The sequence below is a fragment of the Nicotiana sylvestris genome, chromosome 8, assembly GCF_000393655.2.
Source record: "Nicotiana sylvestris chromosome 8, ASM39365v2, whole genome shotgun sequence".
Lineage (NCBI taxonomy): Eukaryota > Viridiplantae > Streptophyta > Magnoliopsida > Solanales > Solanaceae > Nicotiana > Nicotiana sylvestris.
The window spans coordinates 29901123-29966423 of NC_091064.1; the positions used below are offsets into that span (position 1 = coordinate 29901123).

At 39.3% G+C, this 65301-nt stretch overlaps 2 long non-coding RNA genes across 2 annotated transcripts; both read left to right on the forward strand.

Moving 5' to 3' along the window:
- The first annotated feature begins 14070 nt into the window (after window positions 1–14070).
- Window positions 14071–23248, forward strand: LOC138874501 (uncharacterized). Its single transcript, XR_011401470.1, has 2 exons — window positions 14071–14570; window positions 17552–23248. It is a non-coding gene; the product is annotated as an uncharacterized lncRNA (long non-coding RNA).
- A 565-nt stretch (window positions 23249–23813) lies between these two features.
- Window positions 23814–32271, forward strand: LOC138876545 (uncharacterized). The gene is made up of 2 exons (XR_011401879.1): window positions 23814–24244; window positions 31984–32271. It is a non-coding gene; the product is annotated as an uncharacterized lncRNA (long non-coding RNA).
- Window positions 32272–65301: the final 33030 nt, after the last annotated feature.

Here is a 65301-nt window from a genome sequence, read left to right on the forward strand (position 1 = left end):
TTGTGTGATAGACTTCAGGGGTAGCTGGGATAATCATCTTCCACTTATTGAGTTCGTATATAATAATAGCTATAATTCCAGTATTCATATAGCTCCATATGAAGCTCTTTACGGACGGAGGTGTAGGTCACCTATCAGATGGTTCGAGGTTGAGGAAACTAAGTTAGTAGGAACAGAATTGGTACAACAGGTAGTTGAGAAGATTAAGTTTATACAGGAAAGGCTAGTAGCAGCTCAGAGTCATCAGAAGTCCTATGCAGATAATCGACGACGAGACATGGAGTTTCAGGTAGATGACTGAGTATTCCTAAAGGTATCATCGATGAATGGCATTATGAGATTCGGTAAGAAAGGAAAGCTTAGACCTCGGTACATTGGACCGTATAAGATCATATGCAGAGTAGGCCAAGTAGTATATGAGTTAGACTTGCCTTCCAACTTGGAGTCAGTACATCTAGTTTTTCATATGTCTATGCTATGTAAGTCTATCGGAGATCCTTCTAGAGTTATTCCATTTGACGATGTTCACATCACAGAGCAGCTATCATATGAAAAAACTCCCATTGCAATACTAGATACACAGGTTCGGAGATTGAGAACTAAATATGTACCTTCGATTAAAATACTTTGGAAGAAAAATAATATGGAGGAGATGACTTGGAAAGCTGAATAAGACATGAAGTCTAGGTATCCTCACTTGTTTCCGCTTCCGGAGGAGGATCAGGCTATGATATCACAGCCTTAGGTACGTATATGGTACTTGATACTTATGTTAGTTATTATCATTAGTCGTGTGAGGACATTAGTGTTATTGATGATTGTGGCCCTGTGCGGCTTTGTATTATTGGATTTTCTGTCTGACAGGTTGGTAGTGGTACCATTACAGAGGAGACTCTACCAAAATTTCTATAGATCTCTGGGAGTTTAACATTCAAGGACAAATGTTTGTAGGGGGAAGATTGTTACATCTTATGCGTCCCAAGGTGACGTATAATGAATATGAGACTTGTTAATTATGATTTAAATGAGTTTAAAGTGATAATATGACTATATATGATGTTTAGATAGAAAATATAAAGATTGGGAAAAATCGAATTTAAGTTGCGGAAAAATCGACGAAGGATTTGCCTTGTAACGGGTTTTTTGAGAAATAAATTTTGTGTGCTATATGAGTCTTTTTGTTACATCTCGCATTTTCCTACGTTAAAATTTCCTTTTCAGTTAACTGACGTAGACTCGGGGATGAGATCATCTTGACGTTAATGTACCTACGCTATTTATGACAAGCGATAAATATGTGTTATGAATGATAAAGGGGTACACGGATTAAAGAAAACGAGTTTCGTTGAAAGTGGCCAATTTGGAATAAAATATGTGTCGAGTGATAATACCCAATAATTATGAACTAGTACCATGTAAGGTACCATATGACCACGGTAGTATAATGTATAGAGTGTATATATATAGTATATTAAAAATAAATAGAATTTTAAGTAGTTTGGGGTAATTTTTAAATTATGCGGATAATTGATTAATTACTGGTTAACGGGACATTATCCCGTTAACTAATAAGTGGATAAAACTTAATTAATTCTAAAACATGTGTCTGTACTAGCTTCCACATGAAGTGACTAAGCTATTGAACATCCTAGGTGGCTACCAATGAATATAACATAATCATGACTTAAAGTGAAGTCTTAATAAGACTTGTAAAATCTTATCCATGAAGACAATCTGACTAAAGCTTCTTTCGTGTCTTTGTCTTCATTTCATGTCTATTTTGTGTCTTTGGCTTCATTTTGTTGCTTTGGCTTGAAACAAAGAATGTTGCAACAGAAATCATTTTCGTCCAAATCCTTAGCCAAAATTTCGATTGAAATTTCAAAGAGCAACCACAATTTCGTTTCCAAATTTCAAGAGATTCAAGAAGAATTTCATTCAACATATTTTACAGAAGTAGAAGCTTCATTCCGTTCAAATAATTCCATGAACAGGTATGTTTAGTCCATCTCTTCTTTCTTTTGGCATGGTCCGAATTATACAGAAGAAATGAGAAAATACACAATTTCCATAAATTACTCTATTCGTAGAGATATTAGGGGTGTCTATATTCTTAATTCCCATTAGAATTTTTATTATCTTCTGTTCATGGGTCTCAAAATAATACGCAGTTGAAACAGTTTATCCGAAAGGAATATTAGGATTATTATGTATTTTTCATGTATTTCACCCATTTATACATATGCATTAACCCATGACCAGATGGCGTTATATACGCGTATATATGTAAATATATATATATGTGATATGGAAAAAGGTTATGGCGTTATATACGCACCACCACCTGACCAGCTGGTATATGTTGATAATGTTGCCCACAGTGGCCAAGACGATATGATGGGATGCCCTCAGTGGCTTGATGATATAATGTACACCCATACCTATGCATGACACGACATTTATTTGCACGTGCATAACATTATAAATGTTTTAGAATTTACAAAGTTATTCAGATTTAAAGACGTGTTTCTATATTCCATGTTTCATCTATGTGTGTTACGTACTAATTTTCATGCCTTACATGCTCAGTACATTTTTCATACTGACTCCCTAGTTCATGGGGCCTGCGTTTCATGCCCACAGGTGCAGGTAGGCAAGTTAACGGTCCCCCTTCTTAGGATCCCTGTTCAGTGAGAGTTGGTGTGCTCCACTTGATCCGGAGCTGCTTTTCATTTTGGTATGATACATTTGTGTATATATATGTATATGGGTATGACGTGGCTCAGTACTGTTTTTGTATAGTTATATTTCTATTAGAGGTCTATGGACAGTATGTCTAGTTGGGTTGGATGTATAATTGTCTATAGAAGCCTTGCTGGCTCACCCACTGTATCCTGTATGTATACGTACATATGTCTTGTTGGCAGGTTTCCTTCATATATGTTATTTTCGTAATTCAGTAGATGTTATTCAAATTCATATCTTAGATGCATGCTTAGGGGTCTTTGACAGGTAGGACTCAGGAACCCGTCGCGGCCCATCGGTTTGGGTCGTGACAAAAGTGGTATCAGAGAAGTTCTATCCTAGGGTTGTCTACAGATCGTGTCTAGTAGAGTCTGGTTTATGGGTGTGTTGTGCACCACACTTATAAACAGGAGCCTACAGGACATATAGGATGTTATCCTCTCTTTTTATCTCAGATCATGCGATGCAATAATTCATGTTCCTAACGAAATGTTATATTTTCAGCGATGCCTCCAAAGAGTACGGCCGCGCAGAAGGGAAAGTCCATGGCAGGTGAGACTACTAGTCGAGTGCCACGAGTTACTAGGGCTCGAGTAGAGTCTTATGGTGAGGTTCCATCTCAGACTTCACATACCCCGCCCTCTCTAGAAGAGCTCCGAGGGGCACCAGCTCCAGCGCCCGCCCCTGTACGTCCAGCTCCGCAACCAGATTGATAGGTTCTTGACCCTTCGATAGGGTAACATGAGTGTTTGGGAGTACAGTCTTCAGTTTGATTCATTGGTTAGGTATGTTCCCACTATTGTATCTAAGATGGAGGATCGGATTCATCGGTTCGTGATGGGATTAGAGCCTCACTTGCTTAACGATTGTATATCGGTCTCACCTCAGCCAGACATGGATATTTATTGTATTAAGGCATATGCTTAGGGTGTAGAGGATCGTAAATAGAAACAGAAGGCCGACCGTGAGCATGATAGGGCCCATAATAAGAGAGCGACGTCTTCGGGTCCTTCTGGTAGGTTTCGGGGTGGTCAAAGGCAGCAGTACTCGAGGTATCCATCCCAAACCTCGGCTAGCACGCCCCCTCAGTTTGGCGGTAAGAGATTCGATCGTTCCATATATTTAGGGTGTGGTCAGAATTTCAGGGCCTCAGGTTCTCAATATAGGGGTGAGTCAAATCAGATGAGGCCTCCCTTGCCACAATGTGCTCAATATGGTAAGCAGCATACAAGGCAGCCCCATATGAGATTAGGTGTTTGTTATACTTGTGGTTATCTGAGCCACTTTATGAGGGATTGTCCGATGAGAGGTGATGCAAGCATAGCTCAGCCAACAGGATCTGTAGTTGGTTCATCATCATCAATACGCCCCCCTAGGCAAGGTCCCCAAGCACCAATGAGTCGTGGTAGAGGCAGAGGCGGAGCATCTAGCTCGAGCAGCCCTCAGAACCGCATTTATGCGTTGGTAGGACGACATGACCAAGAGTCATCGCCTGATGTTGTTACAGGTATATTATCAGTCTCCTCCTATGATATATATGCACTGATTGACCCAGGTTCCACCTTATCATACGTTACTCCATTGGTTGCTAGTAAGTTTGAAATAAAACCTGAATTGGTTAAACCTTTTGAGGTATCTACACCTGTTTGGGGACTTGGTGATATTAAAGCAGGTATATATGGGTTGTATAATAATAGTTCATGGTCGACCTACCGTAGTAGAGTTAATCGAGTTAGATATGGTAGAATTTGATCTTATAATGGGTATGGATTGGTTGGCTTCTTGTCATGCCAACATTGATTGTAGATCAAAGATAGTCCGATTTCAATTTCCAAGGGAGCCTGTTTTGGAGTGGAAAGGTAACACGGCATCGCCGAGAGGTAGATTTATTTCCTATCTCAAGGCACGGAAGATGATCAGAAAGGGCTGTATTTATCACTTAGTTCGGGTTTATGATGTGGAAGTGGAGTCACCAACCATTCAGTCCATCCTTGTAGTGAATGAGTTTCCCGATGTTTTCCCCTATGAGCTTCCGGGTCTCCCACCAGAATGAGAAATTGAGTTTTCTATTGACTTACTACCAAATACTCACCTAATATCTATTCCTCCATATAGAATGGCCCCCGCAAAGTTGAAAGAGTTAAAGGAACAACTAAAGGACTTACTTTAAAAAGACTTTATTATACCTAGTACTTCACCGTGGGGAGCGCCTATTTTGTTTGTGAAGAAGAAAGATGGTTCCCTACAAATGTGTATTGATTATAGGCAACTGAATAAGGTGACGATCAAGAATAAATACCCGCTCCCGAGAATTGATGATTTATTTGATCAGATGCAAGGTTCCACGTGTTTTTCAAAGAAATACTTGAGGTCCGGGTACCATCAGGTAAGGGTTAAGGATGAAGATATTCCGAAGACAACATTCAGGACTAGATATGGGCACTTTGAGTTTCGGGTTATGTCATTCAGTCTGACCAATGCCCCAACAATATTCATGGATTTGATGAACCGTGTCTTCAAGCCTTTTTTAGATTTGTTCGTAATTTTATTTATCGACGAAATATTGGTGTATTCTCGTTCAGAGGATGAGCATGCTGATCATTTACGTACTGTGCTCAGAGTTCTACAAGAAGGGAAGTTGTATGCAAAATTTTCTAAATGTGAATTTTGGTTGAACTCTGTAACTTTCCTTGGGCATATCATTTCGGGTGAAGGCATCCGGGTGGATACACAAAAGATTGAGTCAGTAAAGACTTGGCGTAGACCCACAATACCGACGGAGGTCCGTATCTTCCTCGGTTTGGCGGGTTATTATAGGAGATTTGTAGAGGGATTTTCTTCCTTTTCAGCACCTTTGACAAAGTTGACTCAGAAAGGAGCAAAGTTTCAATGGACTAATGTTTGCGAACGGAATTTCCAGGCATTAAAGGATAGATTAGCGTCAGCACCAGTTCTAACGCTTCCAGAAGGGACCGATGGTTATGTGATCTATTGTGATGCTTCAGGCGTTGGATTGGGTTGTGTGCTAATGCAGCATGGTAAGGTTGTGGCTTATGCTTCTAGACAACTAAGAAAGCACAAGAAGAACTACCTGACCCATGATTTAGAGTTAGTTGGGGTGATTTATGTACTAAAGATGTGGAAGAACTACTTGTATGGAATTCATGTTGATATCTATACGGATCATAAGAGCCTCCAGTACATCTTCAAGAAAAAGGAATTGAATCTATATCAAAGGAGATGGTTGGAGCTACTTAAAGACTATGATGTTGATATTTTATACCATCCGGGGAAGGCGAACGTATTATAAAATGCCCTCAGCCATAGATCTATAGGTAGCATGTCGTATTTGTAGCTAGAAAAGAAGGGAATAGCCCATGAGGTTCATTAAGTAGCTAGTCTTGGAGTTCGATTACTGGACTCAGGTGACGTTGGAATTACTCTTCACGATACAACAATATCCTCTTTAGTAACTAAAGTAAAGGAACGCCAGTATGAGGATCCTAGTTAGTTCATTATAGGGATACCACCCTTCAGAAGGAGAAGACGCCATTTGAAAGTATAGAAGATGGGGTCCTCAGATATCGAGGACGATTATGTGTGCTTAATGTTGCAGGGTTGCGTCAGCAGGTTATGGTAGAAACTCACTATTCTCGTTATTCTATCCATCCAGGAGCAACAAAGATGTATCATAATATCAAGAAAGTGTATTGGCGGGACGGAATGAAAAAAGATATAGCAGAATTTGTTGCTTAATGTCCTAACTGTCAGCAGGTTAAGATTGAGATTCAAAAACCCGATGGATTATTGCAGGCTATGGAGATTCCGACTTGGAAATGGGAAATAATCAATATGGATTTCATCGTAGGCTTACCTCTTACCCAGCGTAAGTTCGATTCGGTATAGCTGATTGTTGATATGCTTACAAAGTCAGCCCATTTTCTGCCTGTCAGAACTACATATTCCTCAGAGGATTATGCGAGACTTTATATTAAGGATATAGTACGACTGCATGGTGTCCCTATATCTATTATCTCGGATAGAGGAGCTCAATTTACAGCTAACTTATAGAGGTCCTTCCAAAACAAATTGGGGATAATCAAGTCTTAGTATAGCATTTCATCCCCAGACAGACGGACAGGCTGAGTGTACTATTCAGACACTGGAGGATATGTTACGAGCTTGTGTAATGAACTTCAAAGGTAGTTGGTATAATCATCTGCCGCTTGTTGAGTTTGCATATAATAATAGGTACCATTCCAGTATTCAGATGGCTCCATAGAGGCTCTTTATGGACGGAAGTATAGGTCGCCTATAGGGTGGTTTGATGTTGGATAATCTGGATTACATGGGCCAGACCTGGTTCAACAAGCTTTAGAAAAAGTAAAGCTTAACCAGGATCGACTATTGACAGCTCAGAGTCGTCAGAAGTCGTATTATGACGTGCGGCGACGAGAATTAGAGTTCGGGGATAATGACTGGGTATTCTTAAAGGTGTCACCTATGAAGGGTGTGATGAGGTTTGACAAGAAAGGTAAACTTAGCCCACGTTATATTGGGCCTTATAGAATCATTCGGAGAGTGGGTCATGTAGCTTATGAGTTATAATTGCCCTCAGAATTGGAGTCTGTTCATCTGGTTTTTCATGTATCTATGTTACAGAAGTGCATTGGCGATCCTACCCGAGTGGTGCCCACGAATGATGTACAGATTATAGAGGACTTGTCATACGAGGAAATTTCGGTTGCCATTCTAGACCGATAGATCCGCAAGCTACGGAATAAGGAGGTAACCTCCATGAAAGTACTTTGGAGGAACAACAATGTGGAAGAAATGACTTGGAAAGCCGAGGAAGACATGAAGTCTATATATCCCTACTTATTTACTCCTCCAAAAAAGGGTTCGACCGAGACGTCATAACCTCAAGGTGCGTGTACGAATTCTTGTGCTAGCTATTGTTATTGGTAGTGTGAGGCCATCATCGTTATTAATGATTATGGTCCTATGTGGCGTTAAATTATTGGGTTTCTACAATAAGCATTGATAGTAGTGTTGTTACAAAGGCGACTCTACCAAGGTTATATACATCTTGGAGGGTTAAACATTCGAGGACGAATGTTTCTAAGGGGGGAAGGATGTTACATCTCGTGTTTTCGTACGTTAAAATTTCGTTTTCAGTTATCCGACGTAGAATCGGGGATGAGATCATCTTGACTTTAACATACTTACGCTTTTTATAACAAGCGATAAATAAGTGTTATGAAGGATAAAGGGGTACACGGATTAAAGAAAATGAGTTTTGTTGAAAGTGGCCAATTTGGAATAAAATACGGGTCGAGCGATAATACCCGATAATTATGAACTAGTACCATGCAAGATGTCATATGACCACGGTAGTATAATGTATAGAGTTTATATATAGTATATTAAAAATAAATAGAATTTTAAGTAATTTGGGGTAATTTTTAAATTATGCGGATAATTGATTAATTACCGGGTAACGGGACATTACCCCATTAACTAATAAGTGGATAAAACTTAATTAATTATAAGATGTGTGGCAGCACTAGCTTATCACATGAAATGACTAAGCTATTAAACATCCTAGGTGACTACCTATGAATATAACATAATCGTGATTTAAAGTGAAGTCTTAATAAGTCTCGTAAAATCTTATCCATGAAGACAATCCGACTATAGCTTCATTTCTTGTCTTTGACTTCATTTCATGTCTATTTTGTGTCTTTGGCTTCATTTCATTGCTTTGGCTTGAAACCAAGAACGTTGCAATAGAAATCATTTTCGTCTAAATCCTTAGCCAAAATTTTGATTGAAATTTCAAAGAGCAACCACAATTTCGTTTCAAATTTTCAAGAGATTCAAGCAGAATTTCATTCAACATATTTCACATAAGCAAAAGCTTCATTCCATTCAAATAATTCCAGGAACATATATGTTTAGTCCATCCCTTCTTTCTTTTGGCATGGTCCGAATTATACAGAAGAAACGATCAAACACACAGTTTCCATAAATTACTATGTTCGTAGAGATATTAGTGTTGTCTATATTCTTGATTCCCCATGAGAATTTGTATTATCTTCTATTCATGAGTCTCAGAATGATACGCAGTTGAAAATATTTATCCGAAAGGAATATTGGGATTATTATGTATTTTTCATGCATTTCACCCATTTATACATATGCATTGACCCATGACCAGATGACGTTATATACACGTATATATGTAAATATATGTATATGGGATATGAGAAAAGGTTACGGCATTATATTCACACCACCAACTGATCAGTTGGTATATGTTGATGATGTTGCCCACAGTGTCTTGATGATATGATGTACACCCATACCTATGCATGGCACGACATTTATTCGCACGTGCATGACATTATAAATATTTTAGAATTTACAAAGTTATTGAGATTGAAAGACATGTTTCATGTATGTCTGTTACGTACTAATTTTCATGTCTTACATACTCAGTACATTTTTTGTACTGATGCCATATTTCATGGGGTCTGCATTTCATGCCCCCAGGTGTAGGTAGGCAAGTTGACGGTCCCCCTTCTTAGGATCCCTGATCAGCGAGAGTTGGCATGCTCCACTTGATATGGAGCTGCTTTTGGTTTTGGTACGATACATTTGTATATATATATGTGTATGGGTATGACGTGGCTCAGTCCCATCTTTTTACAGTTATGTTTCTATTAGAGGTCTGTGGACAGTATGTCTAGTTGGGTTGTATGTGGCATTGCCGGTCTTCAGTTTTGAATGTATAGTTGTCTATAGCAGCCTTGCCGGCTCACCCACTGTATCCTGCATGTATACGTACATATGTCTTGTTGGCAGGTTTCCTTCATATATGTTATTTTCGTAATTCAGCAGATATTATTCAGATTCATATCTTAGATGCATGCTTAGGGGTGTTTGACAGGTAGGACTCAGGTACCCATTGCGGCTCATCGGTTTGGGTCGTGACACTTTTTTGGGACATATTATATATCAAATTGAAGGTACAAGAATGTAGTTTCCAATGCACTTAATCGTTCATTCAGGCAACATTCGGATAAAAAGATATAAGCATCGGAAAATGGGCCAATGCGAGGGTGCCAAGCTAGCACGTCTTTGACTTTTCAAAAGTTTATATATAGGTTTTAGCTTGTCTCTCTCTTCATTTTTATATAAAGCCCGACCATAGAACACCATAAAAACCTATCTTTGAGCTCTCTAAAGGGTTTCAAAGAATACTAACATCCCAGGTACAAAATCGAGAAGCTATAACATCAGAACGATCCCTACGACATAAGTATCATTATACTGCCTCTCCTTTTTCTTTGTACTTAGAGTTTTGGAAGGTACTTCATAGTTAAGAAACGTCTAATTTCTGTAATTAAGTGTTTAATAATCAAGAAAGGTTGATAAATTTGTTTCCTAATAGTTAGAACTCACAAGACGGTGATTGGAAGCCGTGAGTTTAATTTTTTCCCACTTTTAGTGGACTATTTTGTAGTACATTTGTGTTGGAGTATTTTTCTGTTGATTTATGGAGTTTGGAAGGATAAAAACACGTGGAGAAATGCCACATGTGGTAGGGTAGTAGGTTGGTCGCTCGTCGTTGCAGTTTAAGGCTAATTGATAACTTGTTGATTGAGTATGTTATGGTATATTTAGGGTTTTTGTTGTATTCAAGGTCCTGAATTGTAATTAGGTTGGTTTTGTGTTGCTGATTGTATTGTGTTTGTATCTCGCCTATAGTAGGCATGAGGGAGTAGTAAAATCAGGGGAAATGCTGCCTGTTTATTTTAGAATCGAGTTATCGTTTTAGATACGTAATATACTAGCTCCATCTAAGTCATACATGTATTTCTTTGTTATAGGATTAGCACGCTAGTTATCATAAGCTTGTTGTGGAGTTTCATTGACGACTTGAGTTATGTTAAGGCTTTCCCTCTTTTTCTTTTGGAATGATCCATATGATACAACGAAACGAGCAAGCACGCAACTTTCACAAATGATTCTATTCTTAGAAGTACTAGGGTTGCCTATGTTCTGGATTCCCCATATGTCCTACTATCATATCGTCTATTCATGGGTCTCATTACATTCCAAGAGATCTTATTGACTTACTTCATTATGCATTGCATCCATTTATACACATATATTGACCCATGATAAGATTGCATTATATATTTGCGTATAGTATATGCATATGGGGTATGGGTAAAGGTTATGGCGTTATATACACACCACCACCTGATCAGCTGGTATACATTTATGATTTCGCCCACAGAGGCTGAGATGATATGATGGGATGCCCACAGAGGCTTAATGATGATATTTACACATATACCTATGCATGACATGACATTTATACGCATAAACATGACATTATAAATGTTTCATGATTCACAGAGCTATTCAGACTTACATGTTGAGTCTTTTACTCCATGTTTCTTTTATATCTTTTATATACTGATTTTTATGCCTTACAAACTCAGTACATTATTCATGCTTACGCCTCTATTGCCTGGGGACCTGCATTTCATACCCGACGGTGCAGGTAGACAAGCTGATGGCCCCCCTTCTTAGGTCTTTGCTCAGCAAGAGTTAGTGTTCTCTATTTGATTTGGAGTTGTTATTGAATTTTGGTACGATAATTTTGTATACATATGGGCATGATGGGGCCCAGTCCCATCCTTTATACATTGTACACACTATTAGAGGTCTGTAGATAGTCATGTGTAGTTAGATAGTGTGTGTCTTTGTCGGCTCACCCTGCCGTATTTTGTATATATATGTATATGTGTTTTTTGGGCATGTTTTTCCCCATATGTTATTCTCATGATTCAGTAGTTTATTTACAGACATTATGAATGACCTACACTTTTTTCATATTTATATCTTAGACGTATGCTTAGGGGTGTTCGATAGGCAGAACTCGAGCACTCGTCATGCCCATCGGTTTGGGTCTTGACATGTTTGCAGTTGATATGTGAGATCATGATCACTTAGCTCGGTGGCCCACTTGTCTAGGCTCCCCGATAATTCGGGTTTATGTAAAATGCCTCTGAGAGAAAAGGTGGTGACATATGAGATAGGGTGGCATTGGAAATAGAGTCTAAACTTTCGTGAAGTTATGACTAGTTCTAGGTCCAGTTTCTTGAGGTGTGGGTACCTTGTCTCAATGTCGATGAGTGTTTTGCTAATGTAATAAATGGAAGATTGCGTACCTTTACTTTCTCGGATCATGACTACACTTACTTCCACTTTGGAGATGGTCAAGTAGACGAGGTGATGTTCCATGGGTTTGGGCTTTGAGAGCAGAGCTGGAGATGACAGATACGCTTTCCGTTGTCATAGAGCTTGTACGCACTCGGGCATCCATTCGAGGTCGTTATTCATTTTGAGTATGCTGAGACATCTGTCAGATAACCGCGAGATGAATCTCGATAGGGCAGAGATTCGGCCCGTCAACTTTTGGACTTGCTTCTTAGTAGTAAGGAGCTTTGGTATCCCTTCGATAGCTTTGATTTGGTCAGGGTTGACTTTGATCTCCTGTTATGACACTATGAAACCCAAGAACTTTCTCGAGGCAACACCAAACGCATATTTCTCTGGGTTTAGTTGCATTTCGTACCGTCTCAGTATTTCGAAAGCTTCCTTCAAATGGTCGATATAGTCCTCCACCTTTATGGATTTGACCAGCATGTCGTCGATATATACTTCCATGGTCTTGTCGAGCTAATCTTTGAACATTTTTGTGACCAATCTTTGATAGTAGTTCCAGCATTCTTTAGCCCAAATAGCATAACCCTATAACAATATGTTCCTCGGTTGGTGATGAACGTGGTTTTCTCCTGGTCCTCTTATTCGATAAGTATCTGGTTATACCAGAGTAGGCATCTAAAAAACTCAACAGCTCGTGCGCGGTTGTCGCATCGATGAGTTGGTCGATATGTGGTAACAAGAATAAATCCCTCGAGCATTCTTTTTTCAAGTCTGTAAAGTCCACACACATCCTCCATTTCCTATATTACTTTTTGACCATCACTACGTTGGTGATCCGCTTGGGGTATTTCAACTCTCTGATGGAGCCATTTTCTAACAGCTTTTCCACCTTCTCCTGGATGGCATTGTTGATAGCGGGGTTGAATTTTGGTCTAACCTGCCTTACCGGGGGTAGAATGAATCGATGTTTAATTTGTGTGTGGCGATCTCCTTGGGGATTCCTGGCATATCTGCATGGCTGAAGGCAAACAAATTCGCATTAGTTATTAAAACTGACTAAATTTACCTGATTCTCAAAGTTTGCAGTCGATGTAGGCCTTTTTGCTGGAGTAGCTAGGGTCTAATTGGACGGGGTCGAGGTCCTCTATAGTTGAGTCCACTGCTTCTCGTCGACCTCTACCCTGTTGATTGCTATGCCTCTTTTTCCTTGTATTTGTTCTGTTTGGTTGTCGTGTTGTCTCAGGCGATGCGGTAGCATTCCCAGGACGTGCATTGTTCTCCCCGTATGCTGAAAATTCCCCAAGGTGTTGGGAATTTGATTACTTGGTACAAGTTGGAGGGGCCGACTCTTATGGGATGTATCCATGGTCGTCCTACTATGGCATTATATGCGGTGACCTGGTCCATGAGTAACGTTTTCCCCAGAGTTATGCTGCCGGCCAAGATCACCCAATGTTTGTTCAACTACACTATTAAAACTGGTTAGTGGGTAAGGACTCGGGGATGAATAATGCATTCTCCAATTCCATCGTCTATTATGATGCGTTTGACATCGGTGTCTAAAATTTGATAAGCAATGACTGTGAGCACGTAATTTTTACCCTACATGAAAATAACTCCTAAAAATAGACCAAAAATAATTTTTTATTGATTTTAGGAATTTTTCTTTATTTATTTGTATTTCATGCATTTTTAATATTTTTAAATCATAGAAAAATCCTAAAATTGTCATTTTTACATATTTAACTTTTAGTCTTTAAAATTAGCATTTTTTTTAGTTAATTAGTTGTTTTAATGTTAAAAATAAATAAAGAATTTTAATTTCTACAAAAATAGATTAATTTAGGATATTAATTAATTAAAGAAAAGAAAAAAAGGAGAAGGAAATTAGGAAGAATATATTTTTGGTCTTATTTCTTCTAAAATTGGGTCAATTCCTAAAATGATGCAAATTAATTTTAAACCTCAGCCCAATTCCAATACCAATACCCATTTTGACTCATTACCCCTTTTTTCATTTTTTTTTACCCTAATCTCTCACATAAAAGAGGAGCTAAGGCAAAAAAGATCATTCCCTCTCATTTTGTAAAACCCACGCACACACCATTCTCACTCAAAGATCACCCCTTCACAAAAGAGCCACGGCACAAGAACCCCTCCTTCCCTTTTCTTGCTTCTTCATTCTCATCTCTGAATCCTCGCACTCCCTGATTTCTTTCAAAAACCCACGCACACACCATTCTCACTAAAAGATCATTCCCTCTCATTTTCTAATCGGCACACACAAAAGTGCTCACTAATCTCACACACACAATTAGGAATATAGACCAGTAGCTAAGAGTAGCTAAGAGAGTTGGAAATAATCTTTTTTTTAGATCTAGAAAACAAGAACAAAAAAAAGGGGAAAGAGGATTTCAAGTTTTCTCTGCCTCTGCTTTTCAGCTTCATTTCTCTGGATCTAAAAAGCTGGTTGACTGTTGAAATTGTTGTTTTATTGCTGAGATTACCGCCGAGCTCTTTGGATTGATTTTCGGTCTTCATTTGGGCTCACTTTAACGCCATTGCTTTGTTCGATTTAGGTAAGTTTCGAGTCCTCAACGTATTATGTATGTATTGAGTGATTAAATTGTTAAATCCTTATGTGATTTTGCAAGTTTACTCGATTTTTGCTACTCTGAATCTAATGTCCGGTGGTTGCGCAGTGTGTTTTAATTTAGAAAAATACTTGAAATAGTGAAATAGATAAAAAATGACACCTACATAGGTTAATTTCGATTCCCGATTTTGATAAGAATACTGTTCTGGATTGCTTGACTGTTTTAAGTTTAATTTTTTTTTATTTTTTTTACTTTGAAATTAGGTACTGTATTTGAGATTTTCATTTTTTTTAGTTTCTTATGTGAACCTCACTCATAATTTTGGACTTAATTGGAGACTAGCAGCATTTGTTGTGCAAAGAGTTTCATGGCAAGTATTTTAGATTTGTGTGAAAGGAAGTTTAAGGCCACCGTAGTTCAGTCGAGTACCATTCATGCAATGTGAGCTAATGTATGAGTTTTTTGCCATATTTTGAATCATAGTTCATCAGAACTTGTATAAACTTGTATGATTTTGCACTGTTAACTATGGTCATGCGAGTAAAAATAGTTTTTTCTGTGAAATCCCTTATTATCATGCCCCACCCCACTGGAAGGACAAGGCTCACGCGAGGCTAATCTTTTATTGTGAGTTAAGGTTAGGACAATATTCTTTATGGTGGATTATCAATAAAAAATCAGACTAGTTTGGCCATTGGCTAATATTTTCACAATGAAATAAATTTCAAAAAACGCTAGATTGTCGCACTAATCTCCTGAAAGGTGAGTCAAATATGCTTTCATAAATCAATGTAATGGTCCACTAATGTCTTACTATCTGAATTTAATTTCTAATAAGCCTTGGACCGTCACTGAGAATCCCAAACTTTAGAAATATAAAGAACTTTCGAACATTCGTAGCTTTCTTCAGGCGTGTTTTATAATAAATCATCGTGGCTATGGGTACGGTTTCCGTTACATAGTTATGAAACATAATTCCCAAATTCGGATGTGCATTTCATGTGACCCAATTTCAATTCTCAATATCGTTAAATAGAACGTGTCGCGAACCGCGGGTGCATTTCATGTGGCGTGGTTCAAGGCATGTTCTTCCTAAAATAATTAAAAGCGGTTAAAAGTTTAAATTCGCACCATAGGTTAAACATGTACTAAAATCAGATAGTAGGTCAATAATAATAGTTGAGCGACCGTGCTAGAACCACGGAACTCGGGAATGCCTAACACCTTCTCCCGGGTTAACAGAATTCCTTACCTGGGTTTCTGTGTTCGCGGACTGTAAAACAGAGTCATTCTTTTCCTCGATGCGGGATTTGAACCGGTAACTTGGGACACCATAAAATTATCCCAAGTGGTGACTCTGATTTTAATAAATAAATCTCGTTTCGATGGTCACTTTAATTGGAAAAAAACTCCCTTGTATACTCCCTTACGGGGGTGTAGTAAAAAAGAGGTGTGACAGCTCTGGCGACTCTGCTGGTGATCGAACCCAGAATCTCTGGTTCAATGTTCAAAATTCGAGTTTAGAATAGCTGTTATGATTGACTTTTATTTGTTATCTGATTTTTACATGTTTGAACCAAATGTGCTAAATGCCGCTTTTATCACTTTGATTTGGCTTGAACTGTATATAAATTGTCATGAAATCCTTCTTCTCTCTGAGTCTTCTGAATCATTTGGGAAGTGTGCACTTCGTGTGACTTCTTTTCTGTTAGAGTCATATCCCAATTTTAGAACAAGGTTCGGAGAAGTTGCAAAGCCGGTGAAGTTTCTGTATTCCCGGTACGAAGCCCCCCTCGGCTCGAGCTGTCCGCTCGGGTAAGTCGGGTCTAGAACAATACACCCAGGTTTTTAAACCTAGAATAACATAGCCTCATGTCGGATCTCTAGTAGGAACGCTTGTTTGCATCACTTGCATTTGACTTTGGGGACTCAACATAGGGGTTGAGTTCGTCTAGGACAGATGTACCCAAATTAAAAGACCATACTGATGCATCGTACGTGCTACTTGCGTATCTGTCTGTTTCGGCTTACATGTTGACTGACTTATAGAATAGGGAAAGAAAATGAAAAAAAGAAAATAAAGAAAATCAAAAAAGAGGAGAAAGAAGAAAAAATAAACAAAAAGTGAGAGGTAAATATTTAGAAAATTCTGAAAATCTGCCAAAATTCTAGAAAAAAAAAGTCATTTCAAAACGAGCCAAAATTTTTAAGTGTCATGTTTTCCTGTTCCGTCAAAACTGGGCGAACTACGCGGGACTGATTCTCACCGGATGTGAGATACGTAGGCAAACCTCATCGGTTCCGGCCCATAATTTTCAAAAAAATCCAAAAAATATTTTCCTCCACTTCCTCTCTAGAAAAGTCTTTTTTAGACCCCAATTTTCAAATAATTCAAAAATATTTTTCATTACTTGCTTCTTTAGAAAGCCTTTCTTTTAGACCCTAATTGTTTTTTTTAAAAAAATATGCAAAAATATTTTCTTTTGATTTCTTCCAAAAATCCAAAAATATTTTCATTATTCTTTCAAAATTGAAAAGAAAATTCAAAATTCAAAAATATTTTCTTTTTTAGAAGCATTTCTTTCATAAATTCAAAATAAAATTCCAAAAATATTTTCTTTCTTCTTTAGAAGTCTTTCTTTGCAAAAATTTTGAAGAAAAATCAAAATTCAAAAATATTCTGTTTTTTCTTTATAAGTCCTTCTTTCGAAAAAATAAAATAAAAAATTCAAAAAAAGTTAGTTTATTTACTTTATTCATGATCTTTCCGAACTACGCAAGATCTGATTCATGTTTCCACATGATACGCAGGCAACCCACATCAGGTTCGATCAACCATTGAAAAGAAAAATGAAAAAAAAATAAAAAACAAAATGAAAAAAAAAAAGAAAAAAATGAAAAATATTGATAATAATAAGGATCGACTGAGTCCATTCTAACATGTTTTGTTTTGAATTGTGAAGAAAGTTGAGGTGATCAGTTTGTGGTAAGCTGGAAGCACAAGATCCAAGGGAAAAATGTCATTGACAACTAACATCGAAGCCGTTACAACTGCTCAAGAGACTCAGGGTCAGAGGGTTCAACAAGAGTCTACCGTGTTTGAGAAAAATAGAATACTGATATTAGGTGTGAAATGACCGAAATGTGTCAAGCATGGGCCAGTGGTCAAGGACAGTCTCGTCATGAGTCACAATTTGCTACATAGCAAGAGCAGTACCACTCTCCTGAGTACCACTCGTACTCATTTGATCTTCCTGCAAACATCGAGAAGCCTGCCCGAAAGATGGTACAAGAAGAAATGACCCAAAGAGTGAAAAGCTTAGAACAACGGTTGAAAAACACGCAAGGGTTGGCAAGTCAAAAGAGTGTTGCCTTCAAAGATCTATGTATGTTCTCCGATGTCCACTTGTCGCCTGGTGTCAAGACTCCCAAATTTGAAAAATATGATGGACATGGAGATCTCATAGCCCACCTGAAAATGTATTGCAATCAACTAAGAAGTGCAGGAAGAAATGAAGAATTGTTAATAGCTTATTTTGGGGAAAGCCTTACGAGAGTAGCTTCCGAATGGTTTATGGATCAAGACACATCTCGCTGGTATGTCTGGGATGATATGGCACAAGCCTTTGTCAAACAGTTCCAATACAACATCGACATCGCCCCAGACCGCATTTCCCTTTCAAACCTGAAGAAGAAACCAACTGAAAGTTTCAGGGAATATGCCAATAAATGGAGAGAGCAAGCAGCTAGAGTTAAGCCACCCATGGATGACCACGAGCTAATCATTGTGTTCCTTCAGGCACAAGAGCCAGATTACTTTCAAAATATGATGTCTGTAGTGGGTAAATCCTTTTCGAAAGCAATCAAAATGGGGGAAATAGTTGAGAATGGTCTTAAGACATGCAAAATTATGTGTCAATCAGTTTTCAAAGCTGCAACTCAGACTGTCCAGATTGAATATGATAATTTTAGTGGCAGAAATGAGATGGATGAAGAAATCATGATGACATCAGGGTCGAGAAGAGGTCCGAGGATAATGTCTCAAAGGTATGGCCAGCCTCGTATGTTGTCCAATAACTCCCTTGAGCATTACTATCCACCTCATAACCCACAATACTCTGTTGCTCCACCTCAGTATGTTGGCTAACCACCAAAATACCCCAAAAGGCGAGCACGAGCATCACAAAATCTCTACCAGCCACCACAAAATTTCAAGTGCCCTATAACCCACATCCAAGCCAGGGGCATAGAAGGGAACAAAGGTTGAAAGATAATTTTACGCCAATAAGAGAGTCCTATGCAAGCTTGTTTGAGAAGTTAAAGCATCATGACATGATTGCACCTATTCCTCCAAATCGTGTGGACCCACGTGCAAAGAGTTTTAACCCATCTAAAAGGTGTGAATACCATTCCAATGCCTAGGGGCACAATGTTGAAAGTTGTTGGGATTTGAAAAGAGAAATAGAAAGGATGATCAAGGAAAACCTGATTGTGATCCAAGACAGTGACACCCAGAATATCGCGCAGAATCCTTTACCTGCACATGATGATGCACACTTTGTGGGGATGATGCGTGGTGACAAGGAGTATGAGAATCCTCCCGGAAATTTGCTAACTGAAGTTAATGATTTTGAAATTGGAGAAGGCTCTGCTGATTCTGATGAGCAAATTTGTGGCTAAGTATCAAGCCTAGTAATTGAAAAGTCATTCCCTCCGCACTAGGAAGGAATCTTGGTAGCTTGTTTTGATGGTTTTTCTATTATCTGGGTTATTTCAGGGTTGTGATCCAGATTTTATTTGTTTTATTGAGTCAAATCCTTCTATCCCTCCATTCTGTTTGTGTGAGTCTTGTCTTTCTGTTCTATTGCTATTTTCATTAGCTGGGTTATTTAGGGTTGTAACTCGAATTTTAGGTTGTTTGTCTTGTTGTTTACTCAATGAAATATAGTTTGTCCTTTTGTGTCATTCCATGCTTAGTTCTTTTCCCGCTAGTCTTAATGACATGACATGCATGCGAAAATATTGGCCAGATCTTAGGAACTGATTTAATCTGGAATTCGATAACTAAAAAAAATACTTTTGAGGATGAATAAAGAGTTGAAATACTTTGGAACTAAGGTCGAGTAAAATTCACCTTCAAATCATTGTGAAGATCAGGCTTGAGGATGTTTAATCAATTGATGTTTGTTGGAAAGTTTGTCACTAAGGGATGAAAAAAATGTCTTGTGACCACGGCACACCAAGAAGACACACATGTTCGTCAATGTTGTGATCGCAAAAAGATACCATATTTGACGTTCTTGAGGTTGGGATGCCCTTTTTCTGCTACCTAAACACTTTATATCATTTGCTCCCCCTTTTGAGCCTGTGTTATTTTTCTTTGACTACCCTCTTTTGGAATCAAGTTTAGAGTAAAAAAAACGGAAAAAAATCCATGTCCCAAAAGTACAAACTGGGGCAATTCTTAGAAAGTCCAGAAAAAAAAAAGAATTGTCAAAGGTTCATGCCCTCAAAAATAAAAGCTGGGACAAAAAAAAAGAAAAAAAAAGAAAAAAAAAAGAAAAGAAAAAAAAGAGAAATAGAAAGAAAAATTATAAAAATAAAATTAGTTAGGTCAGATGTTTGAACTACGTTCGACCTGATTCCTTAAAAAATAAGGATACGTAGGCAGCCTCACGGTTCGGTCCAACCAAATAAGAATTCAAAAGAAAAAAAAAGAGAAAAATCCCAAAAATCCCTAATAGCTGTAACTGGGGAAAAGATTTTATTTCACTTTTGAAAGAGTCTATTCCAAGAGTTGTAAGTCCACAACCCCCTTTACTTTGAGTTTATTTTGAGCCTTCATGACATCCTTTTTTTCCAACCCTATCCAAAATTCTTCCAAATAAAGACCTCCTGATATGCCTTCAAGAATGCCAAGAGAATCATGCAATGAGCAACGGTTGTCACATGACGTAGAACACCGTCGAGTTTCTCACAAAAAGGGAAAGAAAAAGAAAAGAAAAATGAGAGAGTCTTGCTAGTGAAAACCTTCACGGGCACTGTAAGGTGACGGTAAGCAGAGGTGAACAAATGAGAGAGACTTATTGGTGAAAACCCTTCGGGGCACCACTAGTCGAAAGTGAGTCGTGAAGATGATGCGAAGGATTGGCACGAACAAGCCCGACCTCACAGGTCATAAGAATGGAAAAAAGGAAGATTGGATTAGCTTGATAGATCAGGCCGTTGAGTCCAAAATGCATGTCATGACCATTAAAGCTAGTTATTGAAAAAAAAAAGCTCTTCTTTCTGTCCTTCCGACAGGTGGCATTTCTTGTTAATATTGTTTCTTTATAGCATTGTGTCCTTCCCTCTGAGTCAGTCCTTGTCAAAATAAGTAAAAAAAGATTTCAAAATCTGCTACCAGCTTTTCAGTTGCACAAAGTAAATTTGGCCAGTACACTCGGTTGTTACTATCAACGTGCCTTGAGGATTCATGCAAAGGCTCCCCCAAAAGACTATTGTCAGCCTATTTGGCGTAAGGAAAGATAATTTGTGATTCTCTCTCACAGACAAATTGCTCAAAAGCAGGAAGTCATTCAAGATATCAAAAAAGGTCATCTAAGAAAAGATCTCTAGTTGGGATCACTTCGAATGGTACCGGGTGTGAAACAATTAGGGTTGATGCAGAACAAAAGTCTCTTGAAACCGACTCAAGTTGATTGAGCAGAAGTCAAGCTGCCCAAGACTCAAGGCCACAAACCGACCACCATTTTTAAAACTGACAATTTTTTCTTTGTGTGGAACAGGAAATAAAGCAGTGCAAGGAAAGTGGTTCAAAAAAAAACAAAAAAAGAAAGAAGAAAAAGAAAAGACGAGAAGAGCCGACAAAGGGAAGTTTCTCAAATCTTTGCCTTTATTTGTCTTGCTATTGTGCATAAAATCTTGCCATTGATCTTCACATTTTTCCTCCTAGAATAAAATTCCTAGTCTGATGGATTTTCCTCCCAATATAAATCTTAGTCTGATGAATCTTTCTCCTAAGATAGAAAACCTAGTCTGATGAATTTTCTCCTAGGATCACAATCTTAGTCTGATGAATTTTTCTCCTAAGAAAGAGGACCTAGTCTGATGAATTTTCTCTTAGGATCAAAATCTTAGTCGGATGAATTTTTTTCCTAAGATAATAAATTAGAAGACCTAGTCTGATGAATTTTCTCCTAGGATAAACGTCTTAGTCTGATGAATCTTTCTCCTAAGATAACAAAAAGAAGACCTAGTCTGATGAACTTTCTCCTATGATAGAAATCTTAGTCTGATGAATCTTTCTCCTAAGATAGAAACCTAGTCTGATGAATTTTCTCCTATGGTAAACGTCTTAGTCGGATGAATCTTTCTCCTAAGATACCCCAAAAAAAGAGAAAAAGGCCTAGTCTGATGAATTTCCTCATAGGATTAAAATCTTAGTCTGATGAATTTTTCTCCTAAAATAGAAGACCTAGTCTGATGACTTTTCTCCTAGGATCAAATTCTTAGTCTGATGAATCTTTCTCCTAAGATACCAAAAAAAAGAAGAGAAAAAAGACCTAGTATGATGAATTTTCTCCTAGGATAAACGTCTTAGTTTGATGAATCTTTCTCCTAAGATAGAAAACCTAGTCTGACGAATTTTCTCCTAGGATAATTAGAAAAAAGGAAGTTTGGATTTGAAAAAAAAGGGGTCAATTTTTAGTTTCTTAAGTTATCAATGTTTAGTTTTCTTGAAATCAGGGGTCCCACCTGGAGAATAGGGACAGTCTTTACTTTAGTCAAGCTTAGTTTATAGTTTTCCTAGTTTATTCTTTAGTTTACTCTCATCATTGCATCAATAGTACAAGTGGTTTATAATTTTGCTAACAACTCACAAATCTTCCTAGTGCAAACTGGGGGAGAAAAAATTTCTTTTGTTTTGTCTATTTTGTTGTAATCAGGCGCCCACCTGGAGAACAAGGGAAGACACCTCAAGTTTTGAGGTAAAATGGTTCGAGATGCAAGGGAAAATAGTGTCGAGTAACAAGAGAAGACGATTCAAGTTCAGCAATCAAGCGCCCACCTGGAGAGCACGGAAATACAGTTCAAGTTTAGCAATCAGAAGCCCACCTGGAGAATAAAGCAATTCAAGCGTCGGTAATCAGGAGCCCACCTGGAGAATAAATCAGCAATTCAAATGTTGGTAATCAGGAGCCCACTTGAAGAACGAAGGGAAAACAACAATGTTCGAAGGAAGACAATCAAGTTCAGCAATCAAGCGTCCACCTAGAGAAAAGGAAAAGCATCTCAGATTACAATTCAAGTCAGCAACAAAGGAATTTCACGTGGAGAATACGGGTCGACAAAGCAACATGAACTGCAAGATCAAGTTTGAAGATATAGATAAGATTCTTGTAATGCATAAATCATAGTTTAGTCTAGCTTCTTTTATTTTGTCATGGTGTAATAAGGAGTTCAGTAAGCAGTAGTAGCAGCAGCAACAACAGTGAAATCACAGTTTCATGGTAGTCCCAGCTACCGAAACTTCTCGAACTACACTGGCTTTATAGCCAAGGATATGTAGGCAACCTTGAAAGCAGGGTGCGGTCAAATCTTTCAAAAATGCTTCCCACAGAGTATTCAAATGGGCAAAAATCGCTCGTATCCGCTCACTTTATCTTTGCACGAAAACTCTTCGTGTTTCCGAACAAAGAGAGGCAGCTGTGAGCACGTGATTTTTACCATACATGAAAATAACTCCTAAAAAATAGACCAAAAATAATTTTTTATTGATTTTAGGAATTTTTCTTTATTTATTTGCATTTCATGCATTTTTAATATTTTTAAATCATAGAAAAATCCTAAAAATTGTCATTTTTACATATTTAACTTTTAGTCTTTAAAATTAGCATTTTTTAGTTAATTAATTGTTTTAATGTTAAAAATAAATAAAGAATTTTAATTTTTACAAAAATAGATTAATTTAGGATTTTAATTAATTAAAGAAAAGAAAAAAAGGAGAAGGAAATTAGGAAGAATATATTTTTGGTCTTATTTCTTCTAAAATTAGGTCAATTCCTAAAATGATCCAAATTAATTTTAAACCTCAGCCCAATTTCAATACCCATTTTGATCCATTACCCCTTTTTTCATTTTTTTACCCTAATCTCTCACGTAAAAGGGGAGCTAAGGCAAAAAAGAGATACATCATATACCCCTTCACAAAAGAGCCACGGCACAAGAACCCCTCCTTCCCTTTTCTTGCTTCTTCATTCTAATCTCTGAATCCTCGCACTCCCTGATTTCTCTCAAAAACCCACGCACACACCATTCTCACTCAAAGATCATTCCCTCATTTTTTAATCGGCACACACAAAAGTGCTCACTAATCTCACACACACAATTAGGAATATAGACCAGTAGCTAAGAGTAGCTAAGAGAGTTGGAAATAATCTTTTTTTTAGATCTAGAAAACAAGAACAAAAAAAAGGGGAAAGAGGATTTTAAGTTTTCTCTGCCTCTGCTTTTCAGCTTCATTTCTCTGGATCTAAAAAGCTGGTTGACTGTTGAAATTGTTGTTTTATTGCTGAGATTACCACCGAGCTCTTTGGATTGATTTTCGGTCTTCATTTGGGCTCACTTTAACGCCATTGCTTTGTTCGATTTAGGTAAGTTTCGAGTCCTCAACGTATTATGTATGTATTGAGTGATTAAATTGTTAAATCCTTATGTGATTTTGCAAGTTTACTCGATTTTTGCTACTCTGAATCTAATGTCCGGTGGTTGCGCAGTGTGTTTTAATTTAGAAAAATACTTGAAATAGTGAAATAGATAAAAAATGACACCTACATAGGTTAATTTCAATTCCCGATTTTGATGAGAATACTGTTCTGGATTGCTTGACTGTTTTAAGTTTAATTTTTTTTATTTTTTTTTAGTTTGAAATTGGGTACTGTATTTGAGATTTTCATTTTTTTAGCTTCTTATGTGAACCTCACTCATTATTTTGGACTTAATTGGAGACTAGCAGCATTTGTTGTGCAAAGAGTTTCATGGCAAGTATTTTAGATTTGTGTGAAAGGAAGTTTAAGGCCACCGTAGTTCAGTCGAGTACCATTCATGCAATGTGAGCTAATGTATGAGTTTTTTGCCATATTTTGAATCATAGTTCATCAGAACTTGTATAAACTTGGATGATTTTGCATTGTTAATTATGGTCATGCGAGTAAAAATAGTTTTTCTGTGAAATCCCTTATTATCATGCCCCACCCCACTGGAAGGACAAGGCTCACGCGAGGCTAATCTTTTATTGTGAGTTAAGGTTAGGACAATATTCTTTATGGTGGATTATCAATAAAAAATCAGATTAGTTTGGCCATTGGCTAATATTTTCACAATGAAATAAATTTCAAAAAACGCTAGATTGTCGCACTAATCTCCTGAAAGGTGAGTCAAATATGCTTTCATAAATCAATGTAGTGGTCCACTAATGTCTTACTATCTGAATTTAATTTCTAATAAGCCTTGGACCGTCACTGAGAATCCCAAACTTTAGAAATATAAAGAACTTTCGAACATCCGTAGCTTGCTTCAGGCGTGTTTTATAATAAATCATCGTGACTATGGGTGCGGTTTCCGTGACATAGTTATGAAACATAATTCCCAAATTCGGGTGTGCATTTCATATGACCCAATTTCAATTCTCAACAACGTTAAATAGAACGTGTCGCGAACCGCGGATGCATTTCATGTGGTGTGGTTCAAGGCATGTTTTAAATAACATTAAATCTTCCTAAAATAATTAAAAGCGGTTAAAGGTTTAAAATCGCACCATAGGTTAAAACATGTACTAAAATCAGATAGTAGGCCAATAATAACAGTTGAGCGACCGTGCTAGAACCACGGAACTCGAGAATGCCTAACACCTTCTCTCGGGTTAACAGAATTCGTTACCTGAGTTTCTGTGTTCGCGGACTGTAAAACAGAGTCATTCTTTTCCTCAATTCGGGATTTGAACTAGTGACTTGGGACACCATAAAATTATCCCAAGTGGCGACTCTGATTTTAATAAATAAATCTCGTTTTGATTGTCATTTTTTAATTGGAAAAAACTCCCTTATATACTCCCTTACGGGGGTGTAGTAAAAAGGAGGTGTGACAATGACGAGAGCATCATTGTGAGGGAAAGTCAAACCATTGGCATCTGATTCGTCGAAGATGATACTTTCATCGAGTTTGTCATACCGTTCGTTGATAATAGATCTTTTGAGCTTGTGAGTGGCAGTGAATTTAACGCCATTGATGGAGGCATCGTCGCTGCTATCGATGATCATGTTGATGGTGCGAGCTAGTGATGGTGGTTTTTGTGGGCCTTGGCATTCACGACCTCTAGCGAAGTTGTTTCTCCCTTTGTCGCTCTGCAGCTCTTTGAGATGTCCCTACTACAACATGTTCACAACTTCTTGCTGAAGGGCGATACAGTCTTTTATCTTGTGTCCGCGCTCTTGGTGGAATTCGCAGAAGGCTTCAGATTTTCTGGTGCTTTGGTCGAACCCACCTTGGGTGGCCATTTCCCCTTCGTTTCGAGTTTTTCCAAGGCATAGATAATTTTTTTAGGTGACACAAAAATTATGAGCAGATAATAAGGGGGACATACCTCTCTCGTTTCGACGAGTCCCTATTCTTGGCCTGGATGGGCCTTCATCATAGTGGGAAGAAGGCAGGGTGGGGGCTTTGACGTATGGCTGATGTCGATCCCTATTGGATCGTGAGATCGGGTGATCCCTCCTTATGTTATTTCTTCGCTCTTTCCTATGCTCGGCTTGTACCGAGACGAGCCGTCGAGTTGGTTCATTGAGGTTGTCATCATCTGCTCAGGCTTCGACACAATAAGCATTGTGGATTTCATCCCAAGTATTTGGAGGATAATTTTATCAACCGGCTCAGCAGTTTTTTGGTCGCTCTTGAACTCTCTCTACTCAACCCGTTCTGAAAAGCTACGACTACCATCCTTTCGGACACGTTTGGTAGGGTCATCCTTACCCTTTTGAATTGGGAGAGAAAGTCCCTTAGTCCTTCTCCCAAGGACTGCTTGATGGAAAAGATGTTGTTTACCCTTGTTTCGGCTTTCTTGGCCCCGGCATGGGCTGTTACGAACTTGTCGGCCATTTCTTCGAAGGTTTCTATGGAGTGGTCTGGTAGCTGTGAATACCATGTCAACACCCCTCAAGTGATGGTTTAGCCAAATTTCTTCAACAACAAATAGGACACTTGTTCCTTGGCAGGTCGTTGCCCTTCACGGCGGTGACATAATGAGTCACGTGATCTTCGGGTCAGTCGTTCCATCATATATCCTGAGATACGATGGCATTGTGAAGGTCTTTGATATGGTGTGTGGGACTTTTTCCTCATTATACGACTGTTGTATGAATCTACCGGTGTCCCTTTTTAGTAGTAGCTTAGGGTCACCCCGTATCTTGTCGACCCGCTCCTGATGTTCTTTCATTTGATCCCTGAGCATCTTATTTTAATTTTCCATTTCTTCCATCCTCTTATGAATAACAGCGAGGACGGTGTCACCTGCATTGTTAGTGATATTGTGAGTTATACATGGTGTTGGAGGGTCTGGTTGGTTGCCTTGCTCGTCTGCTCGTAGCACTGTGTGGACTCTTGCGGTATCTATGGTCGTGCATGGAGCAGGTGTGTTGAGCATGCTTACTAGTGTAGCGGTCAACAATGCTTCGAGGAGTTTTTTCATGGCCAGTGAAATCCCTTCTCCTGTGGACGTGGAGCCCCTTTCCATTTGGTTTTGTTATGTTACAATAGGGGGAGGCGAGATCTCGTGCCTGGGGGATACAGTAGGTGTCATGTCATCGCCTAGCATTTGGCAGCTCTCGTTGATAGCATTCATGAGGTTGCCAGGGAAGTCACTTGTCACTTTGGTCCTATCTCCTTGGTTACCTGCCATGTAGTTTTCCATACATGTAGAGAAAGAGAAAGATCTTGCGGTTTTGTTAGGTTAATGACTCACGTGAGTTGTAGATCTAAAGTAAACTAAAAATTAGCTAAAAAGTCCCCACATACAGCGCAAAGCTGTTTGATCCAAAAATTATGATTCAGGTTCAACTAATTAGATTTAAATAAAATAGGGTTAATCTTAGCTAATATTAATATCCAAACGACAATATTATCCATTTTATGACAGATAGTATGTCTATTAAAGCGGGTGGCAATAAATGTGAGCAATAACAACGATATTCAATGATCCAAAAAGATGGCAGATAGCATTAAATAATAATAAGTAGCAATTAATGGCATTTAAGCAAATAAAAACGTATGAGTCGCCCCAAAAAGGGTGAGATATGTGGATATTCTTTTTGACAAGGATGAATGATTGATGAGCCTTTGAACAGTTAGGTCTTTCTTGGATTAGGTGGAAAAATTAGACAAGAATCTTAGTAAAAAAGTTATTTTTTATATACTTGTGATATGGCTAGATCCTCTCTATACAGTCAATGTATTTTCCTACAAGTGAATATCTCATGCCCCCGATCATTTTGTCTCTTTCTATTTATAGGGAACATATTCCTATAAACCTTAATAGTACAGGCGCAAAGAATATCCATTAGCATATTCCTTTTAGTATCCTATCTTAAAACTAGTTGTTATAACTCCATCTAAGATGCTCGACCTCGAACTTGATCTACAATGACTTCATGACCTTGATCTTCGCTGACTCTTCGTCCGCACCCTTCATCACTTCGAGGCCACTTCGACCTGCGACAGATCTTTGTTGAGACCTTAATAATAGCACGTGACGACCGATGAAGGCTATCATGGTGCTGACGTGGCTTACCTATATCAAAGATATTTTTTTGCCCATATATTTATGTTGGGGCCTTGTTGAAAAAATTGTGCGAGATGATTCTTAGGGTGTTGAATTGTTGATTGCGCCTTGGTTATGGTCTTCCTACTGTGGAATATTGTGCTATCTGTTTCTCCATGTTTATGGTCATGCACTTAGCGTGTTTGTTGTTGATATGCATATGGTTGTTGATTGTGAGTATCATGGCTCGAGGTATTCCACGTGGATTGGTGTTTATAATGGGTCACGTATCGCAGCAGAGTTATGTTGGGATATGATCCTTGTGCTTATTTCGTGTGTTTAGTTTCTCTTTTGTGTGATAGGTTCATAGAATTGTATTTCGTGTGGTGGTATCTGTTGAGCTTGGGGGGAGGTTCTCTCATTTGATTCCTTTCCATCATTGGGTACATTCGAGTTATTGCTCGTTTGGTGCACAGATTTTATGATAAGTGGCTCTAGGTAGGATTGGTGTGGCATATTGTTAAAGCAACTTGTATTGGATAAGGTAAAGTTAGTGGGCATGAAATGAGTGCCATCGAATTTGATTAAGGTATGTTTAGAAGAATAATGTCACTAGTCAGCATAGATTTCGAATAAGGTTCTTGCTGGGCAAGAGAGCTCCATGACTTGTTGATGTAATGGGTGACTATGAGTTTCTGCATGTTTCATTCATCATTGTTAGTGTACAAAGATTTGGAACAAGGTTTATATTGAAAGGAGGTTAGATACCAGTATCGAATTTGCTATTTGAGCAGCTACTATGGTCAGGAGATATTGCCATGTGTATCTAAGTTATGTGGAATATTATGTGATTATATTTAGGAAATGGTTATGGCTTGATGCAGCTTGATTCAGACTTATACAGCGTACAAATATGAGAATCGGGCATTATAATGAATTGTAGAAGTTGGAGATTAGGTGTGAGCACGTGATTTTTGTTTTTGCACGACAATCGCTCCAAAAAGAAATAAAAAAAAATATAATTGGCCCTGCTGTACAATTTCGGATTTCTGTGCGGCACCTTGTTGATTTATTTGTGACTTTGGCCCATTTTTATTTATTTACTTTATTAAAATAAAATTCAAAAAATATATGTGTCCTGCATAATTCAAACCGTAATCCGGTCGTTAAATAGAAAATCATGAATAGGCATTTTCGTCCGTGATTTTATTTGGTTTGACTTTACCTGTTTTGAAATATTTTAGTGTGTGTGCAAATAATTGTATTGAGTGTGTATTTAATTTTAATTTGATTTTTTGGCTTAGTTTTGTTTTAAAATAAATAAGAAAAAGGAAATAAATAAAAAAATAATAATAAAAAAATAAATAAAGAAAAGACCCACCCCTTCCCTTCCGGACTTGGGCCAATTTTAACAAAATTGGCCCAAACAAACAGCCCAAGACCCAGGCCTGCCCGGTCCAGGCCACCTGATGCCCAGGACGTCCAAACGACGTCGTTTGAGTCGTGCCTGATCTGGGCCGTTGATCTCAGAGTGATCAACGGCCAAGATCAATTCCCCATAACCCATCAATAAACCCGACCCATCTTACCCGGACCGACCCCAACCCTTTACCCTTGAAACGACACCGTTCCACTTAAGCTATCAGATCCAGACCGTAGATCTAGATTGATCTAACGGTCGAGATCAATCCACCCATTAACTATATAAGGCCATAATCCTACCCTGCCCCCCCTATCTGAACCCCAACCTTCGTCCCCAAACACATCCCCTTCAAACCCTAGAGCCGCCCTTGTATCCCCCACCATGAAAACCGGCGGCATGAACGCCGGTGACCTCGCCATGAACACCATAGAACCCCCTCACCACCCTGAACATAGACCTGTTAACCGTTTGGTTCGAATCACCCCCAGGTCCTCGAATCTTCATTTGAAGATTCGAGTCAAAACTCGATCTACACCAAACAACCCCAGCTTCATACCAGACACTCCCCGGACCTTCCTCGTGACCAAACCATACTTGGTTTGGTCCGAATCTAACCAGGGAAGCACGAATATTAGATCTGAGTTTTGAAACCACAAGGTCCCTCGTCACTGGTTCAAACCGGTTCAAACCAAAGAGGTTAAGGTCTGATGGACTTTAATCAAAGTGTTTCTCATTTGAGAAACACTTCGATTAAAGCCCGTTCAGCCTTAAGAAAGTTGTCCGAGTCCGAGTTTGAAGTTTTGATTTTTCAAGATTTAAGGTGAGTTTCTTTCTCTTCTTTATTTGTTTTGGCCCATTTGATTGTGTTAAAGTCTGTTCATGCTTTGATTTTGTGTCTTTGAATTTTGTCAACTGTGCCCCGTCCATTTGCCTGAACTTCTGTTTGTTTGAATAAGTCTTTCCATTTGCTCTGATAATGTATATAAATGTTGTGCAAGTAGCGGATTTTCAAGTTTGGACTGACTAATGACTCCTCGAGTGTATTTCTGCTTAGTCAGTATAATTCGAACCATGTTTAAATGTCTGATTTTTGGCTACGATTGTGTATGTTAATGCTAATATAGTCGAGTCGACATGTGTCGTCAATTAGTTTCAACTGTCTGAACAAAGTAAATCGATTTGCTTCTGATGAACATTTGCCTTGAGCCAATTAAGAACCAGTTTTTGCTTACTTATAGATTGTTTGAATTGATCAGTTAATGTAAAAAGGATTGTTTATGTTTAAATTCTGAATTGGAAGGCATGTGCACTCGTGCACAGCATGTGCATTGGTGCACCTCATGTGCCTTGTGCACAGCCTGTTTTTCTGCTTAAGAAGGCTTTTAAGTTTTAAACAATTTGACAGCATATGCTGTCAGACATATTCTACTGCCCATACCTTGCTTTAAGTTTAAAAAAGTATTAAACCTTTTAAAAGTAAGTCTGTCAGGGAATGTTGATGGAGGTTATATACTTAAATAACTAATTGGGATCTGAAAAGGTAAAAGACACATGGGAGGGGTACTGTGACATTTGGAAAACAGGCTGTTAAAAGAGATGGTGTTGAGGCTTATAAAAGGAGACAGAATTGGGCAGGAGAAGGGGGCATGAGGAGATAGACATAAAAAGGGGATAGAATCAGAGGATAGGGAGGATCAGACCTGAAAAAGAAAATATACACACACAGTGAGGGGATTGGGAACCTTAAGAGCTGAAAAGGAAAAACAAAAACACAGATAGAGAGAGGTTAAGGGATAGAAGCTATACAACCAACAATCAGAAACTTTTTCCTCCTATCATTATTGGTTTTCAGTTGTTCAACTGGTTCAGATCAATTTCTGATCCTTATGAAATTCCAGTTGTGTCCTTTAGTCGAGTGTTTGCATTGGTTTACTACTGGTTTGGTCTGTCTAGAGTTCTGATTCTACTCCACTGGGTGTTGCTGTTATTTGGCTATTGCTTTCTATTGGCCATAGTTGCATTTCTGCACTCGAGCCTGTTCTTGCTGCTGCTATTTTGCTCACTATCGTTGCTGCATTTCTGTCCTGCTGCTACTGCTATTCTGCTTCCTGCTGTTGCTGATTTCCCTATCTTCTTCCTCTTCTCTTTGGCATTTTCAGTTTGTTTCCAGGTACACATCTCAAGTCTCACATTGGTGTAGCTGAATGTAACATTGAAAAAGCATGAATAGAAAGATTTGAAGGAGTTATAATCACCCGTTTACTGACTGCCTTTTCATAAATGTTGTTAAGTTTATGTAAATTGTAGTTTATAGCTGATAGAGAATACATTATTAAGTTTGTACTTGTTGATTTGAACTGTGGTGTTCGATTCGTTTATTGGCATACAGAATGTGAATGGAACTCTTGGAATGTGAAATTATTTAATGTGATTGTTAAAAATTAAAATTCACTCCTTCAGCATGTATTGAATAAGTAAGGGCAAATGGCTATTAAAATAATGTGGTTTTGAACTGCCCGGTCTTCGATTTCTTTAGGCCTTTACAGGATTAGTTTTTATCGGCAGTATTCTTCAATAAGGAATCCTATTAACCCTGTTTAAGCAAGTTAATCTAATTTTTGACCTAAAGATATTTGTTCGGATTAAGTGTCGTATTTCATCAGAATAAGCGGATTTTTCTCTGTCAAACTAAAGCAATTTTCCATTGAAAAGTAGTGTTTTCTCTACTTTGTAAATAGTTAATCAGGTATTGGTAAGGATCCGGATTAGGCAAAAGTATATAGTTAAATTAGCATGTATCTTTTCTTCTAGTTTAGAGACAAATGCATTAGAAATGTAGCCACTTTAGGACGTCCTCTCTAAAATAGAGATGAGCCTCGCCGAATAAAGATGCAAAATTGCGGGGCCCTCAATAAATAACCATGATAATTATCTAGAATTCAGGATAGGCCATTTAATAAATTTCATGGCCTTCTACAAAATAATAACGCGTTAGACTCTTTAGGCGCGGCTTAATTAAATCATATTCTTAAATTCGGGTGCACATTGATGTGACCCAAATCCAAATCTCAATGAAGTTCAAATGTGTCGACGATCACGGGTGCATGGATTGTGACGTGGTTCGAGACGCATTTTCACGACGTTGCAATTCTATAAAAATAAATGATAATGATAAAAGCGGTTTAAACTTAATAAAAGCACATAAGTCACAACATGTATTTAAATCAGATATTTAGCCATTATAACAATTTAAGCGACCGTGCTAGAACCACGAGATTCGAGGGTGCCTAACACCTTCCCTCGGGTCAACAGAATTCCTTACTTAGAATTTCTGGTTCGCAGACTTCATTTGGAAAAGTCGAAAATTTCCTCGATTTGGGATTCAAGATAAACCGGTGACTTGGGACACCAAAAGCCAAACCTTTCCCAAGTGGCGACTCTGAATTAAATAAATAATCCCATTTCAAATATTGTCACTTAAATTGGAAAAACTCCACCCGCGCATCTAACCCTTCGGGGCGGGGCGCGCAAAAAGGAGGTGTGACAGCTCTGACGACTCTGCTGGGGAAAAAACCCAGAACCGCTGGTTCATGGTTCAAGAATTCGAGCTTAGAATAATTGTTATATTTGGCTTTATTATCTGATCTTTATTGCATGTTTTTGCGTAACGTGCTAAATGTTGTCTTTTACCGCTTTGATATTATCTGAACTGTATATAAACTGTGCCGAAACCTTTCTCTTCTTACTTCCGGGGAGAAGCTCGCTGGTCGGGACTCCCTATTCTGTTAATGTCAATACCTAAAATAAGAAAGAGGACGGACAAGTTACAAAGCCGGACGATCTCGCGGGTCCCCGGTACGTAGCCCCCTCCTCGACTCGAGTTGTCCGCTCGGGTGCACAGTCTAGAACAAATACCCAGGTTACGAACCTAGAATAACTTGACTTCATGCCGGATCCCTAGTAGGAACGCTTATCTGCATCATGTTGCATTTGACTTAGGGGACTCAACACAGGGGTTGGGTCCGTCTAGGACAGGCAGCCTGAAACGAAAAAGACCACCCTGGTGCATCCTATTTGTGTTGTGCATTTATTTGCTTCGGTTCCGCATGTCGACCGGTTCCTAAAAAGGGGAAAATAGCAGCGTAGGGGAGATAATTACTTATTTTTGGAAAATAAAACCAATGTCCAAGTAGTGTCAAAACCTCGCCGGAATTTTTTCTAAAAAAAAAACTGTCTTTTATTGAGAGTTATTAAAAAATAAAAAAATAAAATAAAATTTCTTTTATCACTTTCAAAATAAAAAAAAAGAAAGAAAAAGTATTTATTTTAAAAGTAAAAAAAAATGGAAAATCCATAATTCAAAAAGTGTGTTGTTTCTTTTGTAGTACCCCTTTTATAAATTCAGACTAATGATCCAAATATTGCAAAAAAAAAAAATATTTTTTCTTTAGCCTTTATCTTTTTTCAAAATATTAATACTTATTCTTAATTTCTAGGTTTTCTCTATTCATGATATGCCCGAACTAAACCGGTTTGATTCTCACCGGATGTGAGATACGTAGGCAACCCTCGTCGGGTTCAACCCCATTTTTCTAAATAGCCAAAAATCAGTAAATAAATAAATAAAAGATGTGTCAAATTTTTAATAGAGTCGTAAATAAGTCAGGTGACATTGTTTTATCATAAATAGCCGAATGTTCCCGAAAGGGACGCCGGAAGGCTGACTTTGCATAAACAGCCACCTTTGGGTCTTGTTTAGCGTTTTTTAGACCCGCACAGCCTTAAAATCTTTATCTCCGAAGTGTTTAAAGGCCGTGGGCAAAGCTTGATCCTCTCTAAAAAAATATATATTTTTTGAGTCAGTCAATTTTGTTAAAATCACCTTAATAAATGTGCAGGATGAGCACGATGCAAAATGAACATTTTTCAATAATGACCAAAATCCCTGTCAAGTTACGGCTATGGTGGAATGATCTAGGTGTTGAAGGACAAAATGAGGTTAAGAAATATTTGAAAGGTCTTGTGGGTCTGTTGGAAATCCAGCCTCGGGGAGATATCATAAGAGCTTTGGTTACCTATTGGGACCCGGCGCACAATGTTTTCCATTTCTCTGATTTTGAGCTCACCCCAACTTTGGAAGAAATGGCCGGATACATCGGGAATACTGAACTTCCGTTGAGGGAAAAATACTTGGTCGCCCCAAGAGTCGTCACGGTACATCGGTTCCTGGATTCATTGAAAATACCTAGAACAGTCCACAACCCGGATCTAGCAGCCGGATTCTGTACTCCATGCTTCATATATGATAGATACGGTCACGAGGGGGGATTCAATAATCCAATCAACAAACTGTGCAGCAAAGGAGTTCGTCAGAAGTGGGACGAGCACAGACGGGTGGCGTTCATGATAATGTTTCTGGGTCTTCTGGTATTTCCGAGAAAAGATGGAAACATTGATTTGAAGATATCTGGGGTCGTCAGCACTTTACTCACGCAAAGTGGCAGCACTCTCGCGCCAATGGTGGTATCTGACATCTTTCGAGCTCTCACAGCTTGTAAAGCTGGGGGAAATTTCTTCGAAGGTTGTAACTTGCTCCTACAGATATGGATGACCGAGCACCTCTGCCATCATTCCGGGGTATTGAGCCATGGTTCCCCGGAAAAAACCCGCATAGAAGAATCTTACACGAGAACCAGAGAGATCATTTGGCCCAAAGGAGTCCTGGCATGGACCTCGTTCTTGCAAGCTCTTACTGCCAGCCAAATACAATGGACGTTGGGATGGTTGCCTGTTGATGAGATCTTATATATGTCGGCGGCTAAAACTCATTTCTTGCTGATGGGGCTTAAGAGCATTCAACCTTACGCACCCGGCCGAGTTTTGAGACAGTTCGGAAGGTGCCAGACAGTACCTCATGAGGAAGATCTTAGCACTCAAACAGTTGAGATAAGTCCTAACGGACAGTTCCCAGAAGCGAAGATTCGCCAAATCTGGAATGAGGGTCAATATTTGAAATCAGATACTTGCGTGCGGGATCGAGCCAAGGGAGAAACGGCGCCAGGTTACCTTGCATGGTATAGAAGGGAACTCGAGCATGAAAGGCCAGCTAAGAGACCCCACATCCGGGATTTCACCGAGTCATCGCAAAGGCATTGGGATTGGTTAGCAAAGGAAAGAGGTTATTGTGCCGAAATCAGCAGATTAAAGCAACAAGTAGAAGGCATGAAATACGAGCACAGCGTGCAAATTGCTACCGATCTGGGAGAGCGGAACAGGTTAACTCAAGAAAATGAGATGCTCAGAGCTCAGATCAAACAAATAAGGTTGGATGCAGATAGACAACCAAGGCGTCGATCGGACGAGCAGCTGATAAAAGGGCTAAAAGGTGAAATCAGGGAATGGCGAGATGGCTTGGAGAAATCTGAAAACATCATAGCAGAGTTCAAGGCACAATGGGATACAAGAGCAGATAAGCATCGCAGATACCTGAATCAATCGGAAGGCGACCACGAGAAGACTGTTGCTAAAATAAAGAGAGAGATGACAACACTTGAGATCAAAGCAGCTAGTCAGGCAAAGGATTTCCAAATTGAGAGCAGATACTGGTACGACTCAATAGCCCAGATGAAGTTGGAAGTACGGCGATTGAAGCATCAACACGTACAAGATGTTCAAGTCTTCAAGATATGCAGCGATCAGATAAAGCACCTGCTTGTAGAGAAGAAGCAAACCAGAGATAGGATCAAAGCCATTTCCCACGCCATCACCAGACGATGTCTACGATGTGAGAACATGTCCAGTGTTACCTTCCTCTCGGCAGTAATGGTTTATGTCAAGCAGACTATGCACGAGCTAGAGCAACTTGAGAGGGATCTCACGCCTAGGACCGCGGCGAGGCCGAACGATGCCCCGCGGAAACCAATTTTTAAAACCATAATGCATTCATAGGTCAAATCTGTATCTTAGCATCTTCCGCCTGTTTTTCCATCAGGGTGATTTTCAGTCTATTTTGAGTCTAGGTTTATTTTCAAAGTTTGCTCTTTCTTTTGCAAATGTAGCTTGTAATAGAACGTTTCAACAATAAAGAGGTTGTTTCTTTTACGCTCATTCGTGTTTTTCGAACTACGTAATGATCTGATTCACGTAAGCATCGTGATACGTAGGCAATCCTCATCGGATCCGGTCACATTTTCTTTTTACTACAAAAAATAAAAAAATAAATAAAATAAAAGGAAAACAAAAGAGAAAAAGAAAAGAAAAGAAAAAAAGGAAATAAGAGGAAAAATACCGGAATGACGCATGCTCTCGTAGCAGACATATAGTAATCCACTTAACTGTATAGGTGCATCATGCCCAACGTGAGATTAACTATCTGTTATTTGCTGCAAATTAACCGTGCGCTTGTCATTGAGCATTTTTCCAGGGTTTTTGAAAAGACGGTTGGTTTGGTGAAAGTCTGGCCTCGCACTCATACTTCACGAGGTCAAGGAGAGGTGTTCAACTACCTGTTGTTAGGACCAGAAGCAGTACTCACACTTACTTCACCAGGTCAAAAGGAAGTGTGGAAATGTCTTCGGAAATTCCATTGCAAACAGTCCCCGTCTCTGAGGAGAGCTCAATCTCAGCCGTCCTCACACCTGAATCCGCAACTGCGGAGGAAAATAGAATCCTACGGCTCCGCATGTTGGAAATGCTGGATGACTGGAACAATGGGAAAGAGCCGCCAAGTGTCGTCCCCGGATTCCCTGAATTATTCTCCAGGTCAAGTGGGACTTCTAATGTCCCCATAAATTACCCTGCTACCCCATTTGGGTACCCAGCCACCTCCGCCTTCTCCGCAGGATCACCTTCTGAGCCTCATCCCCGAATGTCGGCCACTGATGCAAGCATGAACATCTTTACTGCATCGCCTTGCCCAGCTACGGCACAGCCTGCCACATACAAGCCAAGCTTTGACTCATCCTCTTTTACATTCCAAGCACCATCGTTCTCAATGGAACCAACCAGGTTCGCTACCAACAATAATCCTCTACCGCCTCAGTGCGAACTCGCACCGGGACAGGATCAGAACCCCAGGATTGCAGAACAAAATGAGATTGCTAAGAGAATGAGAAGCCTTGAACAAAGTTTGAAGAATATGCAAGGGTTGAGCGGACAAAAGAGCGTCTCTTACGCCGACCTGTGCATGTTCCCTCACGTGCACCTGCCAACGGGTTTCAAGACCCCCAAATTCGAGAAATACGATGGGCACGGTGACCCCATTGCACATCTTAAGAAATACTGCAACCAATTGCGGGGAGCCGGCGGAAAAGAAGAACTGCTAATGGCATATTTTGGGGAAAGCTTAGTAGGGATAGCTTCGGAATGGTATATGGATCAGGAAATGTCCCGATGGCATATATGGGATGATCTCGCCAGAGATTTTGTAAAGCAATTCCAGTATAACATCGACATTGCGCCAGACCGAAACTCTCTGTCGAATTTGAAGAAGAAGCCTTCGGAAAGCTTTAGAGAGTATGCTATTAAGTGGCGTGAACAGGCGTCGAGAGTGAAGCCTCCCATGGATGAAGTGGAAATGGTCACTACCTTTCTCCAGGCTCAAGAGTCTGACTATTTCCAAAACATGATGTCGGCCATGGGTAAGCCATTCGCGGAAGCAATCAAGATAGGAGAGATGGTAGAGAATGGGCTGAAAACGGGTCGGATTCTGAGTCAAGCAGCCATAAGGGCAACCTCCCAGGCCGTCCAAAGCGGGTCTGGAGGAACGACAAGGGGGAAGAAGAAGGAAGAAACGGCTATGGCAGCCTCTGAAGCAAGGGAGTATCGTCATCCCAGGCCCCATTTTCCGGAAAGGGCCCCACAACACTACTACCCCCACTCAAATGTGGCATATGCTCATCAACCTTATATGGTCATGAATGCCCAACCTTATAACCATCCACCACAACAAGCCAACCGAGGCCCAGCTCCACCTCCCAGAAATCAGCCTCCTTACCGCAACCACTATAACCCACAACCCCCGCAGAATAACTACCGCCCCCAGGAGCCACCTCGACGGCGGACTTTCACGCCCATCGGTGAACAATACTCTACATTGTTCCCTAAGCTAGTCCAGTTGGGTTTCTTGCAACCAATTCCCCAAACGAGGCAAAACCCGACATCTCCTTCTTACAAAGCCGGAGTCAGATGCGCCTATCATTCAGGGGCCGAAGGACATGATACAAACGACTGCTGGTCATTGAAAAGAGTGGTCGAAAATTTGATAGAGCAGGGGAAAATAGTGCTAAGGGACGAAGAGATCCCAAATGTGACTAACAATCCATTGCCCGCTCACAATAATGGGCCGCTGATCGGCATGATTTGTGAAGACAAAGAGTTCGACCCTGCCTTGAAAGCCATAATTGCCATTGTCGACACGGGGAGGAGGCCTGAAATAGACCAGAAATCAGAAAGGGGGGAGGAGGCCAAGGCTGCAGAAAGCAAGCCTGAAAAGAAGGTGGAGAAGAAAGTAGTACCAGCAAAGGGTGAAGTTCTTTACATACCGCGAGGTCAAGCCAAGACGACGCAGAACTTCGGGATCAAAAAGACAAAACCTATGTACGTGCCAAAAGGGGCCTATGTGGTCCGGGGGACGATTCAACCACCTCGGCTGAATGAGCCAGTGGTTATCGGACGCGTGCCACAAAAGCCAATGACCAACCCGTCCACAGTGCCGTGGAATTATCAAAAGACTTTGGTAACATACAAAGGTAAGGAGGTCATGGAAGAACTTCCAGAAAATACTTTCGTTGGAGGGTACTCAAATACCCAAGAACTGAACAACGCCACACAAAGGCGCTTCCCTCCAAAGGAGCCCGTGAGTGTTGAAGAAGCGGAAGTGTTCTTCCAACAGATGAAGATGCCGGATTACGAAGTGATAGATCAGCTGCGCAAGCACCCTGAGCAAGTATCCATGCTGTCATTATTAATGAGGTCAACCGAGCATCAAAAGATCCTGCTGAAAACCCTGAATGAAGCATATGTACCGGTCGAAACCTCGGTGGAGCAACTAGAGCGGATGACAGAAAGATTCTTCGCCGTCAACCAAATCTCTTTCAACAAGAACGATTTACCCCCGGAAGGAGCAGCACACAACAAGGCCTTGCACTTAACAGTGAAATGCGAGGACTACTATGTCAAGCGGGTAATGCTGGATGGGGGATCAGGTGTTGACATTTGCCCGCTCTCCACGCTACAAAGAATGGAAATTGGGGCAGGAAGAATCCGACCCAACAACGTCTGCGTGAGAGCTTTCGACGGCATCAAGAGAGATACCATGGGAGAAATAGACCTGTTGTTGGTCATAGGACCAGTCGAATTTCGAGTAACCTTCCAGGTGATCGACATGGACACATCCTACAATTTCCTCCTTGGCAGACCTTGGATCCATGCGGCAGGAGCCGTGCCTTCCACTCTTCACCAGATGGTGAAATTCGAGTACGAAGACCAAGAAATCGTGGTCCATGGGGAAGACGAACATGCCATTTACCGGGACCCATCCATCCCGTATCTTGAACCGAGAGAAGGGAGCGAACATACGGTCTATCAAGCTTTCGAGGTGGTACTGGCAGAAGCAGCACGAAGAGGGAGTACCTTGCCCCCAGCCTTTCTTGTCTAACGCCTCGGTCATGGTGGCCAAAGAGATGATCCGGCACGGATTTAGGCCAGGGAAGGGACTTGGACGAACCCTTCAGGGAATAACAGAACCCGTTACTTTGCCAGTCATCAAGAAACCTTTTGGACTAGGTTTCAAACCTACTCCAACAGACGAAAAATGGGCAAAGAAAAGGAGAAATGAGGGCTGGAAGTTGCCTCAACCACTGCCAGATTTATATGCGACTTTCGTCAGGCCAAGGTACGTTGAAGAAGAAGATGATGAGGTCTTCACAGCTGAGGAAATCGAGGAAATATGTGGGGCGATGAGAGAAATGCTCTACGAGGTCCACATGGTTCAACCAGGTGAAGGCACAAGCACTGCTGAGATGCTGTACATGGGACCAAACGCCCAACTTCAAAACTGGGAGGCCATGCCATTCCCGACTAGACGGAAGTCCGGGTAGATCTGCCCTGCCACCTTTCCTGTATCACAAGTCATCTCCGGGACATAACTTGAACGTTTTCTTCTTTTCAATTGTTGTTTTGAGTTCCCAGTTGTAAACATTGTTGTCTTCCAACTTTCCAAAGAAAATATACAAAAAAAAAATCATCATTGCTTTCCTATTCTTTTTTTTGCTTTGATTTTTTATTAGTTTTCCTTTTATCTTCCTTTTCAGTCCTAATAATGCGGCTTTGAATATGACATGCTTGCGGACTTCACGCCCAGACCACAATGAGCTATTTAATTGCGAATTAATGAACCCAGAACCAGAATATGATGCGGAAGAGGCTTTTAGAGAGATAAACCGAGAGTTGGAATATTTTGAGAATAAACCTAAGCCAAATCTGAACGACACTGAACCGGTAAACTTAGGAACCCCGGAAGAAGTCCGGGAGACCAAGATAAGCATTCACACGGACAAGAAAACGCGAGAGGCGATAATTCAACTTCTTCTTGAATTCAAAGACGTGTTCGCTTGGTCATATGATGACATGCCGGGACTAGGTGTTGATCTAGTGGTTCACAAATTGCCGATTCATCCTGATTGTCCTCCAGTTCAACAAAAGCAACGAAAGTTCAAAACTGAGGTCAGTGACAAGATTAAAGAGGAGATCACCAAGCAGCTGAAAACGGGAGTGATCCGGGTAGTCCAATATACAACATGGCTGGCGAATGTGGTTCCAGTACCGAAAAAGGACGGGAAAACTCGGGTATGTGTAGATTACCGAGATCTGAACAGAGCAAGTCCTAAAGATAATTTCCCGCTGCCTAACATCCACATCCTCGTTGATAATTGCGCCAAACACGAGATACAGTCTTTCGTAGATTGTTACGCTGGATATCATCAGGTGCTGATGGATGAAGAGGACGCCGAGAAAACTGCTTTCACCACGCCTTGGGGCACCTACTGTTATCGGGTCATGCCATTTGGTCTAAAGAATGCTGGGGCTACTTACATGAGGGCCATGACCGCCATTTTCCATGACATGATGCATCAGGAAATAGAGGTGTACGTGGACGATGTGATAGTCAAGTCCAGGACGCAGGATAACCACATCCAAGACTTGAGGAAATTCTTCGAGAGGCTAAGGAAGTATGACTTGAAGCTAAATCCAGCCAAATGCGCTTTCGGAGTTCCGTCGGGCAAACTTTTGGGTTTCATCGTAAGCAGGAGAGGTATCGAGCTAGATCCAACTAAGATAAAATCCATCAGAGATTTGCCTCCTCCAAGAACAAAGAAAGACGTGATGAGTCTTTTGGGCAGGTTGAACTACATCAGTCGGTTTATTGCCCAGCTGACAAGCACGTGTGAGCCCATATTTAAGCTGTTAAGGAAAGATGCGGCGATTAAGTGGACAACTGAATGTCAAGAAGCCTTTGATAAAGTTAAAGAGTACCTTTCGAATCCCCCGGTCTTGGTCCCTCCAGAACCGGGAAGGCCACTTTTCTTGTATCTAACAGTCTTGGAGGACTCTTTCGGCTGCGTCCTCGGGCAACACGACATAACCGGAAAGAAGGAGCAAGCAATCTACTACTTGAGCAAGAAATTCACCGGCTACGAGGCCAAATACACTCTGCTGGAAAGGACATGCTGCGCTCTCACATGGGTTGCACAAAAGCTGAGACATTATCTCCAAGCCCACACTACATTCCTCATAAGCAGGTTGGATCCTTTGAAGTATATATTTCAGAAGCCAATGCCTACTGGGAGACTGGCTAAATGGCAAATCTTGCTTACGGAATTCGACATAGTTTATGTCACTCGCACGGCAATGAAAGCCCAGGCGTTAGCAGATCATTTGGCCGAAAATCCGGTCGATGAGGAATACCAGCCATTGGATACCTACTTCCCAGATGAAGAAGTAAACACCGTAGAAATGATCTCGGAGGAAGCTCATGTTTGGAAGATGTTCTTTGACGGAGCCGTGAACGCCAAGGGTGTAGGGATTGGGGCAATTTTGATCTCGCCTTCCGGTCAGCATTATCCCGCCACAGCTAGACTGCGTTTCTTTTGCACAAACAATACAGCTGAGTATGAAGCCTGCATTATGGGCATGCATATGGCAATCGATCAGGATGTCGAAGACTTACTGATTATGGGAGATTCTGACCTGATCATCCGACAAGTTCAAGGCGAATGGGAAACTCGGGATGTCAAACTTATCCCATACCGACAACATGTGGAGGACCTCAGCAAGCGCTTTACCTCAATAGAGTTCAGGTATATTCCAAGGTGTCACAATGAACTGGCAGATGCACTTGCTACTCTGGCTTCTATGCTATCCTACCCGGGCAACGCCCACGTCGATCCTTTGGAAATCCAAATCAAGGAAAGACACGGTTACTGCAGTGTAATCGAGGCGGGATCAAATACGCAGCCTTGGTACCATGACATCAAGAAATTCCTGAAGACACAAGAATACCCCGAGCACGCTACTGGAGATCAAAAGAGGACCATTAGGCGACATGCAAGTGGTTTCTTTTTGAGCGGTGATTTGTTATATAAGAGGACTCCGGACCTCAATCTCCTAAGATGTGTCGATATCGAGGAAGCGAGAAAGATCATGCACGAAGTACACGCAGGTGTGTGCGGACCTCACATGAACGGGTATGTCTTAGCAAAGAAGATCCTTAGAGCAGGTTATTACTGGATGACCATGGAAAAGGATTGCTTTAGCTTTGTTCGGAAGTGTCATCAGTGTCAGGTGCACGGTAATTTGATTCATGCACCTCCCACGGAACTGCATCCCATGTCCGCACCTTGGCCATTTGTCGCTTGGGGCATGGACGTCATTGGACCAATTGAACCAAAGGCTTCGAATGGACACAGGTTTATACTGGTTGCCATCGATTACTTCACAAAATGGGTAGAAGCCGTCACTCTCAAGTCGGTCACTAAGAAAGCTGTGGTAGATTTTGTACACTCAAATCTTATCTGTCGTTTCGGTATTCCTGCGACTATCATTACAGATAACGCAACAAACTTGAACAGTCACTTGATGGGAGATGTATGCGAACAATTCAAGATAACGCATAGGAATTCCACGCCTTATCGGCCAAAGGCCAATGGTGCCGTAGAAGCGGCAAACAAAAACATCAAGAAGATTTTGAGGAAGACTATCCAAAGTTCCCGACAGTGGCATGAGCAGTTACCATTTGCACTATTAGGGTACCACACTACGGTACGCACATCGGTGGGAGCGACTCCTTATCTTTTGGTTTATGGGACTGAGGCTGTAATACCGGCAGAGGTAGAGATTCCTTCGCTTCGAATCATTGTCGAAGCAGAAATCGAAGACAGCGAGTGGGTCAAGGCTCGACTGGAGCAATTGACGTTGATTGATGAAAAGCGGATGGCCGCAGTTTGTCACGGACAGCTATACCAACGAAGGATGGCCCGTGCTTACAACAAGAAAGTCCGACCCCGGAATTTCGAAGTAGGTCAGCTGGTACTAAGGCGTATTTTGCCGCATCATGAAGAAGAAAAAGGAAAGTTTGCCCCAAATTGGAGAGGCCCATACATCGTAAGGAAGATATTGCCGAGAGGAGCATTGTATTTGGGTGATATCGAAGGAAATGACCCCGACACAGCAGTAAATGCAGATGCAGTCAAGAGATACTACGTCTAGATCATACTCCAAGTGGCCCTGACACGATTGAAAATGGCGAAGGTTTTATTCCCCACTACTCCCCAAACACTACCCAATTCTCCCTACCAACTTCTGAGCCGTTTACAAAAAAAAAAAAAAAAAAGCAAAAACAGAACATTGATTAAGGCCTGAACTACGTTTGACTTGATTCCGAAAGGATACGTAGGCAGCCTCTCCCTAAGGTTCAGTCACACCAACAATAAAATCCCATTCACCTTGACCGGGGCACGTCGAGCAGTTGAGAAGTTAGTATCACTACCTCTCTTTACCAAGCACAAGCCTTCAAATCAATTACCAAATATGGTGGGGAATCAATAAGCGTTACAAACGAAGACCATCACACTCTGAATTGAGAGAGATAAAATGAGAGAGCCTCGGCGGTGAAAACCTTCGGGCACCACGGAGGCGACGGGAGTAGAGAAACCAAAATGAGAGAGCTTGTTTAGTAAAAACTCGCAAAGAGTGCTATCAAGCGATGACAGGAAGAGAAATGAGAGAGGTCAGCCAGCGAAAACCCGCAAAGGGCGCTGTTGGCCGAAAAGAATGACGCCATCCCAAGAAAGTTTTGGCAGAATGCCACCAGTTTGGAATCACAGATCCGTTCTGGTTCAGGAAAACGCAAGCTCTTAGGAGGTCAGACGTCCAGTCCAAAAAGCATGTCATGTCATTGAAAGCCAGCGTTATCTTCCTCAGATAAGTCTTTCTCATCCCGAAAAGGTTACTCCTTTTCTGATTTGTTTTCTCCTTTCTTTGTTTCTTTTCGAATCCCTTTCGCATTTTAACCCCGAGTTCAGGACACACCGGAAAAGACAGGTGGCAGGTTTGTTTGCGCGAAATCCCGTCTCATGAAGGAAAGCACCTCATCTCGTTGATATGATTACCCAAGCACGATAAATCATGACGTTTGATGGTGTTCCGGAGTAAAGGAAAAAGAGAGAAATCTTGAAATCTTCCCCAGCAAGTCCACCTTCGGACAAATCCCCACAGAATCTCCCCCTGTACAAATCCCCACAGAGTCTCTATTGTACAATCCCCCACAGAGTTTCCCCAATAAAAAAAAAAATGGATCTCCCCAGCACATCCCAGCGAGTCCTTTTGTAAATATTCCCCAACAAGCTTACCCCAACAAATCCTAGAAACCCCGCATTGAAATAAATCCCCAGCATGCCCCATTGTACAAAAATCCACGCAAAGAATCCACTTTGTAAATATTCCCCACAGAGCTTCCCTTTTGTACTAATTCCCACAAAATACCTCCAATAAAATACCCGTTGAGAATCTCCAAGCAAAACGGGACACAAAAAAAAAAAAAAAGAGCCTTACGAAGCAAGTCATCGCAGAATCCGGAAATACAAGCTTGAGCAGTCTAAAGGTTTCGCCATTCGAATCAAATCAATGGCGGGACTTCGCAACATAAATAGAGACGCAACAAAGCAATTGGGAACGATCAAGGTCACCGAACCGACCGTCATTTCCGAACTAACAATTGTTCTTTGTCTGGGAAGCTGAAACAGATTTTAATCCAAGACAACCGTGCAAGAAGCAGGTGTCGCCCAAAGAAGAAGGTACACGGGTACAAGAAAACATTTTGGCAATAAGGAATTCACTCAAAAGGTAAGTTCCCGCAAAACCCCCTTTTATCTTCTATTAAAATAAGAAAACTCAAAAAAAAATAGATCGTGTAGCATTCTCGAGCTTTATCCCCAGCCAATCAGCATTAGGGTTTTAAACCCTAAACTGAACTTTTTCCTTTCAGCCAGCATTAGAGTTTTAAACTCTAAACTGAGCTTTTCCATGCAATCAGCATTAGGGTTTTAAACCCTAAACTGAATTTTCCTTCTAGTCAGCATTAGGGTTTTAAACCCTAAACTGAACTTTTTCCTTTCAGCCAGCATTAGAGTTTTAAACTCTAAACTGAGCTTTTCCATGCAATCAGCATTAGGGTTTTAAACCCTAAACTGAATTTTCCTTTTAGTCAGCATTAGGGTTTTAAACCCTAAACTGAACTTTTTCCTTTCAAGCCAGCATTAGAGTTTTAAACTCTAAACTGAGCTCTTCCATGCAATCAGCATTAGGGTTTTAAACCCTAAACTGAATTTTCCTTTTAGTCAGCATTAGGGTTTTAAACCCTAAACTGAACTTTTTCCTTTCAAGCCAGCATTAGAGTTTTAAACTCTAAACTGAGCTCTTCCATGCAATCAGCATTAGGGTTTTAAACCCTAAACTAAATTTTCCTTTTAGTCAGCATTAGGGTTTTAAACCCTAAACTGAACTTTTTCCTTTCAGCCAGCATTAGAGTTTTAAACTCTAAACTGAGCTTTTCCATGCAATCAGCATTAGGGTTTTAAACCCTAAACTGAATTCTCCTTTTAGTCAGCATTAGGGTTTTAAACCCTAAACTGAACTTTTTCCTTTCAAGCCAGCATTAGAGTTTTAAACTCTAAACTGAGCTCTTCCATGCAATCAGCATTAGGGTTTCAAACCCTAAACTGAATTCTCCTCTTAGTCAGCATTAGGGTTTTAAACCCTAAACTGAACTTTTCCTTCCAGCCAGCATTAGAGTTTTAAACTCTAAACTGAGCTTTTCCATGCAATCAGCATTAGGGTTCTAAACCCTAAACTGAATTCTCCTTTTAGTCAGCATTAGGGTTTTAAAACCCTAAACTGAACTTTTTCCTTTCAAGCCAGCATTAGAGTTTTAAACTCTAAACTGAGCTCTTCCATGCAATCAGCATTAGGGTTTCAAACCCTAAACTGAATTCTCCTCTTAGTCAGCATTAGGGTTTTAAACCCTAAACTGAACTTTTCCTTCCAGCCAGCATTAGAGTTTTAAACTCTAAACTGAGCTTTTCCATGCAATCAGCATTAGGGTTCTAAACCCTAAACTGAATTCTCCTTTTAGTCAGCATTAGGGTTTTAAAACCCTAAACTAACTTTTTCCTTTCAAGCCAGCATTAGAGTTTTAAACTCTAAACTGAGCTCTTCCACGCAATCAGCATTAGGGTTTCAAACCCTAAACTGAATTCTCCTCTTAGTCAGCATTAGGGTTTTAAACCCTAAACTGAACTTTTCCTTCCAGCCAGCATTAGAGTTTTAAACTCTAAACTGAGCTTTTCCATGCAATCAGCATTAGGGGTTTTAAACCCTAAACTGAATTTTCCTTTTAGTCAGCATTAGGGTTTTAAACCCTAAACTGAACTTTTTCCTTTTCAGCCAGCATTAGAGTTTTAAACTCTAAACTGAGCTTTCCCATGCAATCAGCATTAGGGTTTTAAACCTTAAACTGAATTCTTCCTTTGTTCGGCGTTAGGGTTTTAAGCCCCAAACCGAACCTCTCCCCAGCTAGCCGGTGTTAGGGCTCCAGCCCTGAATTGAGCATGCATATCCTCTTTCATCAATTTTATGAACTTCCTGGTGAATAATTAACGAAATTTTCCTAGTGAAACTGGGGCAGAAATTTCGTTCGTTTGTTTGTTTTTTCCCGCAGGTCTAACCTCGAGCCACACGGATCGAAATGACCCACGAGATGAGTCTCAACTCAAAATCAAAGAAGAAAAAGAGGTGTCCCAAGATTCGGATTAAATGGAAGGCGGATTGACTCCAGCATTTAATTAAGGTCCTGAACCCTGCCAGTCGCGCCTCACTCAGTATCCCAGAGATTAAACAGGTCACCACAACTCACAAGCATCAAGATTCAGATCGGAGTCTACAAGCAGAATCAGCTAAGACCCAAGATCAAGTCGTAAAAGAATCATAGATAGGAATCTTGTAACTAGTAGTTGACATACACACAAGTAGTTAGCTCAATTTCCAATTTCCATTTGGTTGTAATAAGGCAGTCAGTAACGTAGCAGTGACAACAGCAGCAGCAGTAGCAGCAAGCATTGCAATCCCATGGTAGTCCCAGCTACCAAAACTTCCCGAACTACATTGACCTGATTCCTGTTTAGCCCAGGATATGTAGGAAATCTTTGAAGCAAGATTCGGTCAGATCTTTCAAAAAATGCTTCATACGGAGTGGTCTATAGGCAAAAATCGCTCATACACGCTCACTTTATCTTTGCACGAAAACCCTTCGTGTTTCCGAACAAAGAGGGGCAGCTGTGAGCACGTGATTTTTGTTTTCGCACGACAATCGCTCCAAAAAGAAATAAAAAAATATAATTGGCCCTGCTGTACAATTTCGGATTTCTGTGCGGCACCTTGTTGATTTATTTGTGACTTTGACCCATTTTTATTTATTTACTTCATTAAAATAAAATTCAAAAATATATGTGTCCTGCATAATTCAAACCGTAATCCGGTCGTTAAATAGAAAATCATGAATAGGCATTTTCGTCCGTGATTTTATTTGGTTTGACTTTACCTGTTTTGAAATATTTTAGTGTGTGTGCAAATAATTGTATTGAGTGTGTATTTAATTTTAATTTGATTTTTTGGCTTAGTTTTGTTTTAAAATAAATAAGAAAAAGGAAATAAAAAAAAATAATAAAAAAAATAAAGAAAAGACCCCTTCCCTTCCGGACTTGGGCCAATTTTAACAAAATTGGCCCAAACAAACAGCCCAAGACCCAGGCCTGCCCGGTCCAGGCCACCTGATGCCCAGGACGTCCAAACGACGTCGTTTGAGTCGTGCCTGATCTGGGCCGTTGATCTCAGAGTGATCAACGGCCAAGATCAATTCCCCATAACCCATCAATAAACCCGACCCATCTTACCCGGACCGACCCCAACCCTTTACCCTTGAAACGACACCGTTCCACTTAAGCTATCAGATCCAGACCGTAGATCTAGATTGATCTAACGGTCGAGATCAATCCACCCATTAACTATATAAGGCCATAATCCTACCCTGCCCCCCCTATCTGAACCCCAACCTTCGTCCCCAAACAAATCCCCTTCAAACCCTAGAGCCGCCCTTGTATCCCCCACCATGAAAACCGGCGGCATGAACGCCGGTGACCTCGCCATGAACACCATAGAACCCCCTCACCACCCTGAACATAGACCTGTTAACCGTTTGGTTCGAATCACCCCCAGGTCCTCGAATCTTCATTTGAAGATTCGAGTCAAAACTCGATCTACACCAAACAACCCCAGCTTCATACCAGACACTCCCCGGACCTTCCTCGTGACCAAACCATACTTGGTTTGGTCCGAATCTAACCAGGGAAGCACGAATATTAGATCTGAGTTTTGAAACCACAAGGTCCCTCGTCACTGGTTCAAACCGGTTCAAACCAAAGAGGTTATGGTCTGATGGACTTTAATCAAAGTGTTTCTCATTTGAGAAACACTTAGATTAAAGCCCGTTCAGCCTTAAGAAAGTTGTCCGAGTCCGAGTTTGAAGTTTTGATTTTTCAAGATTTAAGGTGAGTTTCTTTCTCTTCTTTATTTGTTTTGGCCCATTTGATTGTGTTAAAGTCTGTTCATGCTTTGATTTTGTGTCTTTGAATTTTGTCAACTGTGCCCCGTCCATTTGCCTGAACTTCTGTTTGTTTGAATAAGTCTTTCCATTTGCTCTGATAATGTATATAAATGTTGTGCAAGTAGCGGATTTTCAAGTTTGGACTGACTAATGACTCCTCGAGTGTATTTCTGCTTAGTCAGTATAATTCGAACCATGTTTAAATGTCTGATTTTTGGCTACGATTGTGTATGTTAATGCTAATATAGTCGAGTCGACATGTGTCGTCAATTAGTTTCAACTGTCTGAACAAAGTAAATCGATTTGCTTCTGATGAACATTTGCCTTGAGCCAATTAAGAACCAGTTTTTGCTTACTTATAGATTGTTTGAATTGATCAGTTAATGTAAAAAGGATTGTTTATGTTTAAATTCTGAATTGGAAGGCATGTGCACTCGTGCACAGCATGTGCATTGGTGCACCTCATGTGCCTTGTGCACAGCCTGTTTTTCTGCTTAAGAAGGCTTTTAAGTTTTAAACAATTTGACAGCATATGCTGTCAGACATATTCTACTGCCCATACCTTGCTTTAAGTTTAAAAAAGTATTAAACCTTTTAAAAGTAAGTCTGTCAGGGAATGTTGATGGAGGTTATATACTTAAATAACTAATTGGGATCTGAAAAGGTAAAAGACACATGGGAGGGGTACTGTGACATTTGGAAAACAGGCTGTTAAAAGAGATGGTGTTGAGGCTTATAAAAGGAGACAGAATTGGGCAGGAGAAGGGGGCATTAGGAGATAGACATAAAAAAGGGGATAGAATCAGAGGATAGGGAGGATCAGACCTGAAAAAGAAAATATACACACACAGTGAGGGGATTGGGAACCTTAAGAGCTGAAAAGGAAAAACAAAAACACAGATAGAGAGAGGTTAAGGGATAGAAGCTATACAACCAACAATCAGAAACTTTTTCCTCCTATCATTATTGGTTTTCAGTTGTTCAACTGGTTCAGATCAAATTCTGATCCTTATGAAATTCCAGTTGTGTCCTTTAGTCGAGTGTTTGCATTGGTTTACTACTGGTTTGGTCTGTCTGGAGTTCTGATTCTACTCCACTGGGTGTTGCTGTTATTTGGCTATTGCTTTCTATTGGCCATAGTTGCATTTCTGCACTCGAGCCTGTTCTTGCTGCTGCTATTTTGCTCACTATTGTTGCTGCATTTCTGTCCTGCTGCTACTGCTATTCTGCTTCCTGCTGTTGCTGATTTCCCTATCTTCTTCCTCTTCTCTTTGGCATTTTCAGTTTGTTTCCAGGTACACATCTCAAGTCTCACATTGGTGTAGCTGAATGTAACATTGAAAAAGCATGAATAGAAAGATTTGAAGGAGTTATAATCACCCGTTTACTGACTGCCTTTTCATAAATGTTGTTAAGTTTATGTAAATTGTAGTTTATAGCTGATAGAGAATACATTATTAAGTTTGTACTTGTTGATTTGAACTGTGGTGTTCGATTCGTTTATTGGCATACAGAATGTGAATGGAACTCTTGGAATGTGAAATTATTTAATGTGATTGTTAAAAATTAAAATTCACTCCTTCAGCATGTATTGAATAAGTAAGGGCAAATGGCTATTAAAATAATGTGGTTTTGAACTGCCCGGTCTTCGATTTCTTTAGGCCTTTACAGGATTAGTTTTTATCGGCAGTATTCTTCAATAAGGAATCCTATTAACCCTGTTTAAGCAAGTTAATCTAATTTTTGACCTAAAGATATTTGTTCGGATTAAGTGTCGTATTTCATCAGAATAAGCGGATTTTTCTCTGTCAAACTAAAGCAATTTTCCATTGAAAAGTAGTGTTTTCTCTACTTTGTAAATAGTTAATCAGGTATTGGTAAGGATCCGGATTAGGCAAAAGTATATAGTTAAATTAGCATGTATCTTTTCTTCTAGTTTAGAGACAAATGCATTAGAAATGTAGCCACTTTAGGACGTCCTCTCTAAAATAGAGATGAGCCTCGCCGAATAAAGATGCAAAATTGCGGGGCCCTCAATAAATAACCATGATAATTATCTAGAATTCAGGATAGGCCATTTAATAAATTTCATGGCCTTCTACAAAATAATAACGCGTTAGACTCTTTAGGCGTGGCTTAATTAAATTACATTCTTAAATTCGGGTGCACATTTATGTGACCCAAATTCAAATCTCAACGGAGTCGAAATGTGTTAACAACTACGGGTGCATTGATTGTGACGTGGTTCGAGATGCATTTTCACGACGTTGCAATTCTATAAAAATAAATGATAATAATAAAAGCGGTTTAAACTTAATAAAAGCACATAAGTCACAACATGTATTTAAATCAGATATTTAGCCATTATAACAATTTAAGCGACCGTGCTAGAACCACGGGATTCGAGGGTGCCTAACACCTTCCCTCGGGTCAACAGAATTCCTTACTTAGAATTTCTGGTTCGCAGACTTCATTTGGAAAAGTCGAAAATTTCCTCGATTTGGGATTCAAGATAAACCGGTGACTTGGGACACCAAAAGCCAAACCTTTCCCAAGTGGCGACTCTGAATTAAATAAATAATCCCATTTCGAATATTGTCACTTAAATTAGAAAAACTCCACCCGCGCATCTAACCCTTCGGGGCGGGGCGCGCAAAAAGGAGGTGTGACATTAGGTTCTAAGGGTTGTGAGCTAAGATTGAGGTAAAGATCTTCGGTTAGATTGTGTTGTCAGACTTATATAAGTTGAGGTTATGTGGGATCACTCATGAGTATACGTATGGCAAGTTTATATAGAAATTTAATGGCTTAGGAACGACTCTTGGCATATTCGAGGACGAACGTATGTTTACGTGGGGGAAAATGTAACGATCCGACTAGTCGTTTTGAGCTTTAGCATTTATTTTGTGGTTTGAGACTTTGAGTAGCTTTATATTATGCATTATAACTTGCTTGTATGGTTGGTTTCCATTTTTAAGCGGTTCGACATTGATTTGGAAGAATGATTCTCGTTTTAGAAGCTTTAAGTTGGAAGAGTTGACCAAGGTTTGACTTTTGGGTAAACAGACTCGAAATTGGGTTTTAATTGTTCCGATAGGTTCGTATGATGATTTAGGACTTATATGTATGTTCATATTTGGGTTAGGAGGTTCCTAGAAGAATTCAACACTATTTATCGAAAGTTGGCAATTTGAAGAATTTAAGAGTTCATAAGTTTGACCGAGAGTTAACTTTGATGTTATTGGTCTCCACAATTGGTGTTTCGAGATTTTGGATAGATCTGCATAGTTAAATTAAACTTTTCTGCAATATTTGGAAGTAATGCAAAGTGTTTAAGTGTGATTCAGACGCTCTTTTGAAAGAATGAAGATTTAACAACTTAAGAGAAATTCTATTCAGTTTGAGTCTCGATTCTTTGTTGTGATGTTCCCGTTAGTGTTTGGAGTCTTTGGATAAGTTTGGATAATGTATTTGTAAATGTTGGTATGATTGGATGGGGTCCGGAGGAGTTCCGTTGTGTTTTGGATCATTGGTTGAGAAACTAGTTAAGTTAAGGATTTGAAGTTTGACCATGGTCAAGATCGGGCCAAGATGATCTCTTTTCGGTGTTTTGAGAGCGCGAACAGGTTGGTCGCGTATTTTATGATTTAAATTCACATATATTTTGTGTCTGGGAGGTTCTTAATGAGTTTTGGGAGCTAAAACAAAGATTTTGATATTGCTAGTTTTTTTCTGGTGTAAGTAATTACGAAAATGCCATTTATCTCCCTGAAATTTTCAGATTTCTTTTAAAAATTTAAAACATCATATCTTCCTCATTTTAAGGCCAAATGGAGTGATTCAAGAGGCTATCTTGGTTATAATCTTGCAAGGATCATGTTGGAATTATCAAACATGAGTTTCGAGATCACCTAGGACCTGATTCGGGCTGGGACAACTACTGCATTTTTACTTATTTAAAATTTTAGTTACTTTTTTTTCTCACAAGATTTTGGAACTCGATTTTGGGCAATTTTGGAGGTGATTTTTCACTACTTGGATTAGGATAAGTATTTTTGACTCGAATTTGTTATCTTTTTATGATTCCAACTTTGATTTTACTGTTTGATAAATGATTTGTATTGGGGAAATTAGGAATTTTAGTAAAAACTTTTCTAAAACATATATTGATAGTTTGAAGGCCGATTTGAGGTCAGAATTGAATGATTTTAGTATGGTTTGAATCGTATCGGAATGCGTGTTCGAAATTTGTGAGATTTTTCGGGTTTCGAGGTGCGGGCTAGGGGTTGACTTTTTATGTTGACTTTTTTATTTTAGGTAAAGATCGAAGCTTTATTATCCGAAATTATTTCCTTTATCTTTTATTTATGATATTAAATTATTTTGGATAGATTCGAGCCATCCAGAAGTGGATTTGTGCGTGAAGGGCCTATTAGTAGATTGATTTAGCTTGTTTGAGGTAAATATCTTGCCTAACTTTGTGTGGAGAAAGTACCCTATAGGATTGAGTTTAATTTTACCATTTGAATTATGTGAAAGTCGTGTATACGAAGTGATGAGTGTGTACACGGGCTTATATGTGAACGATTGATCGGTTTAGACTTGTAGGCTATTTATAAGCAGTTAATTGAAGTTGCTATTGTTTATCCTAACTTTCATTGTCAAATTTATTCTTACATGCTTTAATTAAAGTTTCTATTACATGTGCTATTTTTCATTGTCGAGGTTGCTCTTATATATATTTAATAGAAGTTGTTATTACATGCTATTTCAACCATTGTTGAGTTATTCTCATGCATTTATTTGTAGTTTCTGGTTGGTGCTATCTCTTTCCTTGTTGAGCCTAAGTTATGTATTTGATTTGAAGTTGTTATTTCATGAAAATTTCTTCAATTGTTGAGTTATTGAAAGTGTTGTGACAAATAGGCATAAGTGAGTTGATTCTTGTGTTGTGATATTGAAGTGCATACTGCGGTATAAAGATAGGGGTTGATGTGCATGTGGCAAGATAAGCCACACGGTGAGATAAGGGGGCTAAAGCGTGTGAAGCTATTTCACAAGAATATTTTCAAAAATATATGCTAGGCTCACGCTACTATATAAGGAAGATTGTAATTATGATATGTGAAATATAAATATGAGGTATGATACCTCGGTGTGATTTTGTTTTACATTCTACATTAGAAAGGATTGTTTATTTAAACGGTTATTATTTTTTCTTAAATCATTTCACTTGCATTTGGTTATTTGCTGTTATTTTGTGTTGAAACGATTGTGACTTCTTATGTGAATCATGCATTTTGCGTGATTTGCTATGTTGCTTTAATGTGCCAACCTGTGCCTCCATGCTACTTGGTAAATTAATTTTTTTAAGGCGAGTTTAATTGCGTGGAGTCATTATCTCATATTTTGTTGAGTTGTTGGTAACATAACGGTTTAAAATAAAAGAATTACTAACATTCTTTATTTTATGTGACTCTTAAGATAGAACTCGTTATCTCACTTGGTGCTTTGTTATTTTTAAATGGTTATCTCTTTTTACTTTAATTGGGTTCTCAAATTAAACTCATTACCCTATTTGATATTTTACTTTACTTAAAATTGTTATCACGCTTTACTTTAAAAAATTCTATATTTTATTCGTTAACTTAACCAATGTTTTGCTTAGTATAATCGTTATTTTACTTTACCTTATTTATTTCTAAACTGAACTCTTTTGGTACTCTATTTTGTATAAGTTGTACTTTATTTCAATTTATTTGGTTTCTAAAATAAACTTATTATCTCATTTGACGCCTTACTTTATTCAATATTGATATTATGCCTTATAGCATTTAAATAAACCTCTCGAACATTTTACTTGGCATTTGACACGGATACAATGTATATGGTAGCACGTGGACTTTAACGTGGGAAGGTGGTTAATAATGTGGGCACGAGGTGCCATGCATGTAAGATTCTTAATCGTGCCTTATGATTTATGGTTACGAGGTGTGATGCCTCAGTCTAATTCTTGTTGTAAGTCATGCGTTGGGAACTATTTGATTACTTTAATTGTCATCTGTTTCTTTAGTTGAATTCTGTCATATTTCATATGTGTTCTGATTATGTTGTTGCTTTACTACCCGTTTACTTCTTGTTGTCAATTGTGTTTCTATTATTTCCATTGTTGGTTTATATTAACAATCTTTATGTTGTAGCCTTACATTGATGTTCTTCCAATTGCTAGATGTATGTTAATATCTTGCAAAGGTTATATGTCTAGTGAGTGTCTCGACTTATCTTGTCATTACTCCACCGAGGTTAGTCTTGATACTTATTGGGTGTCGTTGTGGTGTATTCATGCTACGCTTCTGCACAATTTTTTGTAGATCTAGGTACTTCTGATCGTGTTGGTTTTGAGAGTTGTGCCTGTGCGGCTGGAGTCTTCAAGGAATATCTTCTTGACGTTCGCAGGTCTCGAAGTCACCTTTGGATATTACCTTTACTATTGTTTATCTTCATATCAAAATAGTATTGTACTTAAAGATTCCAGTGTATTTCAGTAGAGCTTATGACCCCATACTACCAATTTGTATAATATTTGTCCGTTTTCAGCTACGTATGTCATTTACTAGTTTATGTTTAATGGTTAAATAGTTTAAATCTGTTATTAACTCAGTATGTGTTTTACCTAGTCTTAAGGACAAGGTGCCATCACGATATCATAAGGTGAGAATTTAGGGTCGTGACACTTCCTTCTATAGTCCATGAACAAAGTTGTTGTGTGAGCTTGCTCATTAAGGCTAGAGCAGATGAGCTCATTATAATGTTGAGTATTGAGATTTTGATGATTAACAAAGTTTGTTCTGATAAAATGTTCGAAGAACCAGGTCCTCAATGTAGCTACTTAACTGCTCTAAGAACTCGGTGTGAAGGACAATCTCCTCATGGTTGATCATTGTACTATTTGCAAGAAAGTAACTTTATCTCAAAGTTACCCAGGTCCGAGTTTGGTCGAAGAAGGCTGCTACACATAATAAGGGTTGTTGCCCAAGAAGATACGCATAAATAAGTGAGAGACAAGAGTCCCAAGACTTGTGGAGTCCTTGGAACAGTAGGTGTCCTATCAAATGAGAAGTTGACTATGCACAGAACTTCTAGAAAATCTTGGAGTCCAGGCATTTAAATACTATCCATCTGGACTGTTGAGCACCTCTTTTTGCACATCAATTGAAGAACTACATTTTACACACTCTATTCGAGTACAAGTGTTGTATTCTTCTTGAGTTAGTCTAGTGAATGTGTTTTAGGAAATCGAGTTGTAATCAAAGTGTCACAAACAATTAGTGAGTTGGAGTGAGTGTTTGCTTTACAGGTTAGAGTAACTTGTAAATCAAATAATCGTAGTGGAAGTGCTGGAGAGTATTGGGTTACAGTCTTGTAATCGATACATTTTGGCTCATTGTTCTAGTGGTGTTGAAGTTGAAAATCCTACGCAGTAAGTCATAGTTTTTTCACTTTTTGAGTCGGTGATTTTCCACGTAAAATTGTTGTTTTTACTTTACTGCTTATTTTACTTCACGTTTAAGGAGTATGATAAAGAACCAAGTTCTTTAGTAATTCATATAGGTACTCAAACTAATAATTGGTATCAGAGTGGGTTCTCTCACACATACGGCTAACACCCAGAAAGATCTTCGAAGCAAAATGAGTGTTTCACCTAGAATTAATGAAGAACAATCAACTACCAAACCACCCTTGTTCAATGAAAAATATTACAGTTGGTGGAAAGCAAGAATGAAAGACTTCCTGACAGTTGAAGACTATGAACTAAGGACCATAGTGAACCAACATCCACTAAATCCTACTAGACAAAATGCGCAATATGAAACAGTTCCTAAGGATCCCTCTGAATTTGTGGCAGCAAATTTCAGAATGATTGAGAAGAATGCAAAGGCTAAGAAAATCATTATTGTGGACTTGGTCCTGATGAGTATAGCAGAATATCTGCTTGCTCTAATGCAAAGGAGATCTGGGATGCACTCCAAACCCTTCAAGAAGGAACAAACCAAGTTAAGAGATCAAAGATAGAATTACTTTTGAGAAACTATGAGCTCTTTTCCATGAAGGAATATGAGCTCATCCAGGAGATGATGAATAGGTTTACCATGATAACTAATGAACTGAAGTCACTTGGAAAGGTGTTCACCTCAGAAGAGTTGGTTAGCAAAGTTCTAAAGATCCTTCTAGCTTCATGAGAATCAAAAGTCACGGCTATTCAGGAAGCCAAGGAGATGGACAAGATCTCACTTGATGAGTTGGTTGGAAATTTAAATACTCGTGAAATGAGAAAGATAGAACTGCGTAAGAAATAACTAAAGAGGGATAAGTCCTTGGTCCTTATGGAGTTTGAGGAAGATGAATCTAACACTGATGATCCTAACCTAGCAATATTTGCTAAGTTCAAGAAGTTCATGAAGAACTTCAAAAATGTATCTAAGAGAGAGACCAGTAGTAAGTCTAAGTAGATCGATAAATCTAATTATGATGAGTGCTACAAGTGTAGCAAGCTAGAACACATGCGCAATGACTGCCCAATATGGGAAATTGAGTGGAGAAAAGAACGAGCTGAAAAGGAGAAACAGGAAAAGATAAGAGAAAAGGGTCCCAACAAAAGAAAAATCCTAGGTAAAGGATTCACTGAAGCAATGAAGCATGGCTTTCTAGCAGCATATGAGGACAGTAGAAGTGATAAAGAGGAAGAAAAGGAGGATGCGGCCATAAGTCTTTATGTTGTAATTGATGAACATCACGCAGTGGGAGACAAAACCTCTAATACAGCTTGGAATACACATTGGAAAACCCCTCTATTTGATGTACATCACTCTGATGAATAGAAGATGCGTATGGAAATGTTTGTTCAGGCCACTGACTTTGACCTATGGGTAATTGTCATTCATGGACCAATCATCCCTACCAAAATGAATGGTGAAAGTAACAAATGTAACAAGATAGAAAGGAATATGATGATGAAGATCGTCAGCTAATCTAGAAAAATGCTAAAGCAAAGGACCTGCTTTACAGAAGTTTGCCTAGAAATAATCTCTACAAGGTGTCCCCTTGCATCTCTACCCATGATATGTGGAGAAACTTGTAAGCTGATTTTGGATATGAAAACATTAAAATGGCACTGATGGTGATTAAAGAAAGCCAAACCGAAAAAGAAGTGATCGGAATGATAGGCCATGAGTAATTGATAGACTGAAGATGAATCAAATCAGGTAAGTATCTCTAACTTGAAATAAAATATTCATGCTATGTCCAAGAAATAACTGATGGCCATAATTGTGACCATGATGAGTGAAATGGAAAAAATGAGTGCTGGAAATGATCAGCTAATAAGCAATTTTTCATGTGTCAAACTTGATCTCAAGAAACTTGAATCTGACAAAGCTGATCTTGAAGGACATGTCAAAGACCATAAGAACCAGGTTCTTGAGCTCACTTCTAAAAATAAGAAGTCACCTGATATACATGGTAAGGGAAAAATGAGCGATCTACATGATTAGCTTGAAAAGGAACTAAAAAGTGCTAAAGATAATCTTTGTGATGCTGAATGTAGGAATAGAGTCCTGCAAGAAAATCTAGAAAAGGATAATTATGAACTATCTTGACTAAGCAAATGGCATAGATCCTTAAGTGTTTTGAATTGGCTGAATGAAAACTACATCACTAATAAATCAGGAATTGGCTACAGAAAACATGTTCCCAAATTTAATCTAAAGTATGTAGGAATTTCTGATAACAAAATGTGCACTCATTATGAAAAGGTATGACACTTTAGAGATACTTGTCCTACCTTAATGCATGCCCAATTTAAGAACACCATTGTTCTTGCTAAAAATGTGAAGAAGGAAGAGGAACCAAAAGCCAAGCCTCTTTTCCATACTAAGTGGATTAAGATTAACAAGAAAATAGCTATTAATCCTCTTCCGTTCTGGGCAATAAGAGATCTAATTCATCCTTTATTAAATTAAAAGGGACTCAAGCTTGTCTGGGTTCCCAACACTAACTTGTTATTTTTGGTGCAGGCTAAAGTGAGAGGGAATAATCAAGGATGGTATCTATATAGTGAATGCTCAAGACATATGACTAGAGAAAAGAAAAATATCCGCTCACTAACAGCCTTCCAATGAGGGAGTGTGTCATTTGGAAATGGGAAAAAGGGTCAGATAACATGTATTGGTAAGGTCGATAAGTTGCTCTCTCATATTATTGAAGATATATACTATGTTGTAGGGCTCAAACATAATCTTCTTAGCATCTCTCAAATGTGCGATAAAGGAAATGAGGTAAAATTTAATTCCAAAATTTAGACTAACACTAAGCTTGATACTAATGAAGTTGTGTTAAAAGGTAAGAGACATAACAATGTTTACAAGATATCCATTATGTCTTTTTCTCAGAGTGAGCACACATGCTTAAGTGTAGTGGAGGGTGATCCACTGTTATGGCACTGAAAACTGGTTCATGCTAGTCCTTCTCAACTTAACTAGTTAGCAGCAAAGGATTTGGTCCTTGGCCTACCAAATGCTGAGTTCTCCCCAGATAAGGTTTGCAATGCTTGTGTTAGAGGGAAACATGTAAGGTCACCATTTAAATCTAAAAAGGTTGTCAGCACCTCCAAACCTCTAGAACTCCTTCACATGGACCTATGTGGACCAATGAGAGTGAGGAATAAAGGAGGTAAGAGGTATGTTTTTGTCATTGTAGATGACTTTTCTAGGTATACATGGACTCTGTTTTTGGGATTTGAATAAGAAATTTTTGATGTTTTCTATGTGTTTGTCATAATGATCCAACAGAAACTAGGTTGTAAGGTTTTAAGTATATGAACAGACCATGGAACTGGGTTTGAAAATTGCAAATTCCTCGAGTTCTATAACACATGGCATTCATCATAACTTTTCTACACCTAGAACTCCACAATAAAATATTGTTGGAGAAAGAAAGAATAGATCTCTAGAAGACATAGGGAGGACCATGTTGATTGCTAGTGGACTACCTAAGAGTTTTTGGGCTGAGGCAGTCAATACTACTTGTTACTTGCTAAACAGATGCATGGTCAGACCTATTCTTGAGAAAACTCCCTATGAGTTACTTCGAGGGAGAAAGCCCAACATCACTCACCTAAGAGAATTTGGGTGCAAATGTTTTGTGCACAATAATGGCAAAGAATCTCTAGGTAAGTTTGATGACCTAAGTGATGAGAAAACTTTCTTGGGTTACTCTCCACATGGTAAGGCATACAAATATTTTAATAAAAGAACTATGTGTGTAGAAGAAAATATTCATATTATTTTTATGAATCTAACAACTTGGCTGAGAAGGGTCTTTAGGATGAAGATCATGACATAGGACTCACTGGTGAAGGAGCTCCTAAGTAACCTGAACCTCAACCTTAAAATGGATCCAGAGATCACAAAGAAGTTGACAATGGTCAAGAGGAACAAGAAGAAGAGAGAACTACTCTGACTGCTAACCAGACTGATGAAGTTATACCTATTAAACCTTGCTAACTAGACTGATGAAGCTATACCTACTGAACCTGTTTCTTTGGGTCACTAGTTGGGTGAACCATCTCTAGGGATGCATATTAAGCCATGGAAACATCAAAGTTCACATCCTCTTGAGAAAATCATCTCTGATCCTAATGTAGGTGCGCAAACCAGGTCATATATGAGAAATCTATGTGCACTCACAACATTCCTCTCACAGGTTGAACCTAAGAACATCAATGAAGCTTTAAACGATCCAGATTGGATAATAGCCATGCAAGTGGAACTAAATCAGTTTGAAAGAAGCAAGGTCTGACACTTGGTACAAATACCCAAGAACATAAGTGTCATAGGTACTAGATGGGTGTTTAGAAACAAACTGGATGAACTAGGAAATATCACAAGGAACAAGGCCAGACTGCTGGTTAAGGGATACAATCAAGAAGAAGGCATTGACTATGATGAGACGTTTGCACCTGTAGTTAGAATGGAAGCTATAAGAATGCTAATAGCTTTTGCTGCACACATGGGGTTCGCCTTGTAAAGAGTGTATTCTTGAACGATTATCTGAAGGAGGAAGTGTTTGTTAAACAATCTCCTAGGTTTGAGAGTGAAGAATTTCCTAACTATGTGTTCAAGATAGACAAATCCCTTTATAGATTTAAACAGGCTCCCAGAGCTTGGTATGAAAGACCCTCAAAATTCCTCTTAACCAACAACTTTGTAAGAGGAAAGATGGACAACACTCGGTTTCTGAGGAGCAAAGGCAAGAATGTTCTAATTTACAAGTATATGTGGATGACATTATCTTTGGAGCTACCAATGAAGCAATGTGCAAGGAATTTGCTAAGATGATGGCGAATAAGTTTAAAATGAGCATGATGGGTGAATTGAACTTTTTTATAGGGTTTCAAATCAAGCAAACACCTATTGGAACCATGATACATCGGCAAAAATACATTAAGGAACTACTGAATAAATTCAACATTAGACTCCTCTAAGACCATAGACACTCCCATCGCCATTGCAACAAAGCTGGACCTTGATGAAGAAGGGAAAATTGTTTAACATAAGCTATATAGAGGAATGATTGGGTCACTGTTGTATCTCACAACTAGCGGGCCTAATATTGTATTCAGTATGAGACTATGTGCAAGACTTTAGGCAAATCCAAGAGAGTCTTATCTGAAGGCTATCAAGAGGATACTTAGATATCTTAATAGGACTCTTGAGTTGTGCTTGTGCTATCCTAGAGGGTATAGCTTTGATCTAGTTCGTTATGCTGATGCTAACTATGCAGGTTTTCATGTTGACAGAAACTTCAAGAAAAGCACATTTTCTAGGTTCTTGCCTGGTGTCTTGGGGAACAAAGAAGTAGAACTCGGTAGCTTTATCCACTACTGAGGCTAAATATGTGGCAGCATCATCTTGTTGTGCTCAGTTGCTTTGGATAAGATAACAACTAAGGGACTATGGTAAATTTGTTGACTGTGTTATTATTTTTTATGATAACACTAATGCCGTAAATATTGGTAAAAATCCATGTCAACACAAAAGAACTAAGCATATTGACATTATACACCACTCTCTCAGTAACAATATTGAAAAAGGGAATATCTCAATTAACTTATATAAACTGAAGACCAAATTGCAGATATTTCTACTAAAGCTCTAAGTAGAGATCATTTTGAAAGGAATGGACTGGAACTAGGTCTGATCAATATTCCAACTAGTTGCACCCTAGTGACTGGCTAGAAAAAGTATAATTAGATGTAGATAGTCGAGTACAATGTGCTTGATTCAATCTCCTGCTTGAAGTAAGCACACACACTTGGCTAGAAAAATCTAGCTGATAACTATGTTGTATGATACTAACATGTAGTGCTGAAGCTTTATTGCAGCAATTAGTAAGGAGTTACTAAGGAGTTGGCTCTGTGACTTAGGTACGTGTCCTATTGTCTTAATTCACTGGGACTTAGTATCCTAAATTACTGCTATGCTTAGACTTTCTAATCATGTTAGCATCACTTCCAGTTGTAATCTATTCAAAGAGTAGGGGGAATTCTAGAGTAGTTAGAATTTAATTACTCCTGAAATCCTAACAGTCAAAGTAACCATTATTAGAGTCCCATTAGAACTCAAATTTTGTCACACACTCTCTCTCTCTCTTCCAGTCAAATCAGGAGTAACGTCTTTAAAACCCCATTATGATCAGTTTCTCAAACCTTACTGTTTCTCTCAAACCCTAAGCATGAATCAAGAAATAGTTCTCCCTTTCCCTTTATCTATTTTCTTCTCTTATCACCATGCCTAAATCCAGCCAAACCTCTTCGAAAGCAAATACATCATCCAAGACTGAATCCAAATCCAAGAACATGAATCCCAAATCAAAGAAAAATGTTAAAACTTCAAGTGAACCTACACACACACCTGCTCCTTCTCCATTAATATCCTCCACTATACCTACACCATCATCCCTTGTTCCTGCTGTTCTCAACATCCCCACCTCCACTGGGACTTCACTTCCAAAACCAACCACCCATGCATCTGTGCCTACCTTAAAAACAACTCTAAGTCAACCAAGATCAAGGCTACTCAAAGAAAATATGTCAAGAGTGGCAAGGTATTGCATGATGTTGTTGCTAAAGTAGACAGAATGGTTATGGAAGTTGTGGTTCACAGGGATCAGTGTCAGTTACTAAAATTCAGGTAAAACTCCCTCCTTTAAAATTAGATGTTCCAGTATCTGCTATAAATGTTGCACCTTTAGATACGGTCCCACCCACAAGTGATAAATCACAAGTGGAGGAACTTACTATAGAAATGAATGTAGCAACTCTGGAGAAGGGGGTAGATGCCACTACTGTTATGCCTATGGTTGAGGGGAAAGGTAGTAAAGAACCAGTTCAAATAGAGACATTTGATGGTCTTTCTTTCAATTGGACGGAGGATGAAGATGATAATAAAGGTGAAAAAGAAGAATAGTAGTGGGAAATCATAAGGAACATCCGACTCAAGACATTACTAATGAAGAGAAAAAGAGTGAGAATGAGGGAGATTCTATGAAGAGAAGGAGAGTGAGACAGAAGATAGGATAGATGGATAAGTTGATGACTCTACAGAAGAAGAAAAGAACAAAGAAGAAAAGGGTGATTCTGAGTGAAGGTGAGGATCAAGAAAAGGCAAGTGAGAGTGAAGGAGAGGATGAAAAAAGTGAGGAAGAGAATGAGAATACAAGTGGGGAATCTGAAGGCTCTATGATTATTTTGAACAATATCATAGCCCCTTCAGAAGAAACAAGTGGAGAGAAAAGGACTGAAGAAACTGGGCCCTAGTTAACTCATTTCATTGGAGATGTGGAGGTCAGTAGTGATGAAGTTAACTTTCCCTTGTCTAAAGTAGGGAAGAAACCCAGGAAGACCCATGTGAAAGCAACAAGATCTATTGTCCTTACAAGGAAAAAATTGGCTCCTCCTGCCAGGACTCCTCTCACAAGGAGTAAAAGAAAGGTTGTTAATGAACAAATCATTAAGGAGTCTAGAGGTGCCAAGAAGCCAAGGAAGCAAGTTTCAGTTGTGGAACCTGTTATTGAGTTGGATGGAGAAGATGAGTCTGATTCTACTATGCCAGAAAAATTATCAACACAAAAGAGAAAGATTGTCAAAGCTACAATGACTGCTACCCTATCTGCAAGGGCTAGTAGAGAAAAAAAGAGAAAGAGT